At 39.2% G+C, this 61,637-nt stretch overlaps 1 protein-coding gene across 4 annotated transcripts; it reads left to right on the forward strand.

Annotated features, from left to right (window-relative positions):
* Positions 1-1,798: 1,798 nt before the first annotated feature.
* Positions 1,799-55,914, forward strand: LOC104106275 (BEACH domain-containing protein B). 4 transcript variants are annotated; one of them, XM_018774198.3, is made up of 41 exons: positions 1,799-1,954; positions 2,347-2,579; positions 5,687-5,750; positions 7,784-8,012; positions 8,639-8,779; positions 10,208-10,536; positions 12,577-12,683; positions 13,824-13,892; positions 14,118-14,573; positions 14,777-15,104; positions 23,213-23,674; positions 23,810-23,965; positions 24,070-24,219; positions 25,333-25,488; positions 25,654-25,695; positions 25,832-26,176; positions 26,276-26,452; positions 26,627-26,787; positions 26,904-27,219; positions 27,306-27,738; positions 27,870-28,206; positions 28,397-28,585; positions 35,515-35,776; positions 35,957-36,148; positions 36,230-36,448; positions 36,541-36,717; positions 39,678-39,793; positions 39,937-40,398; positions 40,520-40,733; positions 41,946-42,167; positions 42,267-42,740; positions 42,815-43,156; positions 43,240-43,689; positions 43,773-43,819; positions 43,908-44,001; positions 44,196-44,402; positions 49,734-49,859; positions 49,948-50,319; positions 50,398-50,629; positions 52,731-53,496; positions 55,485-55,914. In XM_018774198.3, the coding sequence occupies exons 2-40, from the start codon at positions 2,458-2,460 to the stop codon at positions 53,426-53,428; spliced, it is 9,675 nt and encodes a 3,224-aa protein (XP_018629714.1). In that variant the 5' UTR covers positions 1,799-1,954; positions 2,347-2,457; the 3' UTR covers positions 53,429-53,496; positions 55,485-55,914. The 4 variants fall into 4 exon arrangements, with proteins under 4 accessions (XP_018629714.1, XP_009613074.1, XP_033514589.1 ...); XM_009614779.4 differs by having other exon boundaries at positions 10,208-10,531; positions 12,461-12,683; XM_033658698.2 differs by lacking the exons at positions 49,734-49,859; positions 49,948-50,319; positions 50,398-50,629; positions 52,731-53,496; positions 55,485-55,914 and having other exon boundaries at positions 10,208-10,531; positions 12,461-12,683; positions 43,240-43,682; positions 44,196-44,335.
* Positions 55,915-61,637: the final 5,723 nt, after the last annotated feature.

Consider the following 61,637-nt stretch of genomic DNA (forward strand, 5'->3'; position numbering starts at 1 on the left):
TTCCCCTTTATATAGCGGGGGAGTTTTACCCTAAGGACAATCCTAAGAAAGATAAAAAATTTCCGTTTCGCTAATCACTGATTTTCTGCCGATATGAGCCGAGATTCACGCTGCGATATGCGGTTGGGCACGGACATCACGACCCTTTGTTAGTCATGTACAGTTATTTGGTAATGCTCTCCGAAGTTTTAGGGATCGAACCGGAGCCGGAGGACATGGTCCCAATGCTCCCGAGGGTAGGTGTTTTGCTCGAGCCTCGATACGAGGGGCTTCTCTCTCTGACTCCGATTCCTTACGGTCATATCCCTGCTCCGTTTTTCTCACCGAAAAACGGGTGCTCAGTAGGCTCGATTTAACCCGTGTACGACATGTACTTATTGCTTGATTTACATTACAACTATTAGAAGTTGTATAACTCTTTGATATTAAATTATACTTCTATCATTTCCCCAATAAAAAAACTATATGATTATACCTACAAAATTCAAGATGAAAAGATATGGCTAGACAAAATAAATAATTGAAGAGCATTAATAAAAATCCTAACCTTGAGTGACCATTTAAATACAAATATTAGTCAATTTGTCATTTTTAACATAATATAAATTGTGGAGCGTCTTACATAATCACTAAATATGATATTTTATTGGATATCATTATGTTGATATTTACTTAAGCTTCTTACTTGATTATATAAAAATAAGAAAAATTACCAGCTATGTCCATTTATAAGTAGCTTATTACAATGTTAATTCATTAAATATTACCAATATTAGCCAAATAGTACAAATATTAGCCAATTAGCTATTTGTAGCAAAAAAAGATTAAATTTTTGCTTTCTTTTGAGTGAGCGTTATTAGAATAGATTAGGTACATTTGAAGGAGTTTGAATCTCAGTTTTCGGATGATTTGACGGAGTTTTGAGGTGGTTTGAATTGAAAATTCGAATTAGAAGATGAAACATGAAAAAATGATATGTGTATCACATATGTATCATATTTGTATTAAATGTGTATAACATGTATATCCAATGTATACCTCTGTGTGTGATACATATGTGATACATGTGTCACAAAAGAATTTTTTGAACTCGATTTTAACTACGAATTTTAATACCAAATCAGTCCAAATCACCTCCAATCTTCCTCAAAATTTGTATATTAACTCGTCTATATGTTTTCAATGAATTTCAACCATACCCATTGAAAAAGATTTTTTTTTTTGCTTAGATTTTTGGAATCTTTTATATATATATATATATATATATATATATATATATATATATTTTGTATTTCATTACCTTATTTGCTACATCATCCATAAAATTTTCTTTCCGTCTTACATCTAGTGTTGTTGATCACGCTTAAAAATATGAAAGGAGATCTTTGCATGTGATTCTTGAAGAGAAATAAGCTTATTTATTTGGGTTTCTAATTTTTATATGTTCTAGGCTAGTTTTGATAAGTTTATGATTAATGGTTATAGGTTGGTAAGTTGAAACTTATTTGAGCATTTATGTATGATTCCCTTTTAATTATTTATTTTTAATAATTGATTAATGATAAATTGACTTTATAATTCCCTATAAAAAAAAGTTTCCTAATTGAAAAAGAATCTCATTGAACAGACAGCAAAGCACCGATCAACTTTAGTTCTCAACGGTCAAATATAAGCACAAAGAATTAAAACGACGTCGTAACTTTGGCAAACTCCTTAAATCGGTAAATCAGTCGTCTCACGGTCTCAGGGGTAATTTCGACATTAAGTAAACTCTCCTGCTGCAGAAGATGTCCATATTATAGTTAGTATAATATAATCTCTCTTTAGCTTTTAATCTTTTTATTTTCACGCAATTATTATAAATCTTCAAACACAATCATAGATCTTGATTTTTCATACGTAAAACCCTAAAATTTTCCCCATTTGATCGGTTCTTCCAATTGATTTCGACAAGGTAAATTGTTCATTTCACTTGCATCAAATTCTGCATTTATCTCTTCAATCATTGACCTCTATTGACTTATTCCCGCTCTTAAATCATCACCTTATTAAATTCACAAATTAATTTCACTAGTAATCTATTTTTAATTATTGTACGTAGTTGTTATCAAATAGCTAAACTGATGTATAGATGTTGAAAGTATTATTGTTATTGTTGTACCGTTAATCATGAATACTTGACGCTATTGAGTAAAACGTTCATTGATAAGTTGGTCAAAGTTCTGTATATTAAGCTATTGAGTATAAACTCGAGTTTGTAATCTAGTAAAATTTAATCATGGTTTTGTTTTATTTGATTTTTACCTGAAAAGCTTTCTAAGCTGTTAATTTGTATGGGAAAAACAGGTACAAGTATTGAGGTTTGATGAAGTGATGGTGAGCTGGAATAGTCTTTCTTGCATTGATTGTTGGCTTTTCAAGTCTTGATCGTGTTTTTTTCGATACTTTGGGGGAAGCATGAACATTGTAAAGGGTGTCGCGGGCCTTATCCGAAGGAGTTCGGGTAGCCATGGTGGAGAATCGAGTTCTGGTTCACCACTCGAGAGGTTCTCCCCACCTACTCCACTCATCCACTTCAGGTAACCCTAGTCTGTGGTAGCTATCATCTGTTAGTGTTTTTTGTTTTGTTTTGGCATTTAAAGTAAAACAATTACTCTAGGTGCAACTTCTTCCTACAAAATGTTTGAATTAAAAATAAAATCAAATCTTGAGGCCTTCCTGTTAGAAATTCGGGAGAGAAGGAATACTCTCAATAAATCATGTCTTTTGAAGACATATGCAGAAAAGCATACCTCTTCCTTCTTCCAATTTGGCTTACACAAATAGATAAGTATTTTGTAGGAATTCTTCTAGTATGTACCTAGTCCAGGGGCAAAGCTACAGTGTAGTTGACCACCCTTCGTCGGAAAATGTCGGAAAATTAACACTGTGTATATAGGTAAAATTTTGGATTTACATGCATGTACTACATATTGAACACCCTTGCAACAATGAAGATTCATAGCTCAGTGGCAAAGGGTGGTCAAAAGGGCCTCATGGGCGCGGGTTCGAGCTTCACTCTCCACAATTTTTATTTTTCTTGTACAAGTTTGAACACCCTTGAAATATTTTCTAGCTTCGCCACTGACCTAGTCTAGTACATGTATCATGATTTAGTTCTAAACGTTCACTTTTTTGTAGTAGATGAATTAAACCATACATGTATTCTTAAATTAATTTCCTTAAGACACATGCTAAGTAAATTCATGTACTTAGATGAACTAATTTATCTTTTCACTGTAAACAAGAATTCCACTGTACTTTTAGTTGGAAACACGCTCAATTGTAAAGATGACACACTCGTTGTGCCAGGTCAAACTCATGTGTCTAAGAGGCACACCCGTGTCAAGTAGAGATCTCTATATGATCACTTGTAAAAGTGAAGTGCTTGTCCGAGAGTTGATGTCAAGTTTGAGCGACTATCTATGTATTTTGCCAATACATAAAATGGTGCATTCTATTCGACTCTCAATATCCAAAACCAAGCTAATAGAACTGGACAAGTTTTTGAAGCCGAATACCATAAGTTGATTCTAGATTTGGTTATGATAAAGTTTATGAAACCAAATAGTACCCCATAACAGCTTGTTTCAAAATATCATATGAAAGTACAAAGAGTTTTTAACCAATATCATCCTTAATGTTTCACCTAGACTTTAAGAACATCCTTATAATATCTCACTTAACAAGGGACATCCCTTAAGTCTGTCAAAGTTGACCAAAAAGTCCCTCTGTTAAGTTTTCCGCTAGATACTAATGTTTTTTGGGTTTCTCATGTGACTTGGTTCCTTTTTGTCTTTCATCAAAGAACGAACCAAGAACCAACGTTTCAACCTTCTTCACCAAATAAAGCTAACAACTTATACACCAAAAACCTATGGCTTCTCTTTTCTTGCTCATTTATGTCTTTCTGAAGCTTAGTTTTTTAACTTCATAAACTCGACTTGGTTGCTGAAACTGTTACTATTTCTTCAAAATTTGTTTGGTCATCCTCTCATATGTACCATCCTATTAGCCAATGAGTAGCCTAGGATTGTCGTTGGTTTCTTGGGTTATAATACTTACCTCATATAGTGGATTTCAGCATCTTCTTCGATCCCAAGGGCGCTTAGAACAGTGTTGTCAAGGGCGAAAAGCTCTAAAAAGCGCTCTAGGTCTATTTGGGCTTTAAGCGCAAAGCGTACTTAAAGTGTGGGCTTTAGTTAAAAAAGGCGCAATGAAGGAAATAAATAAAAATTATATGTAATTCAAGAACAAAGTAAAAAATTCATTCATAATGTTTCCCTTAGCAGCTAATACACTTATTTCTGATTATAGTTGTTGTTTAGTGCCGCTTAATTCAAGAGAGAACTCATGGTCAATGGGGCGCACGCCTTAGTGCCTTGCCTTATATTGAAGCGCAACTAAAGCGAGGCGAAGCGCCCTCCTTGAGTTTTTCTGAGCTTCAGGGCTTAAGCGCGCCTGAAATGAGCCTTTGACAATACTGGCTTAGAAGGGTTGCTTCTTTGCGTGGTTAGACACCAGGAAAATGATACTGACAGCTGAAAATTTTATGAAGAGGAGGATCATTTAGGTAAGCAGGTGCTATTGTAGATGCTTGAGAGAAGATGTGAGATTGCCTCTCGTCGCACTATCAAATAGCCTCTTCCTCCTGAAGTACGGAAAAAGGAAGAAAAAGCAGCCAACCACAGGGAAGGAAGGAGGTATAGTGCATCTGTGGTGGGTGACTTTGAATTTTCGAAGTGTCGAACACAATAAAGGAGATTCTGTTTAGTTGGGGTTTCAGAAGAAGGAAGAGAAGACCCTCGACATTGAAGTTGGTCCCTGGCTCTTATGTGGATTATATGGAAGGAGAGAAATAGAGAGTGTCTGAGAGCTTGTGTGAATGACTTTGTACAATCGAGGAATATCCTGTTGTCCATAGTTTCGTTTTTGGTTCAGCCATGATGTCCCTCTTTGTTTAGGTGATTCAGTGACTTCTGTAGAGATCAAGGTTCTCTACTTATTGGTATACTTCTACTATACGGGGATTCCCATAGCATCAATTACATTATTTACCTTATTAAAGGATATTTACCTCACCTGACATCTTTTTATCGTGAACTTCTTCAGTTCTACTTCTTCCTCACATGACCTTTGGATTAACATGACCTAGGTCTTGTAATTGTGTGGACTTATGACAGACTTGGTGTATGCGTCTTGATAACACATGTAAGCTGCTTAAATGATGCCAAAAAGCTGGCACCGTGATACCATGATAAAGAATCTGCACTTTGACCACCAAAGACAACCGTACTGATGGGTGATGATGGCTGGAGTAGCTCAGGGTCTATTTTGAATAGCTCATATTTCTTAAAGCTTGACATAAGTTTATTCTTAACATTAGTCACTACTAGAGACAATTGATTTTTGACATGTAAATATTGACATAAGTTTATTCTTAACATTAGTCACTACTAGAGACAACTGACTTTTGACATGTAAAACCTGTAACATGACATAAGCATGACCTATTGCCATCATAACCCTTTTATTCTCTTTCTTATGAATTTCAAGCCTATGAATATGTAAGTAGATATTAAATGATTCTCTTGTCAGCTTATATTTTCTAGGCCATGGTCAGATATGCCATTTTTTTGCTTTTCAGTGAGGTCGGGGATGAGGCAATTCTGAATACTCTCTGGTCAAGATACGAGAATGCCCCTGATAAGGTATGTTGTAATGATCCCAAAAATTCTCTGTGGATGCCATTTTCTTTCATGTGTTCCTAAGGCAGTTTCTTTCATTTTCTTTCACGGGTTCGAACCGTGGAAAAAGCCTCTTGCAGAAATGCAGGGTAAGGCTGTATACAATAGACCCTTGTGATCCGGTCCTTCTCCGAACCCCGCGCATAGCGGGAGCTTAGTGAACCGAGCTGCCGTTTGTTCCTAAGGCAGTTACAATTGTGAAACAGTGAACTTCACTTGTTGATACGTTGCAACTTGTAGTTTGTGTCCACATTCTTGCTAAGATGGTTTTGGATGTGGAATTTGTTGTTTTTCAAGGCTAGTTTATGTGATGGAGGATTAGGTCAGGATAATAGGGAACATGGTAAAAAGTATTATAGTTTATTTTGAATGGTTATTTGACTGATGATGCCAGGAAATGATGCTTTTGCTTTGATTTCTATGTTCTCCTTTCGCTAGTTAGGTCAATTATATTGATTTCATTGCTGGTAATACGTCTTTCTAATGGCTTGTTAGTTATTAGTTAAACAACAAGGAAAGAAGGATCACTGTGGTTAGGTTCTTTAAAGATGATTCAGTTAAAACTTCTCTTTGTCTCTGTTTGAGACAGCAGTATGTGATTTTCTAGCTTTATTCTCATTGTTACAGCCTTTTGCACCAACTTTTGTTTTGAAATTACTAATGGTCTAAAGCATTCTTTAAGATTTACCTTTGTACTACACAACTTATATTTCAGCTTCCAAAACAAGCTCCTCAATCAGTTCATGGGGCTGGAAGAATCCGATGCATTTCTTCTATGCTTGTTTTGTCCATTATCAGTTGTCTGTTGTGGATATGCTCACTTATAATCATAGGGTTCTATGTGTTTTATTCATCTCTTTAGAATACAATAAACGCCTTCCATAAACGCCTTTGAAGTGCGTTGCTCAATACTGGTGAAAAGATAACCATGCAATTTAATTTTTCTCTCTTTCTTGAATATAGATGTAAGATTATTGGTTCATTGGTGACTTAAAGTTAAATCTCTGATCGTTTGCTGTGTACTCTTTGATATTTAAGTTTTGGCCATTATCTCAAAGTGCAGTGCTAATTGAGCTAAACTTTCTTATATGGATTCAGAGTTTTGCCTTCCATTTTCCTAATTTCTTTAGAATTGACTCTTTTAGATTGCATAAAATCCTTGATAAGTAAGCCAAAATGGTAGTGCTGCATTGGCCTGATAATGGTGTGACATAATGGCCGAGTCTATATAGAAATCTTTCTATCTCGTAGTGATGTGGCATGGATGATATTTTGTTTTATATACGTTTTGGGCTTGAGGTGCTGGCTTAACTTTCTAGAATTTATGTGGTGGGAATCTAAGTTGCGCGGACTCTTCGATTTTGGTGCCGTTCCCGTCCGGATACGGGACGGATACGGGGACGGGATACGTGCCAGATACGGTCAACTGACTTCGGACATTTTGACCGGAGTCCATCGACAAATTTGGGAGAAAAATTGAGATTTTAATTTCTCAAAATCAAAAATAAAACAAATTTAGAACAATGAAAGAATAATGTCCATCATGGAGAATGAAAGATTGAATTGTACAATATTCATGTAAGTTTTTCACAGAATATCTCTCAAAATTTACAATATTTTTGTAGCTCTATTTTTTATTAGCCGAATCCCCGCACCCGTATCCATATCCGGATCCGCACCCCCGAGTCTTAAAATTTAGATTTTGCCGAATCCGATACTCGAATCCGTCCCCGTATCGGATACCCGCACCCGAGTCCGAGCAACTTAGGTGGGAATATGCTCATATCAAGGGTCACTGCTGGTTTTTGGTACATGCAGTTTGAAATAAGTTGATTTTTGTTTCTCAATACCTTGTTTTCCTATGAGAATGTTATGATGTGGATCAGCTTTAGCCTTTAGGTAGCTGGGTGGGAAGAGTACTTGCATTCTCTCTAATTCTTTCCCAACTTCCTCTGTTTAAGCATCATAATCTTTTGTGCGTTGTGTTTTTTTTTCAGGTTGAAAAGAGAAGGTTATTTCATATCTTTTTGAAACAATTCCTAATTGTGTATCGTGATTGGGAACCAATTAACCCTCTTCAATCTCCCGAGGATCCCGCCTTTGTGCAGCCCGTAGATTCACAGCATTTTGGAGATGTTGTGGTTGGCTGCTCATTTGGTCATCCTACTGAAATTATAGCCCTCCTCGTTGAGGAAGTTGCACAAATGATAGCACTTGTTAATGAACGTAAGTTGGTTCTTCACCCTTTGGTATGGTTAAAAGAAAGTTGGGTTGGTGAAAAGTGCATTTTTCTAAATCTAACTTTATTGAGAATTGCTTTGCTTTTTGTTTTGGGTAGGGGTAAGGTCTGCATACACACTACCCTCCCCAGACCCCAATTGTGGGATTCAATTGGGTTGTTGTTGCTTTGCTTTTTGTTTTGATTGAGCAAGTAATAAGATTTTATTAAGAATGGGGAAAAAACACCCGTATACGAGAAGTATACCAAAAAGTAGTAAACCTTACAAAAAGATACGATTCTCTATAAATGACACCCAATCTTCTATGCCTACGGGGATCTCGTGGGTGCACCAAAAGGAAATAAGGAATAAGAGGCTATTCCTCAAGTGTACAAAGTCCTTCTCAATTCCATCAAAAGCTCTTCTATAACTCTTTTCATACGGTCCACATTGTTCTATTCCTAAAGTTCTCTTGTTTGCTAATTTGTATCGTGATTGCGGTATAAGAAAGATTCTGATAAAAGTGCAGGTACATGTTTCCGACATTAGATATTTTAATACTACATCATGAAGTATTTGTTTGTTTCTACTGATGATAATTCAGTAATGCCATAACAATGTGATGAATTGCAGACCTATCAAGAAATTCGTCTACAATAACATCTGAAGGGCTGCCTGTCTTGGATGCTTTGACTGTTATTACTCGGTCATTGCACAATTGCAGAGTTCTTGGCTACTATGGTGGTATTCAGAAGCTTACAGCATTAATGAAGGGTATATTTCCATCAAGCAATGCTGAACTCATTCTTTCATGTGTTTTGGGTGATTTACTTCTAAGCCTGCCTCTATATGTGCGAATTTATCTGTTTGTTGCATTCTGTCTGTACAGATTGGTGAAACATATTGGTCTTACTTATGCTGATGTCATGTCTTTTATGCTCTGTCTTTCAATTTGAATATTCTTCCTCCATTAATTGGGAATATAGTTTACTTCTTGCTATTAACATTTCTTTAGTACCTAGTCAATCTTTTTTTGCTCAGACTGCAATTTTTATGGGAATTGGGGAAAAAGTCCACGAAGAGCATAAAGTGGCTATGTTGTTGACTTGTTAGTGATATTCCTGTTAGTGTCTGGTGTTCCGCAACTGTTCTTCCATTAAATGGTAATAAAGCTCACCAGTGTTATCAAAGGCGAAAAGCGCAAAAAAGCTCTAAGGTCCATTGGGATTTTAAGCGCAAAGCGCAAATAAAGCGTGGGCTTTAATGAAAAAAAGCGCAACGGAAGAAAAAGTAAAAAATATGCATGTAGTCCAAGACTAATCATTATAAGCATGAATAACAAATATATGAACAATGAAATTGAAAAAAAATTCACAATAAAGTGAAATATCAATTGTTTAAGGACGCATGTTCAGGATTACACTCATTGGCAAGGAAAAGTATGACTTAGAGCTTTGATGCGACACTAAAGCGCCCACAAAGCAAGGCGAAGCGGTCAACGTATTTTGAGCCTCGCTTCAGGGCATAAGCGCGCCTGTGACAACACTGAAGCTCACTTGGCTAGTAGTTTTTCTGGCTCAGATTGTAGTCTGTGGGGATTTTGATATGCAAAAAGAATAGAGTGGAAGAGAATAGAGCACAAGTATGAAGGAAGCTTGGCGTGATTTGAATAGAAAAAAAGAAAAAAAGAAAAAAAGAAAAAAAGAAAAAAAGAAAAAAAGAAAAAAAGAAAAAGACTATCAGGGGCTTCAAGTATAAGAGAGGCAAATATAGGATAATTGATGCTTCTGGGAGAGATTGGGACCTCTATGTTTTGTTTTCACTGTCGTAGGTGCATTTAGTAAGAGATGGAAGGGTTTGGTCGTTTGTTGTTTCCATTTTATTATGTCTTGAGCATGATTGTCCTCTGTCCTTTGCATGCTTTAAGATCTTACATTGCTATAGAAGAAGTGCAGGCATCTTTTGAAGCAGGAAACTTGAATGAATTTGATACCTTCTTAATATACCGTATTTCATATTCTGCACCATCTGTTATATTTTCTTAGTCAGTTTTAGGATCACTCTTGAGACTAGTTACTTAGTTGCTCATTCCTGAAATACATTTGACTTTTATACTTGCAATGTGTCGTTATCCAGTTAGATGTTCCCTGTCCGAATATATAGTTATCTAGCACATTTAATAATGAGGTTTATTTATTTCAGCTGCTGTTGTTCAACTGAAGGCTATTGCTAGTGCTCTTTCGGCCGACGAAGCTTTGTCAAACCCTGTTGCAGAGAAGACAACAATTCTCCAAAACATTCTTTTATATGTGGTGTTTGTAATTGGTAGCTTTATTAACTTGCATTTCAGCAAATCCGAAAAGGCTTGGTTGAATTGGGGTTACATGGAGATTTTTGGGCCTAGAAGTGTTGAAATACGAGATGTCGTTACTGGTGTAGATGCGTCTGATTCTGAAACAATGATAATGTGGCGTCAAAAGGCAATTGTCTCTGTAATGGAAGCTGGTGGTCTCAACTGGTTATTAGGTAAGGTAGGCAGTCCCAATTTTCTTTTCTAGCACTGAACCTCTTTAAATGTGTAGTTATTTTGATACGGTGGATATAATGGTCCTAGATTCTTTCAGAATCACATTTTCCATAGCACACTGTATGATGAGGGCACTAACAACAACAACAACAACCCAGTATAATCCCACTAGTGGGGTTTGGGGAGGGTAGTGTGTACGCAGACCTTACCCCTACCCTGGGGTAGAGAGGTTGTTTCCGATAGACCCTCGGCTCCCTCCCTCCAAGAAATTCCCCACCTTGCTCTTGGAGTGACTCGAACTCACAACCTCTTGGTTGGAAGTGGAGGGTGCTAGCCAATAGGGCACTAAAAGAATTGTCATTTAACATGTGTCTTGACATTTCTTTTGTTTATTCTGACCTTAAGTAACTCACTTAACTAGATATACCAAAAAGAAGCAATACTTTAACCCAGTATTATCAAAGGCGCGCTTAAAGCGCGCTTAAGCCCTGAAGCGAGGCTCAAAACATGTTGAGCGCTTTGCCTCTCTTAGTGGGCACTTCAGTGTTGTCATCAAGGGTCTAAGGCATACTTTTCCTTGCCAATGAGCGTAATCCTGAAGAGGTGACACTAAACAATTGATATTTCACTTTTTTATAAATTTTCTTCAATTTCTTTGTCCATATATTTGGTATTCATGCTTATAGATATTAGTCTTGGACTACACATACATATTTGTAGTTTTTCTCCATTTTGCGCCTTTCTTCCTTAAAGCCCCAACAGACCTTTAAGTTTTTTTGTGCTTTTCGCTTTTGATAATACTGGTTTAACCTGGTAGAAATGCAGCCAGTTAAAAAACTGTAGTATTGCCTGATAAAAATTTCTCACACATAATACTTACTAGCTTTCTGGCTTCTAGTTTCTACCTCTCAGCTACAAACAACAACAACAACAACATACTCAGTGTAGTCCCACAAGTGGCGTCCGGGGAGGGTAGTGTGTATACAGCCTACCTTGTGAAGGTAGAGAGGCTGTTTCTGGTAAACCCTCGGCTCAAGAAAAGCATAGTCACAGCAGTTTAGAAAATGAATTATCAAAATCATCTGTTTCACATAATCATCTTTCCATGGATTGTCAAAATCTTCTATTTCAAATCAGTTGTCACTTAGCACCAGGTACGGAAGATAGTTGATGTTAAAGCCTCTTCTTTGGACAATTTCTTTTCAAATTTGGATGTGCTAAAAGTACCAACTATTTAGTGATAGAGAATGAAAGTTGGAGATATTTATGTCAAACTTCCATGATTCCTTGGCCGACTATTGAAATCTATGTAGAACTGCTCTGTTTTGTGGATCAGAGCTCAGCTGTTATCCACATATTAGCATGGCTACTCCCCTAACACTCTAGCCAATTTTGGCCTGGGTTGTTAAGGATTAGAAAAGCTCACTTTGTACTTATTCTTTACACAGAGACGTTAAGTGAAGGGTATTCATCCTTGTTCCCTAAGGGGCCATCTGACTGGTGACATCTCCTTTTTTCTTGTATTGTAAGCTAGTTGAGAACCAATATACTTATACTTGGTAAGGTGATGTATGATATAATTTAATAAGTGTATAATTTATTGGACAAGAGCATCCAATGGGGATGCAACCTGCCATCTTCTGTGAGTCAAAAAGACAGTGGATAACAATTAGGAGCTAAGATTGATCCTTATCTAAGATTACGTCATGGTAATCAAACTAACCATATGTAGTATCAGTACGTCGGCTAAAAGTGTATAAACTTTTCTAAGTAAAATTCCCCTCAGCAGAACCAAATAACTTTGAAATGTGTATTTCACGCCCCTCCCCGTGGCACAAAAATATTAAGATGACGTGTTCCTGTCTGGTTGCACCTTCTGCATGTTCTTTCATTTACTATGGTTATTTCACACTGCTTTTTTTTTCCAGAGCTGTTGCGTGTCATGAAGAGGTTGAATATGAAGGAACAGGATACAGATATTTCACTTCATTATCTAACTCTTAGAGCTCTTCAATTAGCACTAATTGATAACCCTCGTGGTCAGAATCATTTTCGAAGTATTGGAGGACTGGAAGTTCTGTTGGATGGACTGGGAGTTGCATCTAACAGTGCTTTGAGATCGAAAGATTTCTCAACTTCAAATACAGAAAGGTAACGGACTTAACTGCACGCCTTTGATATAATTTAATCTTTATTCTCTCAAGCCATACAAATGTATCAGAGAAGTCCCTGGACAGTGGTTGGGTATCTTGAATTCTGTTGGTATAACAGGTTTGATCCTGCTATTATGTGTGACAGCAGATTAATGTTTTTTTATTCTGGACCAGATCTTTAAAATCTTGTTTGGATAAGACTGAGTGTCATGTCGCACCCAAGGGTGCAACCTAGTGGCCAATGAAGTGGGTTGAGAACCATGAGGCCTCAGGTTCAAATCCCAGCGGATGCAATAACACTAGGTGATTTCTTCCCACAGTTATCACAAAAAAAGAAACTGAGTGACAATCCTGTACTGCTAAAAGTTATATCTAAACAGAACAAACGTTTATCTAATCTTTTTCTTAAAATAGCATAAAGGCAAATCAAATTTAGCTCAAACTACATTCTGTTTCAATCGAAGTAAATATTGATCTAATCTATTATATTTTTATTGAGATTTGGCAAGCTAAGATCTAATAAACCATGGTTGACGTATGGGGAACTAAGATTTCGAAACTAGTTTTAATTTTTGTACTAGTTAACCTAGGTGATTATATGTTCTTCTAATGTCACGAAGAGAAGTTGTGACAAGTTGATATACAGTGGATAGTTTCCCTTGCTATTTGCTCATTTCTTGTGTGGAAGGATAAGTGGAGGTTTAGGTTTGACATATGTGTCAAACGGGGTGGACTTTAGATTTTGTAAATCATTTACAAGTGTCAAGTGCCTTAAAATTTAATTTGAATTTTATAGTCTCAACCTCTTTAGTTTCATATCTGTAGAATTTGAGTTCCGACTTATATCTGATCCTAAAATCAGCAAATTTAGTAATGCCTAGCTGCATCATGATATTTTGTATTTCCTTTTCTTTCTCTTGTTTAAAGTTAGTTTCTGTAAATAGGTTTTTGTACTTCCCTGCCACTGCTAGGATCATATTTGTGCTAATATTTTGATGAACATAAATTGAAATGGTTTGGAAACTTTCGTCAAGCAACTGAAAAAAGTTTATAACCATGTTCTGATACTTAATCCATTAAAAAGGAAATATTACTTAATTTCTTTAAGGTATTGTTACATTTACATCTCTCCTTGCAGGAATGCCAATGTTTTAACGTGTATGTTCCAGCTCCATGTTCTTTCATTGGAGGTTCTTAGAGAGGCGGTGTATCCTTTCTACCACTATTTACATGTTCTCACTAGTTTCATCCTTGTAAACTTGATTGCTTATTTAGATATGATCGGTTCATTTTGAACAATTATACATTTTAGTCCCCTTTTGGTTAAACTACTGATAGTTGAGCACAAGAATGTTGACGCCTATCATACTGCTCTATCTTGGGGAATAATTTTTCTTCCAAATGATTGTTGATCTCCTTAACCTGGTCTCAGCTTTGGGAATTTGAATAATTTGCAATTTTTATCAGAAAATGGACGAGTGCAGAAGTTTGCAAATAGCTTTTGTTCACTTGCATTCATGCTTCAAGAATACGAGGAGAAAACTGACAACTTGTTAGCCCAGGATGACATGGAAATAACTGTTTCTAGTGATAAAGATACAACTGGGAGCCAAGTTCTAGAAACAAAACTTTCTAGCAAACCTAGTACACCTTATTTAAAGAATTGGCACGACTATGTTGCCAAGCTTAGTGCTGTCCTTTTCTCTTTCCTTCTTTCACCTGAAGAGGCAGAGGCAGATAAAAGCCAAGCATCCACTGGCAGAAATAGCTTACCAATCTCTTCAGCATATGGAGAACTTTCTGTAAAGTGGATTATTAGGGTTCTCCTTACAGTCTTTCCATGCATAAAAGCATGCTCAAATCAGAAGGAGCTGCCTGGTCACTTAAGGTAAATCAGCAAGTATTTAAATCTTTCTGATCTTTTTATTTTCCATTTCTTCCGTTGATCTTGTTTTTGCATTTGTGGAGATGTATTTGGGTGCTGTATTTGATCTGTGGAATTATTGAGGTGCCTATCATTTTAGCTGTTGTTCCCCTGCTCTCATTATTTTCTATCCATCTCTTGTTTCTGATCTGTTCTCATTTCTACAGGACGTTTATCTATACACTTCAGCATCATGCTCTGTTTGCATTCAGGAAAATTCTGGTGTTGTTGCCATCGCTGCTACATGTATTCCGGGCAGAAGGAGCTTGGGACTTCATCTTCTCGGAGAATTTTTTTTATTTTGGCCTAGCATCGCTAGGTTCCTCTGATGATTCCTTATCAAAAAAAGGTTCTTCTGATGATTGCAATGAACAGTGTTGTGATTCAAATGGCAGAAGCACTAGTCTAAGCCTTCATGAACTTGAAGCTCTTCAAATAGAAGTGGTTTCATTTGTGGAGTTTGCAGCAACTTTAACTGGAAGCTCTCATAACTTGGTTAGTCATTCGATCTTTCACTCTTTCACTCTTTCAGATACATTTATTAACACAGTTGCTTTGTGTTCTGGACTTCTTTTTGTCACAGTGGTAAGTGTCTTTTGTCTATCTATTATATTTGCTTAGCTCTTCTCCATCCTTTTCCTGGCTAGGCCATTTCCTATTGTGATGCGTGGGGGCACGTGAATGGGTATTTTTCGGAGAATCTTTCCGGGGTTTGGTCGCCTCTCTCTTGGGAACCTTGTGGTGGTGTTGGATTTTGCACAACACCAAGGAAAAAGGAGGGAACGCAAATCAGCCCTAAAAAGGTCGCCGGAATTGAAGCACGGCGACTGTTTTTAGCTGGGTTTTCTTTCCCGGATTTTTTGTCACTGCCGCTCTGATTCCATGTGAGAAATAATACACTGGAATTATTGATGTATTAACAATGATACAATGAGCGCTATATATATAATACATATTCTACTTTGACTAGGATTATTTACTCTAACTATTTAACACCTATGAAGATAACTATGACAGAAATGATCTTACTGTAAACTTATCATTAACCAATACCCATGTCCTGTTTTACCAATTAAAAAAAACATCCATGTTCTGTTTATTGCCTTTTGCTTATCAAATAAAAGAGAAGGCCCCATTTCTAGTCTAAAGTCTAACTGGTTATGTGGTGCAATTTTGTGCATGTGTATAGTTATTCATTAATTGGCATTATATGACTACATATATTTTTTCTGCTGATAGACATTATATGAATACGTATCATCAAGATCATGTCAAGATTTCCTTTTTTTATCGGCATGGCTCTCAACTATAGCTTGCTCTTAGTTGTGCATATGTAGGATTTTTGGGTATAAGCATATTAGCCTTCTGCATGATGTTGCATCCGCTTCTTTAGAAGATACAGAATTGTATTTGGTACTTTTCTTAGACTTGTTTTTTTTTTTTTGATAAGGTAAATTGTATTAATCAAAAGGGAGAAAAAACTCCCGTATACAAGAAGTATACCAAAAAGTAGAGAATTACATCGGAACTTGATTCTCTACAAAAGACGCCCAATCTTCTACACAAGTAGGGGCTATATGGGTGCACCAAAAAGCGACCAAAGATAAAAGACTATTCTTAAGATGTGAAAAAGGAGACTCAATCCCCTCAAAAACTCTCTTATTTCTCTCTCCCCAAACTGTCTACATGAGAGCTAACGGGGCGAACTTCCACGCCTTTTGCTTGCTTCTTCTACGGAAACCGGCCCAGCTATATAGGGCTGTTCATTTGGATCGGATATCCGAATCGATCCGTTCAATTTCGGATTTCGGATTGGATCGGATTTCGGATTGTGTTTATTAAAATTTTGGATTTCGGATCGGATTCGGATTGGTATAATTTTAATACGATCCGATCCGAAATCCGAAATTATTAGGGCATGTATAAATTCTAAACTTTAATTCGGATAATTAGTACTTCCATTACATTTTCCTCCAAGTTATCACCTTTACAATTGATGGATTTAGCTCTATTGGCACCATAGTACTCTCATAATTGTATAAACATGAATTTTTCTTACTGTACTGCCTCTTTTACAAAGAAAATATACATATGAGTTTGCAACTTTGAGGCATAATAATCCGATCCGAAATCCGAAAATCTGATCCGATCCAAACTTTAAAATCCGATCCGATCCGATATTAATTCGGATCGGATTCGGATTGCATTTCTAGAATCCGAAATTCGAAAATCCGATCCGAAATGTGCTAAATCCGATCCGATCCATGCACAGCCCTACAGCTATATAGCATTTCCTTTACAGTGTTTGGCATCACCTAGTGAACACCAAACAGATTCAGGATTGCCCTCCACAAGCCCGAGGACACAGGGCAACAGAAGATGATCAACTTCTTCCCCTGAGCTTTTACACGTAGCACCAACTAACAAGTGTAATTCCTCTCTTTCGCAGATTTTCAGCTGTCAAGATCACTCTCCTCGCCGCTAGCCATGCAAAAAAGCACACCTTCGTGGGCGCCTTAGGAATCCAGATCGAGGAGTATGGAAAAGTAGCCTCCTCTCTCACCAACATACTCTGGTAAAAGGACTTTACGGTGAACAAACCATCGCCACGCAACCCCATCTCCAAGAATTGCAAGATGGATGAGGCCTGTCTTGCCCGTATAGCAGTGCCAACAAATTTTGGAGCTCCGCAATCTCCCAATCTTGCATGTTCCTTCTAAAAGAGAGGTCCCATGCTACCCCCCTTCATGCTCCTTGCGAATCTATTGGACCATCCATTCCTTCTAGTTTGAGACTCTGAAGACGTGGGGAAAGAGACCCTCAAAGTATCCTCTCCACACCACCTGTGATTCCAAAAGCTGATTCTCCTTCCATCTCCCACCCTGTAAGTGATGTTGCCATAGAAAGCTTCCCAGTTCTTCATGATGCTCCTCCACATGCCACACCCGAACGGTGTTGTGATTGCCTTGATCCTCCAATCCCCTCCCGTGGAATCGTACTTTTCTACTATGACCTCCCTCCATAGAGCATGCTCTTCTACCCCGAATCTCCACAGCCACTTCCCTAACAAAGGTCTGTTGAATATCCTAAGATCTTTTACTCCAAGTCCACCCCACTTCTTTGAGGAAGTGGCTGTCTGCCAATTCACTAGATGAAACTTTCTAGTTCCATCCGCCGCATCCCAAAGAAAATTCCTTTGAAGCCGCTCCAGTTTTTCTGTGATGCTCACAGGAGCTTGCAACAGGGACAAGTAATAGGTAGGGATACTCGACAAAGTGCTTTTGATAAGCACTTCCTTACCGCCTTTTGACAAGTACCGTTTCTGCCAGCCTGCTAATCATTTTTCAACCCTTTCAATGACTGGATTCCAAACCGTAGTATCCTTATGCAAAGCGCCCAATGGTAGACCCAGGTAAGTAGTGGGAAGAGAGCCCAACTTACATCTGAGAACATGAGACAAAGCATCAATGTTAGCGACCTTGCCCACCGGGAAAATCTCACACTTGCCGAGGTTGATTTTGAGTCCTGATTTTGATCCATATCGGCATCACAGAAAACCATGGTGTCGTCCGCAAAAAGCAAATGAGAGACTCTTTGGGCACTGAGCACCCCGATCGGAGCTGAGAATCCTCTCAAGAAGCCTCCACCCGCCGCACGATCCATCATTTTTCTCAGAGCATCCATCACTAGAATGAATAGCATGGGGGATAGGGGATCACCTTACCTGAGACCCCTGGAGCTGCCAAAGAAACCACACGGGTTACCATTAACCAAGAATCTGACTGAGGAAATGCAGAACTTGATCCATCCTCTCCATCTTTCCCCAAACTCCATCATAATAAAACCCAGGAACTCCCAATTGACATGGTCGAAAGCCTTCTCAAGGTCCAACTTGCATAATAAGCCGGGTTCTCTATTTTTCCTTCTGGAATCTACAAGTTCATTTGCCACCAAAGCAGCATCCAGGATCTGTTTACCTTCCACAAACGCATTCTGGGAGGACGAGACAGACACGTCAAGAACCTTCTTGAGTCTGTTGGAGAGCACTTTAGAAATAATCTTGTAAATGCTCCCCACAAGACTGATAGGCCTGTAGTCTCTGATATAAGATGCGCCTTCTTTCTTAGGTACAATAGTGATAAAAGAAGCATTGATACTTCTCTCAAAAACACCATTCACGTGGAAATATTCAATGGCTTCCATCAACTCCCCCTTAATGGTGTCCCAACAGAGCTGGAAGAAGGCCAAGGAGAAACCCGGGGGCCTTGTCACTAGCACAACTCGACACAGCCTCGTGTACCTCCTCCTCCTCGAAAGCCCTTTCTAGTCACTCACTGTCTCCCTCCCCTATGTGGTTGAACTCTTTCCCCTCAAAGTAGGCCTCCAACTAACTTCCTCTTTGTATAAGTTCTCATAAAACCCCACTATCGCCCCTTTTACCTCCTCCTCTCCCTCAATCCTCACCCCATCCACAATTAAGGACTCTATGAAGTTTCTCCTTCGATTTGCGACCACAACCCTGTGGAAAAACTTGGTATTCGAATCCCCCTTCTTTAACCAGAGCGCCCTCGATTTTTGCCGCCAACTAGTCTCCTGAGCTATTGCTAACTCGATTACTTCCCTCTTAACCTCCCCCAATCTCACTTTCTCAGATTCATCTAGCTCCCTCGCCCCTTCCCCTCTCTCTAATTCCCCAATTCATACATAAGCTCCCTCATTTTAACCTCTACCCTCCCAAAAACCTCCTTATTCCACCTAATAATATCTCCCTTGAGCAATTTGAGTTTCTTCGAAAGACGGAATGAATGTGAACCTGATACCCCGTAGCTTGTCCACCATTCTTTCACTTTGTCACCAAATCCTGGCACTTTCAACCACATGTTCTCGAATCGGAAGGGAGCACGCACCCCCTTCCCTCTCCATCCATCTAGCAAGATAGGCAAATGATCTAAAGTCAGCCTAGGTAAAGGAATCTGCAGCACATTCGGCACCAGCTCATCCCAGGAGGGCGATATCTGAAATCTATCAAGTCTAGACCTTGAGTTGGAATCCTCCGCCCTGGCCCAAGTAAACCTTTCCCCTGACAGAGGGAGATTAATGAGAAAGTGATCATTGATGAAGTCAGAAAACTCCTTCATGGCCCTCGAAATCAGACTACACCCTAATCTCTCCTCCGGGAATTTAATAGTGTTAAAGTCTCCCCCTAGAACCCATGGAATGTCCCATTCCCCCATAATATTGGCCAGTTCCTCCCAGAAAGACACCTTGGACCCTTCCCCTACCGGTCCGTACACTACCCCAAATCCCCACTCCACCCCACTCACTCTATCTTTGACGAGAGCTGCTAAAGAAAAAACTCCCTTCTTAATCTCCTTTACCTCCAAGCTTCTATCATCCCACATAAGAAGAATGTCCCTGGCACTTCCCGTTGCTGGGACCCAGTCATATTTCACCCAACTACCTCCCCAGACACTTCTCACGATCGCATCCAACAAAGCTTCCATTTTGGTCTCCTGAAAACAAACTAGGTTGGCACCCCACTCCCTAACTCCCACTTTGATGATGGCCCTTTTGTTTGGGTCATTCATCCCCCTCACATTCCATGAAAGAATCTTAACTTCCATAAGTAACAATAGCCCCCTTTTCCCCACCCCCCTAGCCGAGGTCCCTTTCTCCCTGTCACACACCCGACCCCTTCTCTGGTACACCACTACATTCCCTAAATTATTTTGCTTAACACCTTTACCCAACTCACTCCCTGCACCTTCATAAAAAGACTGTTGCTCAATCTCCCTCAACAGTTCTTGCACCCTATCTTCCTTCCCTTCAAAAGAAACACCTAAGAACTTCCCAAAGTTTAATAATTTATCCTCCATCCAGAAGGACATATCCCATTCTCCAATCCGTGACGAAATTGGACAGGCGTCTTCTGTATGTACCCTTTCCTTGCCTCTACCAGAGGAATACAAGACCATAGCATTGCTAGCAATATGAACTTTAGGTGCCGGGAGGATCTCATCATTTCCTTGAGAGGCACCAACCTCTGAAATAAACGCCTCGCTTCTATTGGAATGACCAGAAACGCCAGCAGGATATTGGGATGGAACCCTTGGCGGCATATTAACTGGTATTACTGGACCGCCACTGACATCAATTGGGGCAGGCGCAGCAATCTCCCTAGGAGAAGAAGGAGCTTGTAGTGTAACCTCAGCACAACTAAGCACAGTGGGAGATGAGGGGGCGATGGAGCTGGGTTCATCAGAGGCGGGAGGTCGTGGAATAACACCACCAGCTTTAGCCGGTGCTGTCCCTGGATCAGCGGCCGAAGAGGGGCGCAGGTCACTAGAGCTTGGTGAGGAAATACCACCGTGTGAAGCACCATTGGCAGAAGAAGAAGGAGCGACTGCTCCCGTATGCTTAGGAGCCTTATCAGAGGTCAATTCTAATAGAATTGGGAAAAGTTGCTGGGCCCATGTGTCGAGGCCCAGGCCTATACTTGTTGAGAACTTGCCCGGCCCTATGATAGTTAAACGAGGACCGACCCATTCTGCCTTTCCAGCCCGCATCACTAACCCAGGGGCATTCATGTCTTTTCCTCCCGATAATTTTTTGTCTTCTCCTAAATTTAAGCCCCCCGTCTCTTCTTGATCTAACGTCTGATTCCGGCTTTGTCCACTGATCCGGTGAGCCCTCCCCTTCCTTCAGAGATTGATTTCCCCTCCCCTCCCTTCTATTTGATCTTCCCTTTTCTTCCGCCACTACCACAGGCATAAATATAAGGCGAAATTCAGGGCTCAACCAAACCCTGTAACTCAAGTAGCCATCTTCCACCACAGTGGAAACAAGGATTATGCCCCCTTTCCTCACCACAATCCTCACTCGCGAGAGATCGTGTAGGTTGCAAGTGACATCAATAAAACCCCCACAGATTTTTTCAATTTTCTTGAATAGGTCAAGACACCAAAAATGCACCGGGAGACCCACCATGTTGACCACCAAAATTTCGCCGGGGAAACGAGGGTCGAGACACCCATTGTGCTCCACGCATCTGTCTAGCTTTAAGAAGTTCCCATCAAGCCTCCTGTTTCCTCTGACAAGAATTTCTGAATCTTGAGACTCGTCGACAAATCGAAAGAGATATTGTGTGTCCCCTAGTTGCGATATTTTCAGTCCGTCCTTGACGTTCCATACCTTTGCTGCCCAGTTCCTAACAGCCTTTGGAGAACCAACCCATTTGGAGAAAGACCCAATCAGACAAAATTCCAAGAAACCCTTGCGCCTGAGGGTGTGCTCCTGAGATAGCGAGAAGTGCGTCTCCTGCCCTACGTCGAGCTTTCGATGGCATCTTCCCCCAAGTTCTAGGGCTGGCCAAGAGGCATCTTTGATGAAAGACATGTTTTCCAGCTTTCTAGATTCTAGAGAGAAGTAGGATCTCTCTTTAGAGTCCATCATATCTAAATTCGGCTGTCCCAAAATACTATCCGTAGCTCCGGTGCTGCATGATGCCGAAAATTCATAGAATGCCGCCTGAATATGAAGATTTTTGGCTTTTCACCGGCAAATAGAAAAAATCTTTTGATTTAGGAGGAACTGGGATGGGAATGCTCGGAATAGCCTCGCGAAGAGGCTGTCTGAAGAAGTATTGAGATCTGGTCCCGTCGCCGGAAAATAGTAAATGTCGTCGGAATTTGGATGTTCTTGGACGTGAAGACTCGGAACAGCCTCGCGATGAGGCTGTCTGAAGGAGAAAATGTGAGATCTGGCCGGGATATGCCTCACGCGCCGGCGCGTGGCTGAGAAGTCGCCGGAACCGGGCCGCGCGTGAGGGCACGTGGGTGGTCTTACGCCGGAGATTCTACCTTGGTTTTGGTCGCGATAGGCTTGTCTCTTGGAGGGTGGTGGTGCGATCCTGAGAATAACCCATCAAGGTTTTCCGGTTGGGTTCCTTCGTTGTTACTTGTTAAACCAAAGCCCTAGGCTGGTTAATGACGTTATGAAAGGTTGGGTCTTAGACTTGTTATCTTCCAAGTATAACATTATTCCTCCTCAGTTTTCATATTGGGTGAAATTATACAATTCTTGAGACTGGATAGAATCCTACCTCTCTTCATGTTAAGCTACTGTCCTTGTTGGTAATTTTAGTCTTAACGAAAGTGTCAATCATGCATTGGGGTCCCCTTTAATGCCTCACCTTCCCGACTGTTTACTGAGCTTCCTTCCATGCCTTTTCTTCCAGATTAACAGGTTTAGTAAATTAAAGAACATAAAATGCTTGGTTGTACTCTCTCCGGTTCAATTTATTTGACGTAGTTTGACTCGGCACGGAGTTCTAAAAAGAGACTTTTGAAACTTGTGGTTTCAAATATTCTATAACATTTCTGTGGCTATAAAAGCTTCTTATTAAGGGTAAAATGGAAATTTTAAGGTTAAATTGTTTCCAATATAGAAATGTATCATACTTTTTGAACGAACTAATAACGAAAGCGTGTCACATAAATTGGAACTGAGGGAGTACTAGTTTTGCACTCTTTGGTTCATAAGATGTGAGCTTATGCAATTCAGTTTTCCTTTTTTCCTGAAACTTACTTTTCTTATGGTGGCAGCCTGAGTGCTCAATTTTGCTGGAGGGTCTTGAACAATCTGCTTGTAATCCTGGGGTTGCAAATCTTTTTGCAAAGAGCCTGCTTCAAATAATGCGGTCTTCATCAGAGAAAACACTTTCTTCTTTTAAAACACTTGATGCAGTTCCTCGTGTCCTTAAAGTTGCCTGCATTCAGGCCCAAGAGTCTAAAAGGCATGGGATTGCTAGTCCTCACACTGAAAGTGGTCAGAGTGAACCTGGTCCTTCTCTAAACCAGGACATGGTGAATTCTCTCGAGATGATCCATCGTTGGCAGAACAGCATGGAGGCTTTTATTGAACTCTTCGCAGAATTTTTCTCTCTTGCAAATGATGCGAAACATTCTACTTTGCACAACGCTACCTGCGTTGATCGTTTGTTTGATTTGTTTTGGGAAGAAAAGTTGAGAAATCGCATGCTTCCTCTTATTCTTGATTTGATGAAGGTAGAATGAATAACCTTCCATGTATTTATCTTATTTATTGTCTATTAATTTTTTGGTGCTCTTACAGTGACTACTACTAATCTTTACTTCTTTTCTTTTGACCTCTTTCATGTGGATTCTTTGCTGGGGGAACAGATTGTTCCATATTCTGAGGAGGACCAGAAAGCTAAATTGTATTTATGTTCGAAGTATCTGGAAACATTTACTCATGTTAAGGACCGGGAGAACTTTGTAGAATTGTCTATCGATCTATTGGTTGGGATGATTGATTTACTTTTGACAGATATAGAGGTATACTCTGCTAATTCTATGTTTTTCTATTTTCTATAGCTGTATGTTTTCTGCTATTCATATTCTGTTAACATGTTGACAGAGAGTGGTTTCTATGTTGTCAGTATTATCAGGCTTTATTTCGCAATGGCGAGTGTTTTATACATGTTGTATCCTTGCTGAATGGGAACCTTGACGTGTCCAAAGGTGAAGAGCTGGTTCTGAATGTCCTCCAAACACTAACCTGCTTGCTTTCAGGGAATGATACCTCAAAGGTGGGTTTGTTTCTGCTGCTTATAGTTTTTCTCTTTTGTGCAATTAGTTAGCATTATTTGTTTGTAAAATGGTTGCAAAATTATGGAGAACATGAAAATTGGTGTACTTTTAACTTCCTCCTAAATGAACAGGCTGATAATTATGTACGATGCTGCATTTCTTCTGCCACTTCTTTCTTGTTTCTAGCTTTGGCCTCATTTCCGTTGTAGTGCCAACTCGCAGTCTTTTATCATTCCCGTTATTGCAATTTTTTTCCAGAGAACCTTGTAAATTTTATGTGACAGAGAGCGTTTGTATCAGTGTTTTGTTATTTTGTGTTATTCTAAAATTTCGGATGAAGGGAGGCTAACCTTTGTCACATTATAATAAGGGGCTCACTATCATACGTCTTTGTCTTTTCCTTATTGTAAAATTGTGACTGTGTGTGAAAGCTTCTGCTAACTGCTCTGGAAGAACCTTTCATACTCTATTCCTGGGTAGGCAGTGTAGCTTTGGCACTTCCTTCTGGTTAAAATAAACTTCTGCATTTCTGGATATATGCATCAGTATATTTAAAATTGGTACATAATGGATAAAACAAGCAGGAAATTGTTTACTCATTGATGAACCAAAGTTGGTTCCGGACGACTCAGACTGCCTTTTATTTCAATTGAATATTGAGCTATATCTTCAAGGGAATTAGGACCTATATTTTCACGAAAACTCTTGAGGAAGACAGAGAAAACAGCAGTTACAAGCTACAGCAACATTACTCCCACTGAAAAGCTTAATCCTAAGGCATCCACTTTATCCTCTAAAGCCAATTCTGTGTCTAATCAAAACCAAGAAGGTCATGGGTTATCTAGAACGAAGAGTAGATTGAACCCAATCTTACTACTATATCATTCTGGTATTTCTAATAGATGCGGTCGGGTTCAGTTTCTCAGTCCATCAAAGTGTTTCTTATCCCAATCATGTCTCTCTTTTACCATGATTTCTCGTCCAGTTGAAACGGTGCATGTTTTTCATTGTCTGAATTGTGGAAAATATCTTTGCTTGCAAGTTCATGATTTAGCATGAGAAGCTGATGTTTTTTTTCGCTACTCATATTTATTATTCTTTTGGTCTCAAAGGTTGCATTTCGAGCTCTTGTGGGCACAGGTTATCAGACTTTGCGTAGCTTGCTGTTGGACTTCTGCCAATGGCAACCGAGTGAGGCGCTTTTAGATGCTCTGCTTGATATGTTGGTCGATGGGAAGTTTGATCTCAAGGCAAGCCCTGTGATAAAGGTTAGTAGTCCGAAATCTTGTATGTGCACCGACAGTAATAGCAGCCTCTTGTACTTGTTACAAAAAAACCCAATAGCAGCTTTTGTTTCCTCATGGTTTTGTATGTTAATGACATGTTAAATGTGCTTCTCATGTTATCTTTTCCTTTCTGCTTTCGTATTTCAGAATGAAGATGTTATCTTGCTATATCTCAATGTCCTGCAAAAGGTTGGTATCTATCCCACCTTGCTTTAACGTTTTTCCTGTTATGATATTGGCTGATGTGCTTTCACTGTGTTATTTCCTTTTATTTTTGGAAATATAGTATTCTGAAAAATGATATTTCTGTTTGCTAACTGGGCAGAGCAGTGACTCATTGCGGAATCAGGGGCTTGATGTTTTTCTTCAGCTTATACGAGACTCAATGTCCAATCAAGCTTCTTGTGTCAAAGCAGGGATGCTAAACTTTCTTCTTGATTGGTTTCCCCAAGAGGGCAAGGACACTGTAGTCTTGAAAATTGCACAATTAATTCAGGTCATTGGTGGGCATAGCATTTCTGGAAAAGATATACGCAAAATGTTCGCTCTACTCCGGAGTGAGAAAGTAGGGTCACATCAGCAGTACAGCTCATTGCTTTTGACCAGCATGCTGTCAATGCTCAACGAGAAGGGACCAACTGCCTTCTTTGATCTCAATGGCATGGAATCGGTAACTGAAACAATTGTTATCTCTTCTTTATCGTTTCTCTACTTTCTCTGAGTAACTTCTCGTTTTAAATTATGTGATGTTTGTCCTTCCCTCATGCAGGGAATTTTGATAAAAACTCCAGTTCAGTGGCCATTGAATAAGGGGTTTTCTTTTACTTGTTGGCTAAGGGTAGAAAGCTTTCCTAGAGGTGGTGGAACAATGGGACTTTTCAGTTTTCTTACTGAAAGTGGAAGAGGATGCCTTGGTGTTCTTGGAAAAGATAAACTTATATATGAGGTGATAAAAGTTGTTGTTTGCTTCAGTTTTACTTGGGGTTTGTTACTTTGTTTACATTTCTGTGAATCTTGAGTTTGGAGTGCATTATGATATTTGAATAGGTTACACCAGCCTCTTTGTTAAGCCACGTTTGCTTGATGTCTTTGCTATTAATAGCTCTGTTACTTTTTACAGTTAATTAATCAGAAAAGGCAATCCGTTGTGCTGCAAGTCAATCTTGTTAGAAAGAAGTGGCATTTTTTGTGTTTAACACATACAATTGGTAGGACATTTTCTGGAGGTAGCCAATTGAAGTGTTATTTGGATGGAACTCTTGTATCCTCTGAAAAATGCAGGTATTTTGCATTCTCTCTCTCTCTCTCCCTCCTGATTTTTGATTTTGTTAGAGAAGAGTTGGTTCGATCTATTTCCAATTGAGAAGAGCTTCCTGAACTTCACAATTTGGTTGCAGATATGCCAAGGTAAATGAGCCTCTGACTTGTTGCACTATTGGCACGAAAATCAGTTTACCTTCGTATGAGGAAGAGAGTCCTACACTTTCTTCAAAAGATCCATCTGCTTTCTATGGTCAGATTGGTCCAGTTTACTTGTTCAACGATTCCATTTCTTCGGAACATGTGCAAGGCATTTATTCTTTAGGACCTAGCTACATGTATTCCTTCCTGGATAATGAAACTGCAGTTCATTTGGATAACCCATTGCCCAGTGGAGTACTTGATGTTAAAGATGGTCTTGCATCCAAAATCATATTTGGACTTAATTCACAGGTTCTTTTTTCTTTCTCCTTGAATTGTTCCCTGATTTTTTTTGCGCTTGTTCATATGGAACTAAAATACTGAAATTTCTGTATCAGGCACGTAATGGTAGGTGTTTGTTTAATGTTTCACCAATGGTGGATCCTGGATTAGATAAAAGTTCATTTGAAGCAACTGTTTTGGTCGGGACACAGCTGTGTTCCAGGCGATTGCTTCAACAGATCATATATTGTGTTGGGGGTGTCTCTGTGTTTTTCCCTCTTTTCACCAAGACTGATTTGTATGAAATTGAAGAAGCTAAGCAAGCTGGCCAAGCTTTACTTACCCCGATTACAAAGGAGCGTTTAACTGCTGAAGTTATTGAACTTATAGCTTCTGTTCTGGATGAGAATTTAGCCAATCAACAACAGATGCTCCTTCTTTCTGGATTTCCAATACTTGGGTTTTTGCTGCAGTCAGTTCCACCTGAGCAGTTAAATATGGATACACTGTCTGCTTTAAAACATTTGTTTAATGTGGTTGCAAATAGTGGTATGTCGCACAAGCTACTTGTGTGTTCTTTTTTGTTGTCTTTGAGTTCATTAACTACTTAATCTCCAACTTTCAGTTTGAGGCAGTTTGCCAAATATTCGGTTATGTAGCTCTCTTTAATTTATTGCCAGGTTTGTCAGATATGCTAGTCAAGGATGCTATATCCCATATATTTCTCAATCCTGTTGTATGGGTCTACTCAGTTTACAGAGTTCAACGTGAACTGTATATGTTTCTCATCCAGCAATTCGATAATGATCCAAGGTTGCTGAGAAGTTTATGTAGGCTCCCCCGTGTTCTTGACATAATTCGACAATTTTACTGGGATGATGTCAAAACTCGTTTTGCTATTGGAAGCAAGCCTCTTTTACATCCTGTGACAAAGCAAGTTATAGGGGAGAGACCTAGCAAAGATGAAATACATAAAATTCGTCTCCTTCTATTGAGTCTCGGTGAGATGAGTCTCAGGTAGTTTTCTTTTTCTTAGAAAGGATAGAATTTTTCTTCTTTTGACTGTTGTAGTGACTGAGTTTTCTTCTTTACTATGTAAGCTTTCTAGCTCCTGTTCAGCTTTCATATTTTATTTTTTCAGAAATAGAACTATTTCTTTTTATCCACCACCTTTTGAAGATGTTCTCCTACCATTTTGTTTATGTAGGCAGCATATTTCAGCATCAGATATAAAGTCTCTCATAGCCTTTTTTGAAAGTAGCCAGGACATGGCATGCATTGAAGATGTTCTGCATATGGTTATTCGGGCTGTTTCTCAGAAACAACTGCTTGCATCTTTCCTTGAACAAGTCAATATGATTGGTGGTTGTCACATATTTGTAAATCTTCTTGAAAGGTATGACCTCAAATTGTAGAAACACATATTTTAGTTATCATTATTGTCGAATTGTGCGACCACCCCATCTAAAAGCTTAAATTGTTAGAGGTGCTACCATTGTGAGAAATGAAAGAAAAAACAACAAAATTTAGAGAAACTCAGCTTGATTATTCTTTGAAGCTATTGGGTGTTTAAATATTGAAGTATTCATGCTCTAAATTAGGAGGGAAAATCAAGAATTACACCCTACAGGAAATCAATCAAGCTAACTGAAATCTATACGCCTAATTGACACTATCTGATCCTAATTGATATAACATATTTACAGTATCTCTAACACTCCTCTCAAGCTGGTCCATACAAATTGCATGTACTAAGCTTGCTGCATATGTAACTTGTCCTATGAATTGGTGAATAATATATCTGCAAGCTGATCATTCGACTCTATAAACTTTGTGACAATGTCTCCTGGGGGTGTTTTATTTCTCTGACGAAATGACAATGAAATACTTTGTGCTTAGTCCTGTCATAGAACACCAAATCTGATGCAATATGAAGATGCAACTTGATTGTCACACACAAGTTACAATTGGCCAATCTCTTCAAAATTCAGTTCTTTAGTAGTTGCTTGATCTATACGAGTTTGCAGGTTGCCACTGCCATTGCTCGATATTCTGCTTCTACACTCGATCTTGCAACTATATTTGCTTCCTATTTTTCCAAGGCACTGAATTATCTCCAACCAAAATGCAATACCATGGAGTAGATTGCCTGTTGGTAGGTGAACCTACCCAATTTGCATTTGTATATCGAACAAGCTACTCATATCCAAGAGCAGATTTTATGTATTGAAGAATATGAGTCACCGTATTCCGGTGACCATCACACGGAGAATCGGAGACCTGAATTATAGTACTCATCAAAAAAGCAATGTCAGGTCAAGTTTCGGTTAGTTAATTCAACTTGCGGACGAACCTCCTATATGTTCTGGGATCACTAAAAAGCAACGTGTCCTGGTAGAAGCTTAATTTTGATCCATAGGAGTGTCGATAGGCCTACAATTTGACGTTCTCCTCTCCTCAAGGATATCAAGAGCATACTCCCTTTGTGAAATGACGTTAGGACATAGAATGATTTGCTTCACTGCAAGTCATGCCTATCTCCTAAAAAACTGAGCCAAGTTTACTAAACCATGCTCGGAGGGATTGTTCCAGATCATACAGTGATTGACATAGCCGGCATACCAGACCACTAGAGTCCTCTTAAGCAACAAAGCTAGGTGGTTGCTTCATATTTATCTCATTTTCTAAATACTCGTGAAGAAATGCGTTATTGTTGTCTGACTAATAATAAGGCAAACGGCAAACAATGGCCATAGACAAAAAGATGGAGAGAGCAATCTTAGCCACAAGAGAGAATGTATCAATATAGTCAGGCCCAAAGATTTGAGTACAACCTTTGGCAACACTACATGCCTTATGACTGATCAATCTGACCAACAACACTAACCTTCACCATGTCTGCTCACCCACAACTGATAGACGATTTTCTTGGAGACAGAGGTATAAGCTTCCAAGTATCACTAGAGTGAGTGTAAAACGGACATCGTTTCAATAATAGCTATTTGTCACCAGCTTGAACAACAAAGAGCCTCCATGTAGTCTTAGGAGTAGAAACGGATGAAAGTTATGACACAGAGGCATAATGAGATGGTGACAGGCGATGATAGCTCAAACAAGTATGGTTAGGAATATGATTACAAGTAGAACAAATACTTTGCTAAGTAGCAATACTCTGTGAGAGAGACAAGTCTGTAGCAGGCAAAGAATCTTGCTCCTGGCGTGAATCGTCTGGACCGGATGAGGAGCACAGTCAATGATTATAAGTCAATAGTGGTGGAGCCGTAGAAGGTGGAATTATAGGTGTGGAACTATAAGTGGTGGAACTGTAGCTATGGAGGAGGTGAATGAGAGATAATGCTAAGATCCCCAAAAGATGGAAAGGGTAAACTTTCATAAGTGTGTAGATGTTCAAAAGACAAGAGTGTGATGTAGGGTTGAGCCTCAAAGAAGGTAACATCAGCGGAGACTAGGTACTGTTGGTTGTCAAGTCAGTAGGACTAATACCCCTTCAACTTCGAATAACTTTGGAGACTACAGACTTGAGAGCACGAGGGACTAACTTGTATTTTTTGGTGTGAAGCTATGGACAAAGCACGTGCTTCATAAAACACGAGGTAGAAACGAATATAACCGTAAATGTGCTAATACAACAGAATGGGCAACCTCATTTTTGATTGCAAAAGAATGCATACAATTAATTAGGTACAGGATGCGATAATCGCATCCGTCAAAAAACGCAACAAAACATGAGACTGTAATGAGGATGGTGCGAGCGGTCTCAATCAAATGCTATTTTTCCTCTTAGCTATTTCATTTTGTTTAGAGGTGCGAGGAGGACGTTTGATAAATGATCCCATGAGAGTTCATTAACCGTTGAAATGAAGAAGATAAACATTTTGGTGCATCATTACTATGAAAAGAGCAGATATAACTCCAAATTGATTTTGGATTTGAGTATGGAGGTCTGGAAAATGGAAATAACTCAGAGAGATCTTTCATCAAGAATATCCAAGTGCATCTTGAATAATCATCCATGACATTGACAAAGTCGCGGAGTCCCGAAGTAGAACTAACCCGACTAGGACCCCCACACGTCCAAACGAACTAAAGAGAAAGGAAAGTTGCTCGATTATCAACTCGTCGAGGTAAGGGAAAATAAGTATGCTTACCGAGCCGAACCTATCACATTCTAAAGTAGATAAGTAAGACAAATTAGATATCATTTTCTGAAGCTTTGATAAAATAGGTTATCTTTGTAGATTCTCTACCTTTTGGCATACTGTTGTATAGGGAAGAGTTTTTCATTATTAGTAAAATTATTACTATATAAGAAAAGATAAACTAGGATGTCTCAATCATCTAGGTGAATTGGTAATAAGACAAGCTTTAGATGATTTTGGAAGGCTTAGGTAATAAAGTCCATGTGATTCATGTCCTTGTCCCGTACAACATTCTGTGTGACACCAAAGTTACGGAAGAAGGTTTGTGAGTAGTTAAGTGTCTGGGTAAAGGACGAATATGAGATTTTAAGGACAACCATAAACGAAAAAACTGAAATCAAAGTTATGAAAGAAAGTTGGGTAGCTTGAGCTATTTTGGTTGCCATGGTTTGAGATCTGTTTGACATTGTGCCTATTAGTAGAGATTGATTAAGAAATGGTAGAGAAAAATGATTTATTTACCAGAAATATGATTAGACATACCTGAATCAATGACCCAAAGACCGAGAAAAAGAAGATTGGAAGACACAAACCACGCTATTACCGGTCTGAATGAGAAAAACTATTCCAGAGTATATCCCGTTTTAGTGTTTTATTATGAAGGAACTAAAATATAATAAATTCTCAGTATCTTTTGATGCACCTATGAAGGTTCTATTTGTATAGAAGATTGGGTATCTTTCGCGGAGAATCCTATCTTTCGGTAGATTCTCTACTTTTTGGCATGCCTCTTGTGTATGAGAGGTTTTTCCACCACAAGTGTTAAAGTCTTCCTTTCTTTATTAAACTTTGTGCCAAGTCAATTATCACAAACAAAATGAAATGAAGAAGTAAAATCAGATAAAGAAACCATCATACTATTCACAGTATTGGATTCCATTTTATTGTAACCAAGTTTCTCAAATTCCTGGAAGCTGCGGGGAAATCGACTCAAAGATGACTTAAAACCTGAAAATTCTTGCCGGAAAATCAAGTTCACCGTAGGTAGAATTTGAAGTTTGTTGTAACCCTTTTTGCCAGTGGTTGGAATCTGGAAACCTTTAGGTGGAGGGGGTCGGAAAAGAAAAATCAATCCCTGAGAAATAGATATCTTCACCTGAAGTGGCCGGAAAACTGTACCCTGATTCGGTGGTAGGAATCTGGGAGCACCTGGTGGATTGATTGTCGAGAGTAGAAGAAATGGTTTTCTATTTAAGGTTTCCGCTCTTGAAAATGGGTATTAAACAAAGGACATTATGGGTTTGGTAAAACCTCTTTTGAGAGGAAAGATCTATCAAAGCAGAGAGTCCAAAGCCAAAGGTTTTTTCCAATGCGCATGCTTAAATATAAGACTTGGAATATATTATTTATTTGTACTATTTTAATGGGATAGGAATCCGTAGTGGGACGTTCTTTTTATAGATCCTTCGAGCGAGAAAGGTGCTGTGCCGGGGCCTACTCAAGGTCACTAGGAGATAACACCTAAGAGCCAACCCTTCTAGCCGGAAAACGTCTAGAAATGGCTCACACACTCGGCATGTGAAGAAGTCGTGAAAATACTAGATTTGATCAGCGCATGTAGGCACGCAAGATCGTTATTTTCCTGCATGACTCATCTGGTTTTGCTCGCCAAAGGATGATGTGACAACTTTCACAGCGGCCAACAAATGCACGACGACGATACTCTTTTCCAAACTTCGCTAGTAAATGCGCAATGAGTAATTGCTCACGAAGGCTATGATAACAACAACAACAACAACAAAAAACCCAGTGTAATCGCACAAATGGGGTTTGGGGAGGGTAGAGTATACGCAGACCTTACCCCTACCTTGTCAGGGTAGAGAAGCTGTATCCGATAGACCCTCGGCTCAATGACGAAGGCTATGCTAACGTGTGAAGAAAATGGACTTTGGACCTAACTCAACCCAAAGGCTAACTCATGAGGTGAGATTGCCCAAGACCTTAGAATGAGATAACAACTCATTTCCACAACCAATGTGGGACAATCTTGCATAGATCAACTTTAGCAACTGTAGAATATTCTGCTATGGTTTTATTGTTTTTCTGGATGAGGATAAACTTAAATAAAAGCACGATTATCACTGTGAGCTAGGTGGACTATTGAACAGCTGGCAGAGGGTCTTCGATGTCAGATATTTTCCTTAGGCCTTAGGACTGTGCAGTGTGAAATTTTGATTGGTAGAAGATATTCTTAAGTTCTCTCTACATTATAAAAATTTACTTTGATATTGCCCTACATGTTTTTGATACTTGGCATGCTCTCATTCCATTTCTATTTTCTAACTTGGATGTGTTACCATTTCAATTCCCTTTTAATGGTAACAACATAATAATCTGTATTGTTTGTAATTACGTAGTAATTCTTTACATTATATTTAGGCGAAATATATAAACGGCCCCTTTAACTTATCTACAACGATTAGACAAACACCTCAACTGACCCCTTTATCATTTAGACACTTCAAGTGTCTATTAAGTAGATCAAGTAAATACATGTCTGATGTGGCATATGCGTGTTTGCTAACAAAATTTTGAGCGCGTGAATATATTTTTTCAGCCTAATTTTTTTTTTTTGTGGAAAAAAACAAGAAATAGCCGCAGCTTAGCCTCTCTTTTTCGTTTCAACTGCAACCCACCATGAAGCCACCATAGAGGCCATGAAAATCAGCCACTAAAGCTCCAACTAAGCCACCGTAAATCACCAAAAACTGCCGCCTTTCATCACAAAACTTACCGCCTGTACCTCTAGAGCTCCGCCTAATTCCGTCGAGCCAAAACCAATCTCGAGCCCAGCTGAAAGAAACAGCAGAAATTGCAGCAACAACAGCTGCGAAAAAACACCAAACTCCATTGGATAAACGCCCTTTTTCATCCAACAACACTTTCATTCCAATAGAAACACACAAACAACAACCAATTATTTGAATCAGCCGATAATTATAAGGATAATTTTACACCAAAAATAATAAATTAGAAAAACAAAAATGATATAAGCCCAAATTCATAGCCAAAAAAATGATGGAGAGAGAAGACTGAAGATTCCACTAGAATTGTTTCTTTCAGCTTTGCTCGGAGATCAATTATCCGGCGAGAAAGATGAGCTTTTTTCTGGCGAGGTTCGTCAATGATTCCTTGTTCTGTTATAAGGAATGGTAGGAGGGTGGAATTGGGAAAAGGGGACGGGGGATGTAGAAGATGGGCAGAAGGAAGAAGATGAAAGGGGGAAGGGGTGGCGCTGGTTTTGGGTGGAAGGAAGAAGATGATGATGTTTGGTTTGGGGGGGGGGGTTTGAAGTGAGAGAAAAGGATTTTTTCATTCTTTAAATTCATTCTCTGTTTTTGTTAATTACAACAACAACATACCCAGTATTATCCTACACCGTGGGGTCTGTGGAGGGTAGTGTTTACGCAGACCTTACCCCTACCTTGTGAGGATAGAGAGGTTGTTTCCAATAGACTCTCGGCTCAGGAAAGTATAAGCACCATATTAATGAAAATATAGACAAGAAGAGACAATACCAAAAAGCCATATAAAAACAGGATAAAACAATAAGATAGTAAGGTGGTCAACAATAAAAAAAAATAACAGAAAGCGAGACTGCGTGCCAATACTACTGTTATGAACACTCTAGACTACCTACTCTACTACCCTAATCCTCGACCTCCATACCTTCCTATCAAGGGTCATGTCCTCGGTCAGCTGAAGCTGCGCCATGTCTTGCCTAATCACCTCTCCCCACCTCTTCTTTGGCCTACCTCTACCTCTCCCAGCTAAAGTTTTATTACAAATTACACGTGTCGTTCATTAATTGGCTCATTTGACACATCATTGGCAAGTGTAACTCACGTATATGATTTGTTGCACTCGGGTATTTACCTAATCTACTAAATAGACACTTGAAGTGTCCAAATGATAAAGGGGTCAGTTGAGGTGTTTGTGCGATCGTTGTGGACAACTTAAAGGGGCCGTTTATGTATTTCGCCTTATATTTATATTCCCGTGTACATAAATTGTTGTAGTGAATGTGCCTTCTGAAGTAATTTGTTGGAATTATTCAAAACCACAGTCTGTTTCGATTGTCCATCGTTTGCTGTACTTGTTGCAGGGACTTCGAGCCCATCAGACTACTAGGTCTGCAGTTCCTTGGACGACTGCTGGTTGGTCTTCCGTTAGAGAAGAAAGGATCAAAATTTTTCAGTATTGCTGTTGGCAGATCTAAATCTCTCTCAGAGGGCCTTAGGAAAGTTAGTTCAAGGATGCAACCCATTTTCTCGGTTATATCTGACAGACTGTTTAAATTTCCTCAGACAGATCTCTTGTGTGCAACATTGTTTGACGTTCTGCTTGGCGGTGCCAGCCCTAAACAGGTGATGCATGTTAATTGGTGCTCTCATTTTTTTCCAGATAACAATCTCACTTAGCAAGTCATGCCATTATACAATGTACTAACTGGTGGTTGCGTTGCAAAGTTTGATTTGTTTGATTAGTTATTCAATAGTCAGTGCACATGCAGAAATTCATTGAACTATTTGGATATTTTGTTTCAGGTTCTACAGAAGCATAACCAACTTGACCTTCAGAAAAGTAGCAGAAATAGCTCTCAGTTTTTCCTTCCTCAGATTTTAGCCCTTATTTTCAGATTCTTATCAGGTTGTAAGGATGCTCCTACAAGAATAAAAATTATTAGCGATCTACTTGATCTTCTCGATTCGAATACTACAAACGTTGAAGCTCTAATGGTAGAAATCTGATCTGCTGCTTTAGGATATTTCCCATCTTTAACTTTGTGACATTCTTATTGCTTGAACATTGTTGCTTAGGAACACGGGTGGAATGCATGGCTGGATGCCTCCATGAAGCTTAATGCATTGAAAAACTACAAATTGGAGTCGAAAATTAACAATGATACTGAAACTAGTGAGCAAAATCTTTTGAGGAGTTTCTACTGTGTTGTTCTTTGTCATTACATGCATTCTATAAAAGGTGGCTGGCAACACTTGGAGGAGACCGTGAACTTTCTCCTTGTACATTGTGAACAAGTATGTTCTTACCACTCTACTTTGTGAGACAATCCTTTTACAACTTAAGTTTTGTTGTCAACGATTTGACTATTTCAAGCTTTTGTTCCTAGGGTGGAATTGCTTATAGGCACTTCCTTCGTGATCTGTACGAGGACTTAGTCCGCAAGCTGTTAGACTTATCTGCGGTGGGAAACGTTCTTGTCACTCAGCCTTGTCGAGACAACATGCTGTATCTTTTAAAACTTGTTGATGAGATGCTTCTTTCTGAAATGAAGTATAATCTTCCGGTACTTGTCTCGCTTGAAACTCTAGCTCCTCCACCCATTTTTTTCTCTCTATTCTTGGTCAACTGAAATTAACTGCTATTTTGCTAAATGCGTAAGTGATTATTGTATTTTTTTCTTTTCCTCCCCACCATAACAATTATTGCCTTGTCCACAAGCCACTTGCAAAGTTTTTTGGTATTATTCCCGAAACATAAATGTTATAGTAAGTTAATGCAAGTCGTTTGTAGCTCACTTGGTAGGTTTAAATTTCAAAACTAGTAGCTTTAAACTTTTGAAGAAGTATCTGAACTGTGAGCTCCTGTATCTAGCACTCTAATTTTATCATCTCCTCGTCTCCCTTGTATTGCTCAGAATATTTGTTTGAAGGGAAAAAGGCCATTATTACCCCTGTACTATTGTAAATAGTACACGTTTGTCCTCCGTTTCACTTTACGTCCAAAACCCACCCTACCGTTAACAAACTTGATGAAATTGTCCCTAACCCTAACGGACGGCCAATGTGGCAGCTGACCCACTCCATTTTTTCCATGTCAGCTGCCAAGTTAGCCTAGTCTCCACTCAACTATTCCCCTTCCCTGAGCCTAGTCTGTGGGTCAGCCAGCTGACATTGTCATCTTCATCCCAAATTCCAAGACCATCTTTTTTTTTGTATTCAAAATAAAGCCTCTAAATTTTATGCTAGAAAAAGGAATTTCGAACAGCAAAATGTGAGCCTAAAAGTTCTGTAGCAACTTGATGGTCTTGAATGGATGGCCGTTCTATGGAGCCGGAAAATATTGGGTTCTTATTTTTTTCTTGAACGCCCCATTTCAGATGCTGTTTTCCATCAAAGTTTTAGCTAGAAAGTAAGGCAATTAGAGAATGGGGATCTTGCAGGGTGGTTTACCATCTTCGGCATGCTAGTGATTCCGACGGCAGAGCTGTGGTCGTCGGAGTGGACTGTGCAGCGATGTTCAAAAAATGGAAAAACCTCCATTTTGTTAGATCCAACAAATTGCAAAGAAGAAAAAGAAAATAAGTAGAAGAAAATGAAGGAAGGGGGTAACGCAGTGGTGGTTTGGCCATTTTTTGGTCAAGATCTGTAGTGGATCTCGCCGGTTTTCATGGTGATTATAAAAATAAAGAGGGAAAACAGTGAGAGAGAGAGAGTAGAGATAGTCAATGGTGGTAGCCTTGTGATTTTTCCGGCGAGTTTCACCGGTTCCATTTGCTTGTTGGTGGAACGGGGTTGCTGTTTGGATGATAAAACATGAAGAAAAAGAAGAATAGAAGAAGGGAGATGAAGAGGGGGGCCGGTACAGTGAAGGCCGCTGGAGGAATTTTCAGAGAAGGGGAATAGTTGAGTGGAGACTAGGCTGACTTGGCAGCTGACATGGAAAAAATGGAGTGGGTCAGTTGCCACGTTGGCCATCCGTTAGGGTTAGGGGCAATTTCATCAAGTTTGTTAACGGTAGGGTGGGTTTTGTACGTAAAGCGAAACGGAGGACAAACGTGTACTATTTACAATAGTACAGGGGTAATAATGGCCTTTTTCCCTTGTTTGAATATACGTTTTTTTTAAGTACAGGATTTTCATCTGGCAAGTTACCCTTGATAAAGCCCCTTTCATGTGGCAAGTCTCCCCTAATGAAGCCACAACATCTCCACTTCTTGAGTAATTACCTTTTTCTCTCCTTCTGGGTAAACATACTTATTTGTACCCTAGGGAAATTTACCAATGCCCTTGGTTTCTCCTCTGTACTCTGATCTCCCACTTATTCTTGTGTCCTTATTCTGCTTGAAAGGTTTTAGATTTTTTCCGCTAAAGTTCTTAGCGTTCTATATTTTTTTGGTACACCCTCGAGAATGAAGAATCAAATAAAATCAATAACCTCATCGAACATGCTAAGCGTCCTATATTTAAAGTTATTGGGTCTTGTAAACAAGGTATAGTGGAATGGATATAAAGGATTCACTGTTCAAGGAAAGTTTTCTTTTCTTTTTTTATGGTATCAAAGTTCGGTCATTGTACTAGAAAATCTTCATCTCTTCATTGTTTCAAGATAACGCATTGCTGAGTTGATCTTGTGTCACCACGGAAGGAGGAGAAAAATGAGCTGGTGTACTCAACTTGATTTTCTAGCTTTCATTTGCAAACTGAAGTTGCTTCACTACCTTGAATTTGAGTGGACATGTTGAAAGCCAAGAGAACTAAGGTGTTGAATGTCAAGAGAATTAATTGTTACGTGTTAGAATATCTATGTTAATGTTATGCAACTTCTTCAGCTGTGTCAGTTGAAATTCAGGTAATTACGAAAGTTCCTTAGGTTGAACTTTCCTTGTTTCTTGTGGTCAACCTGAACTCCCAGATAAGGATCCCTCTTATATGCCGTTTACATCAAATTGAAGTCGTTGCTTCTTGCTCTTTTACAGTTTTCCTGAACTTTTTGTTGTCTGAAGTCTTTCTAGTACAACAACCCAGTGTAATCCCACAAGTGGGGTCTGGGGAAGGTAGGATGTACGCAGCCTTACCCTTACCCTGGAAGGGCAGAGATATTGTTTCCGATAGACCCTCGGCTAAAGAAGATGGAAGAAGCACCGATAGCAAGTAATAGCAAGACAATATATTTAGAAAACGAAATCGAAGATAGCAATAGAGAATATGAAAGAGGTACCGATAGCTGTCTGAAGTCTTTCTAGTGGCTAGCAGTTATTATTTGTACCGTGGAAGCCAAGTACTTTCCCGACAAGTGATAAAGACTTATTTCTTTTGCCTGTAGTAAGGAAATTGGACCATATTTCTGTTTGAAAACCAGCTTCGTTGTTGGCACACTATAAGATGCTGGTCGTTGGTAGAGAACATTGGGTCATTAATAAGATGGAGGCTTTATGAATTTATCCAATAGAAGTGGAATGTTGTTTTTGTTGTCTCATTTCTTGTTGCAAGTGTATTAAACTTGATTTTTCTCTATTGGCCACAGTATCCAGCCAGCAACACAGAATTTTCTTCAGAGTTCTTAGAACTAGAACATCTGAAAGACCTTGGTTCTGCTTTACTTGATGCCCTCCAAGGAGAACCTGATGAGAAGCAATCGAGGTACTGCAGATATAGTTTGGCTTTTTTATAGGTACCTGATGTTGCAGCAGTTTATTGGCTGGCCTTGCCAAATTGATGAAGTTACCACATCGCTTCCACTGCTTTCAATTTTATAAAAGCTCTTTTTGTTTCTCTCTTTCCAGGTGTCATGTTTCCAAGCAGCCTGTCGTTAATGAAGATGAGAAAATTGACAATGAGTGGTGGAATTTATGTGACAATCTTTGGAATGCTATAAGTGAGATGAATGGCAAGGGACCAAGCAAGATGTTACCCAGGTCCTCACAGTCAGTAACACCATCACTTAGCCAAAGAGCCCGTGGCTTGGTAGAATCACTGAATATACCAGCTGCAGAAATGGCTGCAGTTGTCGTATCAGGGGGAATTAGCAATGCTTTGGCTGGAAAACCCAACAAGCCTGTTGATAAGGCTATGCTTTTAAGAGGGGAAAAATGTCCAAGAATTGTATTTCGGTTGATTATCCTATATCTTTGTAAATCATCGCTTGAACGAGCATCTCGATGTGTACAACAGGTTATCCCCCTTCTGCCTTGCCTTCTGACTGCTGATGATGAGCAAAGCAAGAGCCGCTTGCAGCTTTTCATTTGGTAATGCTTCATAATTCATTTATCTTTCCTATGTCTCTTAAATTATGTGGTATTGTCTGGCTTCTTTCTGGCTTCTCATTTGTATTGACAAGATATGACATTCAATTCAACACATGTTTAGGGCATTACTCGCAGTTAGGTCTCATTATGGGGCGCTGGATGACGGGGCTAGATTTCATGTTATAGCTCACATGATTCGAGAAACTGTCAATTGCGGGAAATTGATGCTAGCTACAAGTATTGTGAGCAGAGATGATTCTTTAGAGTCAGGGAGCAGTACTAAAGATGGAAGCACCATTCACAATCTGATTCAAAAGGATCGTGTGCTTTCTGCGGTGCGTACTTTGCTATATAACTTAATATTTTGTACTTTAGAGTTAGGGCATTCTGGTGAGTACATGCATGAAAGTTGTGAATTCTGTTATTTCTCCCACCATGACCACTTCATAGTCTTAAGAAATTTTTTTTGTTCCCTTTTTCAGTAGTCTCCCTGACCTTTTTTTTTTTTGTATCTCCTACTCCTTGGATTGGCTTTTAGTTGAAATTTTCAAATTCCATTTATGTACTTTTGTTCCAGGGAGTTTCCATACTTGCTGGTTTGTTACCAATAGAATGGTTGACCTTTATTATGAAAATAAGTTATTGTAAAAAGTGGACACAATCCCTGCGTCCAAATTTTAATACACAAAGTAGGGACACTTATAAAAGAATGCGGTTCTCTAATCTCTACAGAGAGCAAGTCATCAACACTGACTGGAATCTCACGTGTTCTACAAAATGTAGAGAAAACAAGGTCAGAGGAATGGACAATATAACTTATAATAAGTTGGGATACTGGACTTGAGACGCCGGAATGCTGGATAAAGTACTCCTAATTGATTTCTCTTTTCCTCCTTTTGACAAGTTACCTCTTTTCCGTCCTACTAATCTCTTCTCAACTCTCTCAGTCGTTGCTTTCCTTATTGCTTGGTCTTTATGATACACCCCCAAAGGTAAATCCAAATAGGTGATTGGGAGGGATACTTTTCAGCTGGGGAGTGCTGCCGAGTACTAAACATTACTCACCTCGTCAGGTGGAATTATTTCACATATGTTTAGGGTTATCCTCTAGTCTGGGACTAATTGAAAAAATTACAATGTGTTCCTCAGCCTAAGGAGCTAATCCTCATCAGCCTGATATAACAAGTGTGTTCTCTGCAAATAACAATTGAGACACCTGAATGTTGTTTGAGAAAGCCCCTGAAAGAACTTCCAATTACCGCTCTGTCCCTCGTTTTTGCTGAGTGCCTCAGTGACCAAAATGAACAGCTATTATTCGTTAAAACTAAACTGTTGACGACTTCTGTTCTAACACTTAAAATGTTGGGGCTTAATGAAACCGGAAGGTGGCCATCTATGTTAGTCTAACATTGGCGGGACAGTATGTGGTTAGAATTTTCTTTGTCGTGAGCTTGTTTGCAGAAACTTTGCTTCTCTTTTTTTCTTTTCGGTTTTTATTTTTTCACTTATGCTTTATGCCTAGTGAAATTTCTGTCCATCTTGTCCAGTTTGCTGATGAAGTAAAATATGTCAAGAGTTCAACAGCAGATAGGACCATGCAGTTGCATGAGCTTCGTGTTAGGTTGGATGAAACTGCAGTTGCAGATTCCAACCAAAAGAAAGCTTTTGAAGATGAAATGCAGAGCAGTTTAAATGTCATTCTTGCCTCCGATGACAACAGAAGGAGTTCTTTCCAACTAGCATATGATGAACATCAGCAAATAGTTGCTGTAAGTATAAGAAATATTGTCACTGGCTTGTTGCTTCTATGCTTCCCACATCGAGCTTTTCATAACAGTGCTTAACAGTTTAGGTTGTTGCTCTTATAGGGTAAATGGATTCACACTTTTCGCTCTCTCATTGATGAAAGGGGTCCTTGGTCAGCTGATCCATTTCCAAACAGCACAGTAACACACTGGAAACTTGATAAAACAGAGGATGCATGGCGTCGCCGACAAAAGTTGAGACGGAATTATCATTTTGATGAAAAGCTTTGTCGTCCTACCTCTACCACTCCTAGCGTTGAGGCTCTTAATCCTTTCAATGATTCCAAAGCCGGTTTTGCAGCACATATTCCTGAGCAAATGAAGAGGTTCTTGCTGAAAGGGATAAGGAAGATTACGGATGAGGGTTCATCTGAATTGAATGAAAGTGAGAGCGAACTTAGTGGGCAAAAGCCTGGCCCGGAGGACTTGTCAGATAGACAGTATTTGGAGGTCGTAAAAGAGAGTGGTGATCTGAAGGACATTGCTAAGGAAGACTTAGATTGCTCCTCCACGCAGATGGAATCAGAAGATAGTGAGGTAAAAATTTATCTCTACATCTAGATAAAGCAAAGAACTAATTCAGCATTTCTAATGCTTGGATTTATTTTCAGGTTCTCATGTCAGTCCCCTGTGTCCTTGTTGCACCAAAGAGAAAGTTAGCTGGACATCTAGCAGTGAAAAAGAAATTTTTGCATTTCTTCGGTGAGTTTCTGGTCGAAGGTACAGGAGGGTCATCCGTTTTCAGAAACTTTGACTCTTCTGGGAAGTTTGATGTCAACAAGTCTGATCAGTTAGGGGGACTCCAAAATCACAAATTTCTCAAGTGGCCCATCAGTTTTGATTTAGATTGTGAGAGAGGAAGATCCATTAATAGCATTGGTGCTGTTAATAATGATGCGCATCAAAAGCATCCTAACAATATAAATCGGCACAGGAGATGGAGCATCTTCAAGGTATTGGAGCTGAAGCTGTTCTGTAAGATTTAATTCATATTCTTTGTCCTAAATCTTATCTTCTCAAACGTTTCTCATTGTAGGTAAAGGCTGTCCATTGGACTAGATATTTGCTAAGATATACAGCAATTGAGATTTTCTTCAAGGATTCCACTGCTCCTGTATTTTTTAACTTTGCGTCGCAAAAGGATGCCAAAGACGTTGGAAGCTTAATAGTTATAAACAGAAATGAAAGTATGTTTCCCAAGGGTTACAGGGACAAGGCTGGAGTTATTTCCTTTGTGGACAGACGTGTGGCATTGGAGATGGCAGAAAATGCTCGAGAACGTTGGAAGAGGAGGGAGATAACAAACTTTGAGTATTTGATGATCCTGAACACTCTTGCTGGTAGATCTTACAATGATTTGACCCAGTATCCCGTGTTCCCTTGGGTTCTGGCTGATTATTCTTCGGAGACTCTTGATTTTAACAAATCTTCGACCTTTAGGGATCTTTCAAAACCTGTTGGAGCACTGGATGTTAAAAGGTTTGAGGTTAGTCAATACTTATTTGTTGAGTAAGTTCACATATAATTATAGCTCTCTGTTTGTGATACAATACCAGTTGACCTCTGCAGGTCTTTGAGGATAGATATCGTAACTTCTGTGACCCTGATATTCCCAGGTAATATTTGAATTTTCGTCTTGGTATATCCTTCAAAATGTAACCTTTGATATGGTACATGATGTGCAATCATTCTTGCTTTAAACAGTTTTTACTATGGTTCTCATTACTCGAGCATGGGAATTGTGCTATTTTACCTCCTGAGGTTGGAACCTTTTACAGCCCTCCACCGTAATCTTCAGGTACTTGGAGTATTGCTCATACTATTGATCATTGGTTTCTATAGTTTATAGCTAAAGTTGTCTAATCCTTTAGTGATTCATCTACCCGGCAGTGTCGAGATTGATTGTGTTTTTGAGTTTGTGTCTTCTACCCAGGGTAAAGTTTTTATCGAATAATAAAAAAAAATTGTCTTCTTTGTTTTCTCAACTTTTAGGGTGGCAAATTCGATCATGCTGACCGGCTTTTTCATAGCATTGGAGGAACATATCGGAACTGCCTTTCTAATACAAGTGATGTGAAAGAGTTGATTCCTGAATTCTTTTACATGTCAGAATTTCTGATCAACTCAAACTCATACCATTTTGGTGTCAAACAAGATGGAGAATCAATAGGTGATATTTGCCTACCTCCATGGGCCAAGGTATGGTCTCATTGCATATTTCTACTGAAGGCGTGGTTTAAGTTTTTCTTCAGCTGTATGATGAGCGCTTGTATCCCACTTGAGGGGGAAATATGAAAAATGCCTAAGAAAGGGAACTGGAAGCAAATTATAAGAGGTTCTCTATGCCTATAACCAGACTCCAGCCCAACACAGATGATTGCTATAGCATGTTTTTGTGGGCTATCATATACAAAAAGCTCTCCTGATATGCAGGGATTGGAATGAAGACCCATTTCAAAGAGGATTTAAATCTTCAAATTTGTGTCTCCAGTGTATAGATGTTTAAAGCAATGAGTGGCATAATACATGTGTCTAATAACCCCTTTGGATGTGCCTATATACCCGATGTAACGTGTTAGATATCTCAAAGAGATTCCTTAAAATGTAACTAGTCAATTGTTCACGTATGGATTAATGATTGATTTTGCGGGTAAGAGAGCAAGGTTAACCAAAAGAGTTTCTCTGATAACATGTGAGAGTTTAAGCATCCAGCTCAAAACATTAAAATAGTGGGTGGAGTAGTTTAGGACTTTTCTAAACCTTTCTGATGCTCCTGTACATCCAATGTTGGGCATGGAATATATCTATAAGGGGATTTATTATATGGATGATGCCTGCAAATCTAAGAAGTATGGCTGGGTTAGGAAAAAGTTTAGTTTCTTCTACTCTTTGCATTAGTCATCAAATAACGATGTCAGGTGCTCCTCTCCTCTAACTTGGAAGTGAGCTTAACTGTTCTAAGGAGAATCAATTTTATATGGAAAGGAACTACTTTTGGCTTTTCTCGTTTTTGTATTTCGTTTAGAGGTATGAGAAGGCACGGGAGAAAATATGTTATTGATATTGGATGATAAATACAATACAAGAGGTCCCTATTTATAGCTATACACTACAAGGAGATATTACTCCTCTTCCAATGTGGGACAAGACTACACTATACAATTCTATAAACTAACACTCCCCCTCAAGCCGGTGCATACACATCATATGTACCGAGCTTGTTACACATGTAACTAATACGAGAACCAGTAAGAGACTTAGTGAAAATATCTGCTAGTTGATCATTCGACTTTACAAACTTTGTAACAATATCTCCTGAAAGTATTTTTTCTCTGACAAAGTGACAGTCGATCTCAATGTGTTTAGTCCTCTCATGGAACACCGGATTTGACGCAATATGAAGAGCAGCTTGGTTATCACACACTAGTTCCATCTTGCTGATTTCTCCGAACTTTAACTCCTTGAGCAACTGCTTGACCCAAACTAACTCACACGTCGCCATAGCCATGGCCCGATATTCGGCTTCGGCGCTAGATCGAGCAACTACATTCTGTTTCTTGCTCTTTCCACGAGACCAAATTACCTCCTACTAGAACACAATATCCAGACGTAGAACGTCTATCAAAAGGTGATCCTGCCCAATCAGCATCTGTGTACCCAACAATCTGCTCGTGGCCTCGATCCTCGAATAGTAATCCTTTGCCTGGAGCTGACTTTATATACCGAAGAATGCGAACAACTGCATCCCAGTGACTATCACATGGAGAATCCATAAACTGACTTACAACACTCACCGGAAAAGAAATGTCAGGTCTAGTCACTGTGAGGTAATTCAATTTGCCAACCAACCTCCTATATCTCGTAGGGTCTCTAAGAGGCTCCCCATGTCCAGGCAGAAGCTTAGCATTCGGATCCATAGGAGAGTCAATAGGTCTGCAACCCATCATTCCAGTCTCCTCAAGAATGTCTAAGGCATACTTCCGCTGTGAAATAACAATACCTGAGCTAGACTGAGCGACCTCAATACCTAGAAAATACTTCAATCTGCCCAGATCCTTAGTCTGGAAGTGCTGAAAGAGATGTTCCTTCAGATTAGTAATACCATCCTGATCATTACCAGTAATAACAATATCATCAACATAAACCACTAGATAAATACACAGATTAGGAGCAGAATGCCGATAAAACACAGAGTGATCAGCCTCACTACGAGTCATGCCGAACTCCTGAATAATTGTGCTGAACTTACCAAACCAAGCTCGAGGGGACTGTTTCAAACCATATAGTGACTTGCGCAATCTACACACACAACCATTAAACTCCCCCTGAGCAACAAAACCAGGTGGTTGCTCCATATAAACTTCTTCCTCAAGATCACCGTGGAGAAAAGCATTCTTAATGTCTAACTGATAAAGAGGCCAATGACGTACAGCAGCCATGGACAAAAAGAGACGAATAGATGCTACTTTAGCCACGGGAGAGAAAGTATCACTATAATCAAGCCCAAAAATCTGAGTATATCCTTTTGCAACAAGACGAGCCTTAAGCCGATCAATCTGGCCATCCAGGCCGACTTTGACTGCATAAACCCAACGACAACCAACAGTAGACTTACCTGCAGGAAGAGGAACAAGCTCCCAAGTGTCACTCGCATGTAAAGCAGACATCTCGTCAATCATAGCATGTCGCCATCCTGGATGAGATAGTGCCTCACCTGTAGACTTAGGGATAGAAACAGTGGACAAAGAAGATATAAAAGCATAATGTGGTGACGACAGACGATGATAACTTAAACCGACATAGTGGGGATTAGGATTAAGTGTGGATCGTATACCTTTGCGGAGTGCAATTGGTTGACTAAGAGGAGACAAGTCCGCAGTAGGTGCAGAATCTGATGCGGGGCGTGAATCACCTGGGCCTGATGTTGGATGTGGACGACGATGATAAGTCAAGAATGGTGGAGCTGCAGAAGGTTGAACTGGATTATGTGGAGGAACTGGAAAATAGAAAACAGCTCAGATCGATTTTTTATCAAAAATATCCAAGTGCACCTGGAATAATCATCAATGAAACTAACAAAGTAGCGGAATCCTAAGGTGGAACTGACCCGACTAGGACCCCAAATATCTGAATGGACTAAAGTAAAAGGTGACTCTGCTCGATTATCAAGATGTCGAGGGAAATGGGAGCGGGTATGCTTACCAAGCTGACATGACTCACACTCTAGAGCTGACAAGTGAGATAAACCAGATACCATTTTCTGAAGTTTTGACAAACTGGGATGTCCCAACCGTTTATCTAATAAATCTGGTGAATCAGTAACAGGACAAGTTGTAGAAGGAAGACAAGATGTGAGTCCATGTGATTTAGCAAGGATAAGGTAATAAAGTCCGTTTGATTCACGCCCGGTACCAATGATCCGCCCCGTACTGCGTTCCTGTATAAAAACATGGTCATCAAGAAATAAAACAGCGCATTTAAGTGATTTGGTTAAGCGACTAACAGCTATGAGATTAAAAGGACTATTGGGAACATAAAGGACTGAATCTAAAGGTAAGGAAGGAAGTGGGCTTGCTTGACCTATTGCAGTTGCCATGGTTTGAGACCCATTGGCCATTGTGACTTTTGGAAGAGATTGAGAATACGAAATAGTAGTGAAAAGAGATTTGTTACCAGAAATATGATCTGATGCACCTGAATCAATGACCCAAAACTCAGAGGATGAAGATTGGGAGAAACAAGTCACGCTATTACCTGTTTGAACAACAGAAGCTATCTCAGACGATGTCTGCTTACATGCTTTATACTGAAGGAACTCAATATACTCTGCTAAAGAAACCATCCGACTATTCAAAGCATCGGTCCCCATGTCGCTACAATTTGTAGTAGTAGCTGAAGAAATAGCTTGAAAAACACTGTTTACAGCAGGAAAACAGAACACTGTTCTGCGCCGGAACACTGTTCACGCCGGAAACACTGTAGCTCGCCGGAAAATTCCAAAGTTGTCGGAATTTGTTGTAACCAGGATGGATAGACTCGGAATTCCTTTGTGAGCAAGCTGTCCTGAAGAAATATTTTCAAAAAATGGCCAGAAAAGTCACTGTTCACGCCGGAACCCTCGCCGGAAAAGTTGTTTCCGGCGCGTGGAGGAGCGTGGCGGCTTTTCTGCCGGATAAAATTTCAAGGGGTTGGTAGTCGGAGGGTGATTTACCTGATGGTGGTGTTGGTTTTAACACAACACCGACAGAAAGTGACTTTCACTTAGACAAGCCTTAGGTCACCGGAAAAATTACACTATGACTAAGTTTTTTCTTCCCGGTTAACGCTGGAATGACGCACAACGATCTTTTCTCACTAATGCTCTGATACCATGTGAGAAGGCACGGGAGAAAATATGTTATTGATATTGGATGATAAATACAATACAAGAGGTCCCTATTTATAGCTATACACTACAAGGAGATATTACTCCTCTTCCAATGTGGGACAAGACTCCACTATACATATCTATAAACTAACAAGAGGAAAGGAAAAAAAAATAGGCCCTGAAATGAATCATTCGAAAACCATAAATCGATATGTTGAACTGTTGGTACAAATAGAACAGAGTTTCTCATGGTTCAGTTCAACCTATTTATATTCGTAAGTCAACCCTACATCCATGAAAAGGGTCTTTGTCATGTGAAACATATATAAGAAGGGAATCTAGAGATGGAGTGTGAGTGATAAAATGGGAAAGTTGTCAGTTTTGCTGGATGGAACTAGTAGTCTTTGGAGAAAGCAATAGAGAAGAGCAGTTTGCAGCAAAGGTGCAGTCAGAATTGTGATATTTCAGTTCCTACTATTTAAAATGATGCATCCTGGAGTATCATTTTAAAGTAGCAAAAATGTGCTCAATCCATCATAATTTGGTTTCAAATTGAGTTCATTAGTTTGTTATGCACCCAAACAACTTCATGGAATTTTGGCTTTATTTGTTTCTTGTCTCTTGGCTTTAGAGAAATGGGAAAAAAGCCATAGACCCTGAATATCAATCATTTGAACACCGTAAAATGATATTCTCTGTTCGTGCAAATAAAGAGGGGTTTATCATGGTTCAATTTACTGCTGTTGAAGGCTCATTTGAGGCACGCTTATGCCCTGAAATCGGTTAAAGTCAGGTTGTGCGCTTCATCTCGCGTAAGTGGCGCTTTATTTAAGCTCTTAACAGCATAGTCAAGGGCGCGCTTAAGCCTTGTAGCGAGGCGCAAAACATGTTGAGTGCTTCTCGCTTAGCGGGCCCTTCAGAGTCGTCATCAAGGCTCTAAGGCATACTTTGCTAGTGAACATAATCTTGAGGAGGCGACACTAAAAAATTGATATTTCGCTTTATTGTAAAAAAAATTCAATTTCTTTGTCTCCAATCAATTTGTGGAGCTAACCTTTGTGATGTTCTTTTTTTCTTCTTTACTATTTAATGTATTTTTAAATGCATGTACAGGGTTCTCCTATTTTCTTTACTATTTAATGTATTTTCAAATGCATGTGCAGGGTTCTCCCGAGGAATTTATTTGTAAGAACAGAGAAGCCCTTGAAAGCGAATATGTGAGCTCAAATCTCCACCACTGGATTGATTTGGTGTTTGGTTACAAGCAGCGGGGAAAACCAGCAGTTGAGGTATAGGGAATCAGCTTTAACATCAATTAATTCTAGAACCAGTTGCAGGTTTTGAATTCACTGAATTTTTGGAGATATTGTCATACAGGCAGCAAATATTTTTTATTATTTGACATATGAAGGGGCTGTGGATCTGGATACCATGGATGATGAATTGCAAAGGTCGGCAATAGAAGATCAAATTGCCAACTTTGGTCAAACACCAATTCAACTTTTCCGGAAGAAACATCCTAGAAGAGGACCTCCAATTCCAATTGCCCATCCTCTACGATTTGCTCCTGGTTCTATTAACCTAACATCAATTGCTTCATGCGGAAGCAGTTCTTCGTCAGCTACTCTGTATGTTAATGTGCTGGACTCAAACATTGTCCTTGTGAACCAGGGCCTCACCATGTCTGTTAAGACATGGGTGACCACTCAGTTGCAATCCGGTGGGAACTTCACCTTCTCTGGCTCACAGGTAAGTTTTAGAGCAATAACAAGGTCAAGCATTATGATTAGTTAGTCAGCTTTGAAGTCATTTTTAACTTTCATGCAGGATCCCTTTTTCGGGATTGGTTCTGATGTTCTTCCCCCTCGGAAAATTGGGAGTCCTTTGGCTGAAAATATTGAGCTTGCAGCACAATGCTTTGGAACATTATCAACAACATCTGAAAATTTTTTGATAACATGTGGTACCTGCGAAAACAGCTTTCAGGTTATATCGCTAACTGATGGCAGAATGGTGCAGAGCGTTAGACAACATAAAGATGTTGTGAGCTGCATTGCAGGTAATTTTCATGACTGAAATATGTGGCAACTTGGTTGGAGCTTCTCACTAACAAATCTACACACTGAGTGTCTCGAAAAATGAAGTAAGCTGAGAACCTATATGAGATGAGAGCTGGAAGCATGAATTTTCTAAATGATTCTTGTCATGGGATAGTAATTAGGAACTGAGAGCATTGACATTAGACTGACTTAGCAGTCCAGAAAATCCTGTTGTTGTTCGAAGGATGTAAAGTACAATTCTTGTACTTGGCATCTTCTATAAACCAACTATTAGCCAGACCTTCCTGGCATTGGATTACTTATCCATTTAAAATTGCAGACCTCTGACTTGTCTAATTGGGTGCTTATAGTATCTTTCTGTTGAAAATTTGTGCAAAGCGGCATGTTAAAAAATGGTAAATAAATATATTATGGAGGAGCAAGTTGAGCAAGTAATTTTCATAATACTTCTGTCTCCTGATTCTTGATCTCTTGCTTAGCTTTTTCCATTTTTTTGTTTCATAGGAAACAAGCAAAAATGGAAAGTAGGGCTTCTCATCCTATAGTTAAAAATTGTTTTGAATTCTGGGGAATGTGCAAAACAACTGAACAGCTGTTCCGATATTTTATCATCACATCTTGTCATTGTCATCTATCCCAAGCTTCTTGATTTCCCAATTAATATTTTTCTTCATAATGCACAAACCATGTAATGTTAGTCTCCACCCTGCATCTATGTTAAATTATATTGATCCACAGAGGGAGTAATAGACTCGGGAGATTTCTAAAAAGTGAAATTGCATATTTTGGGAATAAGGACTTTAAAGTAAGAAGGCAAAGCTTTTATCGCACCTGATAAAACAGTAGTTATACATTCTCATGTGTCCAAGCCTTGATGGACAGAGTTACATGATATATGTGCTGGTGGGAGGTAACAGGTACCCCGTGGCATTTGTCGAGATTAGGAAACAATAGTTATACTACAATCCTTATTTGCTTATAGTGCAGTGAATCAGTTAGGAACTGAGAATTTTTTAACTGGATAGTAACATTAAATATGTGGAGGTTGAGTATTTATATGAGAACACGCTAAGTTATTATGCCAAAGTTGAGGGGTGTGTTTCCTATCATGCCGGTACAGTTAATTAACAAATTTTTGACGTTGAAGAATACCAAAATATCAAACACTTGTGGTTCAATCTTGGCAAAGAGGAACAATCAACGTGGAGTAGAGCTCGGTAACTATTGAAGGCAGTGTATTTATCTGTGAATATTTATTTCCATTTTGTTTATTCCCTCTAAGAGGCGGTAAGAATGATCTCACATGATGGACAATATTCATTACTAGGAGCAGGATAGGGCACAGTTCTGAAACTTTTTCTTGTTTTTGGTCCTTGGCTTCCTCTACCAAGAAAAAATAGTCACCTTCTGAGTGTTAAATTGGTATCTCTTTGTTTGATGACTTTTAGATCTTTACCAACTGTCTAGGATGAAGATTATCGAAGAGTAACAGTTATAGCCTCGACAGTTGATGCGAGTCTTACAGAGTTTGCAATAAGCATCCTACCCATCTAAAAAGAAAAAAGGAAACTTCTCAATAAGCAATCCTCTTTTCTATCAGTTGGAATAAGTTTTGGTCTTGTTAGTACGTTGATTTTGAACCTATTGCTTTTCTAGGAGTATTTTGACCTTATCATAGATTTACCTGCCAGTAAAATATAGAGAACGTTTAATATTATTATTATAATGATTATCATCACTGTTATTTTATATATATTTATATTATTTTTCACTTTTATCTTTATTTCGGCACGATGATGACATGAATTGAGCTTAAGTACAGAAACATGGTCAGTGAGGATTCATATATCTGTCCCCAACTTGTTGGGACTGATGCGTAGTTGTTGTATCCTGTCTTTTGTAGAGAACTACATTTTTGTATAGGTTCTCTACTTTTTGGGTATATTTCTTGTATACAGGAGTTTTCTTTTTCCAACATCCGTAAAATTATTTTCTTTATCAAAAATATATTGTCTGGTTACGTCACTGGAATGATATATTTCTTAGTTATTCTATATTTTGCAGTAACGCTAAGTTCTGAACCATTTTTAATTCTTGCAGTTACATCTGATGGAAGCATCCTGGCTACTGGAAGTTACGATACAACAGTAATGATCTGGGAGATTTTTCGCATTAGAACCCCTGAAAAACGAGTAAAGCATACTCAAGCAGAGATTCCTAGAAAAGATTGCATCGTTGCCGAAACCCCTTCCCATATTTTGTGTGGTCATGATGACGTTATTACGTGCTTGTATGCAAGTCTTGAGCTTGATATAGTTATAAGTGGATCAAAAGATGGAACTTGTGTTTTCCATACGCTACGGGATGGGAGATATGTTAGATCCCTACGGCATCCATCTGGCAGTCCATTGTCAAAGCTTGTTGCATCACGTCATGGGAGGATTGTTCTTTATTCTGATGATGATCTTAGTTTGCACCTCTATTCTATAAATGGGAAACACATTTCGTCTTCAGAATCCAATGGCCGCCTGAACTGTCTTGAACTGAGTAGCTGTGGTGAGTTCTTGGTTTGTGCTGGAGATCAGGGGCAGATCATTGTACGTTCTATGAACTCACTTGAGATTGTGGGCAAGTACAATGGAATCGGGAAAATAGTAACTTCACTAACTGTGACACCAGAAGAATGCTTTATTGCTGGGACCAAGGATGGAAGTCTTCTTGTTTATTCGATAGAAAATCCTCAACTTCGTAAGACTAGCTTTCCGAGGAATTCAAAATCCAAAGCTTCTGTGACATAGCGAATTTGCAGTTCTGGGCTGCAGTGTAAATTTAACAATATCATCACTGAAGGTGATGCCGAGTTGAGGTATGCTTCTAGGTCTTTCATGGAAAAAAAGTTCATATGGTTTGAGCCTATTGTTAGTTTCCTGGCAGTGAACTATTAGGTATGAGTTAATTTTCCTGTTTCTTTCCTTTTTATTGTTGCTGCCCCTCTAAGGGTATTTACTGTACTGATCTTTATTTCATGTACTCCATGCTCTGCCCTCAAGAAGCTGCACTAGATGCAAGCTTGAGCAAATATCTCAACCTAGAAGCCATAACAGATGCTTCACCAGGGGAACCTAATGATTACGTATCAACCCAAAATCCCTCTACAGATGAACATTAAAATGTTAAATTTGGAATTGTTTTGCGAAACAACTTAACAACATGTTAAATTGTTAATTCCCCAATTGAACAGTGTTGGTCATTCTTTCAAATGTTAATGAATAGCAGATGGCCTTGCCTGCTAGGGGCTTGTATATTTATTTTGCTATGTGTCTCCAAGGGTTAAATGGAGAAGTTCAACAATATGCAGTAGGGTCCCACCAAAGGTTTAAGATGTCAGTTTGCAGGATAGAAAATTGACGTGTCCCAGTTTATTTTCATCATTCGTTTGATCTGTGAGTAGCAAAATGATTCTTGTAAACAGTTTGTTAGCGTGCTTAGCCAAGAGTAAGGGTGGCAAGTGGGCCGGTTCGGGCCTGCGGGCTGGGAAGGGTGGCAAGTGGGCCGGTTCGGGCCTGCGGGCTGGGACCGTTAGGACCGCTAGAGGTGGGCTCGTGCCGGTCTCGTGGGCCGGTTCTTAGCTGGGAACTGTTAGGACCCGGCCCGTTTGGCCCGTCAAGAGACCGGGGCCCAACGGGCTTTTGAAAAAAAAAGAGCTGTTAGGGGTTTAAAAAATAGCCATTTAAGCCCCCAAACTTTTTATAATTACACTTTTTTCCTATTTTAAACTATAAATACCCCTCATTCTTTCATTTTCTTGCAAAATCAATATCAATCTATCACAATCTCTCTATAATTTTCTTCTATACTTGCTACTATTGCTTACTTTATTCCAAAAAATAGTCAAAAAATATTGAGGTTACAATTTGTGAAAAAATTGTGAAGTTGGGGATATTAGCACCTCATTCCATAGGGGGGAGGAAGACTAAGAAAGATATTGCCATGTTTTTTATTGCTATAATAAAATTACAAGGCATTGCTTTGTATATCTTTTTACAATATTTTTGTCTTTAAATTTGAATTAAAAAATTAGGTCACAATTCTATAATAAATTTACAAGGCATTGCCTTAGATATTTTTTTAAGATCTTTTTGTCTCTAATTTCTATTTAATTTTTTTTTTAAAAGCACTACTTAGCCGTTGGGCCCACTTAGCCCACCGGCCCCGGCCCATTTAGCCCGGGACTATAAGTTCGTGGGTCCGGTACCGGGCCGGTTCCTACAAAAAGAACGTTTAGCGTGTTTATTTAAGGCCTGGGACCGTGGCCCACTAGGCCCATTTAGGGCCCGGCCCACTTGCCACCCCTATAGCCAAGAGAAGCAGTGTTGCTGCAAGTCGGGGACATGAATTGGCAAATTTATAGCAACTCTAAAGATCACATATAGCAAGACGAAGGCATTTTTCCTAGGAGTTTTGAGCATCAATCTCCAGATGGATGTCGTGCAATAACATCTTGTTCCAGAGCCATACTAGGGCACGGTGCATCTTAATTTGGACCAGACTAAATAATCAAACTGATGAATCCCAGTGTAGGTGGAATTACCTGAGATGAGGGTATGGAAGTGGTCTGATTATTTCACTTGTTAAGAATTGTTGCATTTATACTCAAGATCCTGCTCTTTTGCAACTGAAGTGTCCTCCCTTTCTAAATCCCAATTCTTAAATGTAGTACCAAGTACTTGTATTGTTTACTCTTGTTGTCTAATATAAATGGCGGTTTTATGTTTTTCCCAAACATCATTTTCCTGGATGTTTGGTTTTGTCGTCTGGTAATAACCTTCTTGGTTCATTTGCATTGGCGTTCAGGGTGAAATGAAGCACATTAAGTCTTCAAGACGGAGACGAGCTATATCATTGGAGTAGCTGATTGGTGTTTCATTTTTTGAAGAGGAAAAAATGGATCTTTCTTCAGTAGTTATTATAGCAGTGCCCTCTAATTGCTGTATCCGTGGCAGGATTCTTTGAGCCTCAACTTGTAGAATGATAAAGAATGGCAGAATATAGCACCATCAAAACATGCTGCTTGCGATGGAAGCAGTTGCCACCGCCTAATGTACAGCATTTTGTGCACATTTTCTTTGTGATAGGCCTCAAATGTTGTATTAAGTGATAACAGTAATCAAACAGCATTGAAATTAGCACCAAATGGGTGTTCCGCCCCAAATGGTTTTTGTATAGATGGGCTTCACACCCTTATAGGGAGAACTATATATTTAATAGAAATTCATTGATGATTCGCCTGTTTGTCTCCATTTTGTTGAACTTTATAAGAATTTGTGAACTGAGATCCAGTTATTAACTCAAATGGTTCCTGTCTTTTATAATTTCCCTATCGGATACTTACAAACAAATTAGAACGGATCATTGAGTACCAAAATTCATTTTAGCAACAACTCTCAGAGAGTTTCAACATCATCAATAATACCAAACTTTAGAAAAAGTTGTTCATAGACTTTATACTCCCTAGATCGAGTTCCCCCCCAGAGTATTTTTCATCAGTTCAGACCAAATTCAAAATATGAACAACTTTTTATAAAGTCAGACTGATCTCTTTTTATCAGACTGAACAACAGTATTCTAGTATTTTTCATCAGTTCAGACTTTATACTCCCTAGAGAATGGGAACCTGACTGGAAATAATATTCTGGCTATGCAAATAAAAAATTTCGAGGGGGGTTAGTGAAGCAATTTTTGTTATGACGGTATGTTGGTGCCCAAGGTATACCAATAACATAGGTTCATAATCTTGTGGTCCAGGTAACTGGGGAAAAAAAACTGTTGCTGAAGAATGGAGTTGTCATAACCCAAAATCCAATTAGTCGTGATAGCCCTACTCAACCCGCTAGACAAATCAACTTTCAACTATCCAATTCCAATAATAATTATTAAAGCAATTTAAGTAAATAAAGATCTTAATCTTATACAATCCCCAAGAACTGGTAGTACAAATCATGAGCTTCTAAGAATATAATTTACAAAGTTGATATGAAGTAAATACATCTTCAGTTTGAAAAGTACATAAACCGAGTTTTTATAATCTAAGGCTACCATGAACAAAAGGTAGCAACCATAAGAACGCAGGTACATCTTCAAATCCGGCAACCCTCGAGCACAGAAACAACAGCAGCCAACATCTACACGCAATGTGCAGAAGTATAGTATCAGTACAACCGCCCCCATGTACTGAGTAGGTAACAAACCTAACCTTAGGTTGAAAGCAGTGACGAGCTTTTACCAAGGTCGTGTCCGAAACTAATAGACCACAACAGTCCATAACATCGTAAACAAGTAAGACCAAAAGTAACTCAACAATCAAAACATGATTTCTGAAAATAGTTCTGCCTTTCAAGTGCATCAATGAAAACCCAAATCGTTTACCGAAGTTGCCAAAAATATGAATAAGTTTGAAAATAATTATTTTTCCAAAATCCTTTTAATAATAAATGAGATGTTTCATTTTCTTTTTAGATAACCCGTGTAAAACAAATACATCACTATGCACATCTGTCAGCATGTGTGAGAATCATGAATGATGCGATACTGTATAGCATGAGGAAAATACATCTCTATGTATATATGTCATGTGTGCATGTCAATGCGATGCAACTCAGTGATAAAATCATATGCATACTCTCATGGTATCATTTCACTCAGTCCTCCCAATCACTCGATCCTCCTAGTCACTCAGTCCTCACAGTCACTCAGTCCTTACATTCACTTAATCCTCCCAATCACTCGGCACTCGCACTCGTCACTCGCACTCAGTAGGCACCTGCGCTCACTAGGGGTGTGTACAGACTCCGGAGGGGCTACTTCAGCCCAAGCGCTATAATCTGCACGGACAACTCACGTGCTGCACGGACAACTCACGTGCTATAATAATATCCGGATCTGCACGGATAACTCACGCACTATCATAATATCTGGATCCGCACGGATAACTCACGTGCTATAATAAGCCAATCTGGCATGCTGCGGCGTGCATCCCGATCCCATAATTATCCTCACAATCAGGCCCTCGGCCTCACTCAGTCATCAATCTCTCCAGTCTCTCTCTCATGGGCTCACAATGTCATGAAAATAGCCCAAAATGATGATATGATGTATCAATAATTAACATCAGAGACTGATATATGATATGTAATGTCATGAATATGACTGAGTATGAATTTTTAATTTAAAATAAATAATTCAAAGCAATATGACCTCTGTGGGTCCCAATAATACTGGCACCTAGCCTCAACATGATTTTTAATATGCTTTTCAGCTCAATTTCTTTAACACATAAAATCGCATGGAAAATGCCAAGATTATTTAACTACAAAATTCCACAAAAACAATTATGTCATAATTTCTATAGTGCACGCCCACACGCCTGTTACCTAGCATGTGCGTCACCTCCCAACAATTCATATAATACATATATTCTGGGTTCATACCCTCAGCTCCAAGATGAGAAGAGTTACTTACCTCGAACAAGCCAAATCCAATGTCGAGCAAGCAAGCAATGCTCCAGAAATTTCATTCTGCGCATATCAACTTCCAAACGGCTCGAATCTAGTTACAATTAATTTGATTCTGCCCACAAAAATTATAGGAATTAATTCCATATCAAAATACTAATATTTTCCAAAAATCCGAAATTACGCCCCAAAAATCACCCATGGGGCCCACATCTCGGAACCCGACAAAAGTTATGAAATATGAATGCCCATTCAACCACGAGTCCAACCATACAAATTTTACTCAAATCCGACATCAACTCGACCCTCAAATCTCCAAATTAAACCAAGAGAGTTTTTACAATTTTTCAATTTAATTCACCAATTAAATGTTAAAAACAACCATGAATTCGGGTAATTTAACCAATATTGAGTTAAGAACACTTACCCCGATGTTTTCTCTAAAAATCTCCCAAAAATCGCCTCTTTCCGAGCTCTAATCCGTCAAAAATGGAAAATGGGACGAAGTCCCATTTTCAGAACTTAAATTCTCTGCCAAGTCATTTGCTCTACGTGATCGCAAACATTCCCACGTGATCACGAAGAACAGTTTGCCACAGCCCATATTTAACTCTACACGATCGCGAACTTTCCCACGCGATCGCGATGCACAACATCAAAGACCTACGCGATCGCGGGACCTAACCACACGATCGCGAAGAACAAACGCGTGATTTCCATTTCTGTCCATTTCCTCTACGCGAACGCGGCCGTCGTCACGCGTTCGCGAATAACATACTTCCACAGCTACGCGATCGCAGCCCTCTTTGCGTGATCGCGAAGAACAAAAGTTGTCACTGTCTCAACAAGCGTACGCGATCGTGGTTGCCTTCACGCGATCGCATAGAACAATTTTACCTCTGCCCAAACAAGCCTATGCGATCGCGGACCTTCTCACGCGATCGCATAGAAGGAAACCAGTGATAGAAAAACCAGCATTCTTTAGTTGAAATGCCAATTCCAAAATTGATCTGTTAGCCGTCCGAAACTCACCCGAGGCCCCTGGGACCTCAACCAAATATACCAACAAGTCCTAAAATATCATACGAACTTAGTCGTGTCTTCAAATCACATCCAACAATACTAAAAACACGAATCATACCCCAATTCAAGCCTAATGAACTTTAAAATTACAAGTTTCCACAAACAACGCCGAAACCTATCAAATCACGTCCGATTGACCTAAAATTTTGCACACAAGTCATAAATGGCATAACAGAACCTATTAAAATTTTCAGAATTGGATTTCGACTCCGATATCAAAAAGTCAACCCCCCGGTCAAACTTCCCAAAATTTCAACTTTCGGCATTTCAAGCCTTATTCTACTACGGACCTCCAAATAATTTTCCGGATACGTTTCTAAGTCCAAAATTACCATACGGAGCTACTGGAATTATTAGAATTAAATTTCGAGGTCATTTATACATAAGTGAATATCCGGTCAACTTTTCCAACTTAAGTTTTTAATTATGAGACTAAGTGTCTCATTTCACTCTGAAATCCTTTCGGACCCGAACCAACTAACCCGATAAGTCATAAATCAACTGTAAGGTATAAATTGAGCAGTAAATGTGGGAACAACCGGCCGGGTCATTACATTCTCCCCCACTTAAACATACGTTCGTCCTCGAACATGCCAAGAGCTTTTCTTAACCTTCAAATCTCTATTCCACCTCACCACGCACATACCCCGGGGTGAACTCACGTCACCCTATTCCATATAGGCTTGACAACACAATACAACTGAAATTCATTAATTTAACCTTAGCCCCAAAAACCTTGGAATTAAATTCCCAACCTTCAAAAATTTCTTTTCAAGACACAAACCTTACATTTACACACTGTATGAGTTTGAACAAGCTGTATCAAGCCATAACCATAACCTCGAACATAATTACCTAACATATTACACAACTCGCATGCTCGTAGCACCATTCCTGATCATAGTGACTACTCCAAAACCAACCAAATACTAGTATTAAACCTCGAACCAAACCTCATCCCAAAACCTTCATACACTGTTGATAATAAAAGAAACATGATAAATTTCATGACCATCTACCAGATCAACAAGTCACGGAGCTCTCTCCCCAACCAGAATCATAATCATTTTCTAAGCCGAATTTCAATATTATCCTCCCGAATATACTGTTTCAGCCCTGATAGTACTCATTCTGGGTCCAATGACCTTATATTATTAAACACAATTATACCACATACATGCCACACCAATATAACTCAGAGTCACAAAGCGTGCCATCAGTGCGCCAATACGCAATAATTCAAGTGTACTCAGTCATGAAAAATGACTCAAATGAGAGAACTGCCCCGCCAGATTAACAAGTACTGCCACAATGAAATGCTAAAAATACATAACACACCGTAGAACCATCACCGATTCTAACACAAGGTTCATACCTTAACATAACTCTGTTGCAATGCGTGACCCCATCCAAACGTTGGTCCATATTATATACCCCGAGCCACCCAGCTCAAAATTAATAACCATGGAGAGGCAAATGACACAATGCCATACAAAACCTGAAAGACATAACCAAAACGCAACCAATCATGCAATACCCAAATGCTCATCTCGTTCAAATTCTGCCATAAGGCCCCCAATAGAACCGCACCATGTGTGCACATAACCAATGAATCACAACTCCTCATAGTATAAAGGAGTAACTCACGGATCATTTCAAAATACGAATAAGTTCAACATCAACCGAATGGCACATCCCTCAATAATAGCAGTATGGAGCCAATCATTCCAACTTAGTGTAGAATACATATCTTAATTGGGCCTACCAATGGACCCCCAAATAAACTCTGGTCACCTACAGTAAATAAATAACCCTCCAAAAATTCACAACGGTGGAGTCATAATACATACTATTATCCGGCTAGCTTCGTCCACGACTTTACAGTCCGCAACCAGGAAACAATCTGCTCCAAATTCATAGAATACACAAATCACCATTTCTGATTCCATCTCCGCCGCCCGAATGTCTAATACATCTCTCAAACGCAATCATCCCACGAGGAATATTTTCCCCATTCTTTCTTTCCATATAGCAACGTCTTGAAATCAATAGTCGACAACTAGGAAAATATCGCCATAACTATAAAATATCCATAATTCAAAGCATAGTGCGCCTTCTGAAATGTATACTCCACTCACACAATACCAAATAGTGATAGCATTCATCTAAACATCGAAAAATATTCATCCCCTCTAAGAATTTATGACCTCCCTTTCAAAGCCAAACTGTGACCTTGCACACGCCAACCTTAACCCCACACAACACACCGCATCTATTATGCCATCATTTAAAAAATACGAGAACCTCATAATCATTCCGAGTCACAAGTAAAATACATATCCAATCAGCCAGAAGCCTCCCATTTGATCACATCCGGTAGAAAATCATAATACTCAACCTGCTCCTCAGGCCG

This window comes from Nicotiana tomentosiformis, chromosome 4 (genome assembly GCF_000390325.3).
Source record: "Nicotiana tomentosiformis chromosome 4, ASM39032v3, whole genome shotgun sequence".
NCBI lineage: Eukaryota > Viridiplantae > Streptophyta > Magnoliopsida > Solanales > Solanaceae > Nicotiana > Nicotiana tomentosiformis.

Excerpts from the sequence above, each read along its gene's own strand:
- LOC104106275 (XM_009614779.4), top strand. The coding sequence starts at position 2,458 with ATGAACATTGTAAAGGGTGTCGCGGGCCTTATCCGAAGGAGTTCGGGT. Across the intron at positions 42,168-42,266 it reads AACATCAGCAAATAGTTGCT|GGTAAATGGATTCACACTTT; the intron begins GTAAGTATAAGA and ends TTGCTCTTATAG. Across the intron at positions 43,690-43,772 it reads TGGATGTTAAAAGGTTTGAG|GTCTTTGAGGATAGATATCG; the intron begins GTTAGTCAATAC and ends TGACCTCTGCAG.